Here is a 72,089-nt window from a genome sequence, read left to right on the forward strand (position 1 = left end):
TGATTAATTATCCATCCAGTGTTGCAAGCCTCGAATTGCATTAGGGGAACAGAAATGAATGCCATTCTCTGATCTGAAGGAGATACTGGTCTAAGGCGGAGGTAGGTGAGTTGAAGAAGAATTATAACAAATATGATGCGAGTTCAGGACAAAGTGCCAGCGAGAGACATAGACGTCGGGGAGGTTTCCTAAATGAGGCTACCACTGAGCTGAATTTTTTAGAATAAATATGACTTTCACAGGCAAAGTACAGAGGATGGGATGGTATAGACAAAGGGCACCAACACATTCAAATTCACAAAGATGTATTTATGACTATGTGACCACAACAATATATATATAAATCATCTACAGAGAATTTATGTGAAATAAGGGTTAGGGGAGAAATAAAGCAGCAAAGGCACTTAAGGAATGTAGCGGGGGGAGGGTCCCCATTTCAGCTGGGGTGAATTGAGAAGGTCCCACAGCGAAGGTGATGTTCAGGAGAGGGCCAGAGGACGTGGGGAGCAGGGGGCTCTCGGAGAAGTGCAGGGTAGGGAGAGGGCTCAATAAATGTAAAACGAGCAGGGAGAGGGCACAACACATGTAAAACTGGAGCAGGAGTGAGCCTGGGGTGCCCGGGAGGGAGGAGTCCAGTGTGGCCGGATGAGGATTTAAATAAAGCATTGAAGGTGAGATCAAAGAAGCGATGACTTGATGTAAAAGGACAGATCACACTGGGCTTATCTAAGATTTGAGAAAACACAACAAAATAGGTCACTTGACCAATGTAGTATAGTCAGAACGTACAGAAAAAGGGGCGGGAATGACAAGATTGGAAGCTCACGGGGCAAGAAAGCTTGATTATTCCTGAAAAGTCCCTGTAGAGAATGACCCTATGTCCACGTGTGATCAACAGCCCCAGGGGACTCTTGCCCTCTTGGTGCAATTTTTAATAGGACCCTATTTTACTCTCAAAAGTGTTCCTGGTTTGGGGACAAAATGCTATGGTCCGCCAACACAGGAAGGAGCCACTTTTTGTCTTCTGGGAGCTAAAGAGGGAGGAAGGGGGAGCTTGAGGAAAGAGCACGGGAGGACAATACGGAGACCATTTGTTCAAGGCCACCCTGGAGGCTGGGACACCATCTCTGTGATGTCAGAGAGGGCTGCTGAAGGCTTGGGTGAGTGTGGAGACCGAGGCCAATGGGATGACGGGAGAATCTGAAGCAGAGAGGTGGTGCACTTGCGTTTGATAATTCTGATATCTTCTGTAGCTTTTGTTCCTCCAGAGAAGAGACCCTGGGTGGGCATCGTTGAGGGAGCGGGGTGACTACAATGTCACATGTTGGTGAGTCTAAATGGGCACAGTGACTTTTTCACCTTAAAAAGGGAACTCTTTGGCTTCTAAATGGTGCTATAAAGGACTGCTTTGTCATATCCCCCTTCATAATTTGTGAGCAGGGGACAGTCCTCAAAATTCACAGCGCTCAGAAATTATCAGATGATATGGCTGAATAGTTTGGAATGCTACACAAACCCAAAGCAAAAGTGCTTAAATCTGCTGAAAACCTCCAAAATGGGGCATAATTCACTGTTAACATTATGGGTTTTTTTTTTTTTTGTCCACAGCATCTGTTATGTAAGTAACTTCAATCTCATAAAAAATTCACAAGCGATAATATGACTTTAATTCTAAGGACCTCCACCAGACAGCTGAATCAACTATATAGCCAACGTGTCTGGCTGCTCTAGCAATTTCAAAATCAAATAAATCTGAATTTTGGTTTCTTAATAAACTTTACATTTGAGAAAACTATTAATCGTACGCAGGGTGAGGGGAGAAATTAGGATTCATTAAGCACCCATAACGTCAGGATTTGAACGCTATCTAAATTTATCACCCTAATAACTTCAGGATGTAAGTTTTAACTAATTTAAAAATGAAGAAACTGAGGCTCATAGTGGGTAAGCAACTTGCTCAAAACCACTCAAATAGTGACTGGGGCAACTTTAATGCAAAACAAATCTCCTGGGCTCCAAAGTCCGCATTCATTTCTAAAACTTATTCTCTGTTGCTGCGTGCAGTACATATGTCCCTTCACATTGAAGAGATAAATAATTAAAAGTTAAAAAATAGGGGAAAAAAGTAAATATTTCTAAGTGCTTGGTGTTTGCTATATGTTGAGGGTTACATTCATTTGATACGCAATTGTCTGGGCCCCTGGCCCTGACAAGATGGACATGTTTCATGGAATCAATTCATAATTACACTATGTGATGTCTTCATGACTGTATTCCAGGCACCTGCTTATAAATGAACTCATTTAATCTTAATGATTCTGCACGGTAGGTAATATGACTGGCATCATTGGCCGATGAGATGAATGAGGCATCGTGGTTCAAGGAGCAGAATCCAGGAGCTTGGTATGGTTCAGGGGTGGAGTGCGTGCTCAGGATACACAAGGTGCTGGGTTCAATCCCCAGCACCTCTATTTAAAAAAAAAAAAAGCAGAATTGTCTGGAAATGGTTTCGGGGGACATCTGGATTGCCCTGGAAACCTGTGAGCTGGAATCCTTTTCTCCAGGGGAGCTGGACTGGAGCTCACGTGTTTCCCACACAGTATGTGCATTCTTCAGGGCCAAAAAGGTAATGTTGCGAGAAAAACCTGCTACGTAGCTCCCCAAAGCTTCATTACTTGGCAATAAAGAGTCTGTTAATCCCTCTTCTGCAAGGAGAGGAACTCTCATGCTTGCCCTGCGAGAAGGTGAGGTGAAAAGGATGCAGTTTACCCCCTGGGAGGTCAACCGCCATGCGTCTCCATGGGAGGCGGGAGGGTGGGAGACTTCGTCCTCTCATCTCTGCTGACCCCATTTTAGAACTCTGCTCTTTGCTGCATAAAGCTTGTTTTGATTTATCTGCTCATCCATTATTAAATTCAACATCTACCTCATTGCACGGTTTATTCTGGACCCTGATGTGTGACCATCAGTGGCACCTGTAGGGGAGCTCCTGTATCATGTGGTCATTTGATGGAGCAGGGACTCTGAATCAGAACCATATTCATGAATTAAGGACTAATTAAAATAAATTGATGTAAAAATGCCAAACACGTCCTGATTAGACTCCTAACTTTCATTTCTTGTCGTTCGAGAAGATCCTGGTAGGCATTAGGTCATTGAGATTTCAGAGCAAAAGGGAACTTAAAATGTGACGAGTGGGAATACAGACCAGAGGCAGAATTTTTTATGATCAGGACAGATCTGTACAATTGCAGATCCTCTGGGGTGAAGACACCGCCATCTGAAAGCTGATAATTCAGACAGTGGAGATGGTGGCTCGAGAGTTAGGTAGACCTGGCTTAGAATCATTGCTTCAACTCTAAGCAATTGTGTGAACTTGGTCAAGTTTAGCGAAATCTCATTTGTTTCTAAAGTCTGATAAATAATACTATTTATTCATTAGGTAGTTAGCTGGGTTATGGAAAACAACGTATGCAAAATGCCTAAAATGATGCGTGGCACATTACAAACACGAAAGTAATGGTAGCTAGTGAGTGTCTTCCCTCTAAACATAACCGCATTAGCCCAATCAAATCTAGAAATTCTAGGGTTCAGTATAAGAATTTCTACTCATTAGTGACTCAGGTCAACTGTGACGAAACTAATTTTACACTTGGACTTGCATATAAGTGGTTTTGAATGTTTTATCATAAATATTCTACAAGACATTAAAAAAAAAGTAGACGGCAGTTTTTGAGGGTTGTTACAAATAACAACACAACCTGGGAGACAGAATGTTTAAAAGCAAAGTTATAAGTGACTTTTAGACTGTATTCCACCGAATCACATTCAGAGGGAAATATAGTTCAAAATACAAGCCACACATCTTGCAAAATATGTCTGCGTCAAATTGTAGATTGAAATTGTTATTTTTAGCCAATGCCTAAGGAGTTTCTTATAAGAAGAGGCTATGTGATATTGGATCCAAAGTTGTGCTTTGACTAATAATGGCTTCAGTTGGAGGTAACTTTCTACAAAGTGGAGAAACAAGATGAATCACGTCTGAAAATCAGAAACCTTGCCCTGGCTTATATGGGGATCTGAAAATTGGTTCAAAAGGAATAACGTATCGAAACGTGGATGACTTTGGAAGTGAAAACTGGAAATTCCACTGTCTGCCTTTCATGAGACAGTACTACAGACACACCGGAGGTGGAGAAAATAGATGTGATGTTCATGTTTTGGTTTAAATTATTTTTCCTCTATTACACATTTTTGTGCAACACAAAGAGAATACTGCATTTTCATTTGGAACACAGTATATTTATGTATAATTTCTGTAGCACTGTGAGACCAGCCTTCTATTTGTTTTGATAACTGTGTTCAAAGAGCTTTACAAATTCCATGGAAATGAAAGTAAGAAGGAAACATGAAGCAAATTGTTTTATTTTTGTTATTACTATATTGGGAAATTGTCTTATTAATCACATAGATTTTTTTAGATAGAGATGTGTGATTTACTGAATATAAAAATTTATATGAGTATAGATTCTCTTTATTGTTGGTCCTCAAATGCAACTAACACCTCATTTTGAATGAAATATTTTGTGTGTAGAAAAGATTAAACATTTAACACACATAAGCATCCTACACATTTAATTTTTATTGATCTGAAAATGATAAGAAACAATGTTCAGCACCATTAGCAATTGGATGAGCAGAACAATGTTGGAAGAACACGTTAACAATTATCTACATAGCTAGTGGAAAGAGCAAAGATAGACATTTAACCCTTACAACAGAATATGCGTTGATACGCACACTATAAATTTAGGATACACTTTTCATTATATTAAAAGTTCTACTCTCAAATGCCTTTATACAAATAGAAACTTATTCAAAACTTTGTACCTTTTAAACTACAATTTTCTAATGCCAAAATATGTAAATAAAATATGGCCTCTGGTTTTAACAATTCGTTCTGAGGACCAATTGGAATAACGTGTAGAAAAATATTTAATAAACTGTAAAGCTCAAAACTATGAATACTGATAAAGCATTAGCCAGAGAATTGCTTATATGTTTATTTTTTCTTAAAATGAATCATGAGTCATGCCTGCTAATAAAATTATATGAGTAGCCTGCCTTTATAAAAGAGGGCTGAACATTTTGGGGTTTCTGCGTGCATACCCAGGCAATGATATCAACATTAAAATCTACACGGGCACTCGTCCTGCACACACACACACACACAGACACACACACACACACACTAATCCGATGCTACTGAAAAATGTTGCCAGTTATTTAAGCTCTTCAAATAACAAACATTTTTGCTACAACAACTTTCTTATGGCTGTAGTTCATCTGGGTCATTGGACACTTCTCCACTCCACACACATTTGAACTTGAGCCACCCTCCCAGTCCAGTTAACTGTGTGCAGTGTGTCCACACCAGCGATTTTGGCTCCTCCAGTTTTTCAAGATCTATGTCACCCATTAAACTGTAAGCTTCATGAGGGCATGAGTTCATTTTGTTTGCCCACTGTGTCGTCATTGGCTACCACCTTTTCTGTCACAGGGTATAATCTCAAAAATTAATTTTTTGTTGTTTAACTGATTATTTAGAACATTTATGTCATATTTCTGCCTTAATAAAATATTTCATTTGTGCTAGATGAAGTGTTGATGTAATTTGCATTTTGAAATTGCATCTACTAAAAGAAAAAAAATAATATTTGGATATAAACATAACAAAAGTGTGTAGATCTTTTAACATAAAACTGTGAAACTTTATAGAGAGAGACATAAAATATCACCCAAATTAATAAAAGTACATGCAATTTATACAATTTCTTATTTAGTGAGACTCAATAGTAAAAGAGGTCTGCTCTGTAGGAATTGGCTAGAGTTGCTATGTCTTTGATCCTTTTTTCTGTTTACTTTTTTAAAAATTTTTTGCAGGGGGAAGGAGGTAATTAGGTTTATTTATTTATTTTTAGAGGAGGTAGTGGGGATTGAACCCAGGACCTCGTGAATGCTAAACATGTGCTCTACCACTTGAGCTGTACCCTCCCCCTTTATTTGATGATTTTTTAATTGAACACTAAGTAAATATATACAGCTTAGAAAAGACTATAATCAAAGGTTATAATTAAAAATTGTCCCTATCAAATAGACACCACATTTAAGAGGATAATTTGATGACTTCTTACAAAACCAATCCTGCTCTTACTAGACAACCCAGCAATCATGCTCCTGGGTATTTATCCAAAAGAGTTGAAATCTCATACCCACATAAAAACCTGCACATAGATATTTACAGCAGCTTCATTCATAATTGCCCCAAATCAGAAGCACCAAGATGTCTTCAGTAGATGAGTGGATATGTAAACTGCGGTACAGGCAGATGATGGCATATTATTCAGCATTAAAAGGAAATGAGCTCAAGCCTTGAGATGATGTGGAGGAACTGTGAGAGCAGGCAGACAGCTAGACATGAGCAGAGAAAGGGGGACACAGGCCACATGGCAGGAACAGGGCAGAAAGGAGGGGCACAGGCCAAAAGCAGGAAACCACACATCATATGAGCACCAGGGGTCCCTGGGCAGAGAAAGAAAAGCTGGAACCTCTGGGCTGATAAGTGGTCAGGCATTTTGGGGTGATGAGTGGCCTGGAGAGGAACAAAGAAAAGTGAGAAAAGGCAAGAATTTCAGTGTCTGAATATAACCTTTTGCTCATTACGTACTCATTTCAATAAAATTAGCCTTGCAGATCAGAAGTACCCATCATGCACTGATGACGTGACACATCCGATCCAGACTAAATAAGAACAAAAACCCCTCCTCCCCTCGGAAAGGTGCAGTTGGGATGATAATCTGGGAACAGGACCCCAAACCCTTCCCTTCCCCAGTGAATATTCTGCCCATTCATTTTTACACCCTGTGTAACTAACTTGTGAAAGAAACTTGGGGCAGCTGCTCACCTGAGTCTGCCCGCTCTCCACTTGAGAGTGTGCCATCCATCCTTTAATAAATCCTCGCTTTACTTTTTTAACCACTGTGTCTTGTCTCTGAATTCTTTCTAGGATGGGACAAGAACCTGGAACACCAGTTGCATCCACCAGCAACAGAACCTTAGATGTATATATCTAAGTGAGTGAAGGCTGTCTGAAAGTCCGTGTACAGTGTGATTCCAAATACACGACATTCAGGAAAAGACACGATTACAGACGGAGTGAAAAAATCAGCACCTTCCAGGGGGTGATGGAGAGATGAGTGGGCAGAGCACAGAGAACCTTAGGGCAGAGAAAACATTAGAATTTGGGCTGATTACGATTTGTCAATATAAATTCATTAGTTATTCCAAAATGCACCACTCTGGTGAGAAATGCTGATAATGCAAGGGGCTGCTCATGTGCAGGGGCTGCACGTATATGGGAAATCTCTGTACTTTCCTTTCAATTTAATCTGAATCTAAAACTGCTCTAAAAAATCAGATCTTTAACAAAAACAATAAAAATAATTGCCACATGTGACAATGTGGATAAACCTGGAGAATGCGATGCTAAGTGAATTAGACCCACCACAGAAGGACAAATACTATGTGATTCCACTTTATGACATATTAAAAATAGTCAAACTTAAAGAAACAAAGAGTAGAGTGGTGGTTGCCAGGGGCTGGAGGTAATATATATTTATATAATATATCTTATCTAAATAATAAACATATAAATAAATAAGATATAATATATATGCCCATTAGAATACCTGCATGTTTAGTATTTCCACCATTGTCCCCTCATGTTATCTGTATTTCTTTATGACATATTAGATGGTAATATATATCATAAAAATATATTATATATGATATGTATATTGTATAATATATTATACAATATATAATATAATAGAGTGGTGGTTGTCAGGGGCTGGAGGTAATATATATTTGTATAATATATATTATATATAAGATAAATATATAAATAAATAATATGTACATACACATCCATTAGAATACCTACATATTTAGTATTTCTATCATAGTCCCCTCATGTTATGTGTATTTCTTTATGACATATTAAAAGGTAATCTATATTATATATAATATATGGTATAATATATGATATAATATGTTGATATACACATAGGTATATTATATATAATATATATTATATAATGTAATATATTATATTAATATTATATACATAATACATAACATACATATACATAATTATTATATACATATTTATATAATATGTATAATATGTATATAATATGTGTATTATATAATCTATATTATATAATAATAAACATATAAATAAATAATATATGTATTATATATATATATACCCATGAGAATATCTACATATTTAGTATTTCCATCATAGTCCCCTCATGTTATGTGTATTTCTTTATGACATATTAAATGGTAATCTATATTATATATAATATATGATATAATATGTTTATATACACATGGGTATATTATATATAATATATATTATATATAATGTAATATATCATATTAATATTACATACATAATACATAATATATGCTATACATATACATCATAATTATTATGTACATATTTATATAATGTGTGTTATATAATATATTATATATAGTATGTATAGTATATAATATATTAAATAATATAATGGTGGTTTCCAGGGGCTGGAGGTAATACATATTGTATATATATTATATTATCTGTATGTATTATATATTATATAATATGTATACCCATTAGAATATCTGTATATTTAGTATTTCCATCATAGTCCCCTCATGTTACCTGTATTTCTTTCCTGCTTTATTTTTCTTCACAAAGCTCATCCAATATATTACATAATTTAAATATTTACTTGTTTTTTGTTTACCTCCTTTCATTAGATGATAAATTCCATAAGAACAGAGATTTTTCCCATATTTGTTTAATAAATGAATGGGTATTTAAAACTAAATCAGTATGTTTGATAAATATATTCTGTACCATAACAATGTTCCTCTGATGTCCAATGTCTATAAATGTTCTCCTGATTGGGTAATAAATGGTCTCTAATTGTTTAATTTATCTACTGAGATTTTAGGTGCCATTTATCTAAATGTCTTCCTGAAAATAATGAACTGACATTTTCAATTTCCTCATAGAGGAATTATGAGGATTAAGAAAACGATAGCCCTTATGCTTTAAGTCTTTGAAAGACAGAAACAAATCAATTCCTTCACTGTGTACGGGGATGATATTCAATGTGATTAGTGTAACGCAGTGGAGTTGGATACAATAATGACTCTCTAACAGAGTTTTCCAAGCAAACAGGTTTATTTGTAGACTGATTCTAAGAGAGAACAAGATTAGCTCCAGGCAGACACAAAAACAGTAGAAAATGATTTGGAATGACAGTAACTGTTATAGATCATCTGTCAGACGAAATAATCCACCATTTGGATTGCCTGTTTTGGGTAAGTGTTTTGTAACCCGATTGGCTTCATTCTCATGAGTTACATCTCCAGCAGCTGGCTCCATCCTTACTAAGCTGTATCAATTTGTCAAGCTATTTAACCTCTCTGTTATCAGTGTTCGCACTTATTAATAAGGGGGTACAGTGTCTACCTTATGGAGATGGGGAAGATTATCTATATTAATTACATATGCAGTTAACACTATAAAATTATGATGATGATGATGATGATGTGTTGGCTGTAAAAATTAAGGATGTGAAGTATCTTTACTATGAATCAAGATTGCAATGCTATAGGCACTCAATAAATGTCGTTACATGTTTACAATTTCCTAATTATTAACTCTTAAGAGAGTCTTGAAATTCAGGGGAAGTGTTTTCCTTCAAGAGACACGGGACGTGATGGGGCTCGTGTACCTGAGAAGGTCCTAAAGTTTCACTGTAAAGGCACACATACACACAAAGGTTTTGGTTAAAATGTTTTATACACACTGAAAATTGCCAACAGTCTGATTGATTGATATCTACTATCAAAGACTGCATGATTGGGGCTGAATTTGTCCAGTTTCTTCTCCACATCCCGTGTTTGTTCTGTACTGTTTGACTTTGCTGTGAGTTATAATATTTACCGTCCTGTCTGGAAACTTAATCCCTCTCATTGTGTAGACTTGATTCTGTGGTTAAATGGCCTCAATGACTTATGTTGCCTTTCTGCAACAACGTCTCTGTGTCTGAGATTTTTCTTACGATTCATCTTGCATCTGCTGAAGTTTTCCGTTTAGTCATTTTTTTGTTTTGCTTTTGTGTTGGTACCATTTTTCCCAGAATTACTTGGTGATTGTGGCTTGTTTTTTTTTTCCTTTGAGAATCTCTGACTGTTGAGTGTATACATATATATAATACATATAACATATTATATTCACATATTATATACTATATTATATAACATATATAATGTATTACATTTATCATAACCTGATGGTATAAATATTATTATATATATTTTATAAAATATTTAAAATATTTATTAAAATGTGTTATGTAAAATATTTAACAAAATATTTTAAGATATTTATTAAAATATTGTATTATGGAAAGTATTTTATAAAATATTTTAAAATATTTATTAAAACGTGTCATGTAAAGAAAGCTCTGTGAAGTCTTTCATTTTAAAAAAAAGATTCTGGGATCTCTGGCTATTTAAACAAAGGAATAAAATACTAAATTAACTTTTCATTTGAAAAATGTGTTATGTAAAATATTTAATAAAATAGTTTAAGATATTTATTAAAATATTGTATTACGGAAAGTATTTTATAAAATATTTTAAAATATTGTATTATGGAAAGTAATTCATGAAATATTTTAAAATGTATTATGGAAAGTATTTTATAAAATATTTTAAAATATTGTATTATGGAAAGTATTTTATAAAATATTTTAAAATATTGTATCTCTTTTCTCAGTATTAAATCTGAAATGCAGACTGTGAGGTCAGGAGTCAAGCCATATTGCAACTGAGTATTCTGGGCCTTGCCTGGTCTGACATGTTGTGAGTTTTAAGGCACAAGATCTTACTACTTTTGATTTCACTGTATTCTGCTATTATTTTCAGGCAGTAAATATTAATTAGATTTTCTCCCAATATCTATAATTTCTGTTTTCAAGTTAAGCAAGAGGTTGAAATTTGCGGATGTTGAACTATTTCGTATTTTGCGAAAAATAAGACAGTTGTGGAATGGAGGTATTTATAGGTAAAAGAAGAATCAGTGTTTTGCAAACTTTCTATAAAGGACCAAATAGTAAAAAAAATTGGGGTTTACAGGTCACATAATCTCATAGCTCCTCAGCCCTGCCATCTCAGAGTGCGAGCAGCCACTGACAATTCATAAATGAATGAGTATGACTGTGTTTCTGTAAGATTTTATTCACAAGCACTTGGAATCCAAAAAAAAAAAAATGAAGACAAACAAGCTTATTTACAAAACAGAGACAGACTCACAGACACAGAAAACAAACGTATGGTTACCAGGGGGGCAGGGGGTGGGAAGGGGTAAATTGGGAGTTTGAGATTTGCAGATACTGACTACTATGTATAACATAGGTAAACATGTTTCTTCTGTACAACACAGGGAACTATATTCAATATCTTGTAGTAACCTATAATGAAAAAGAATATGAAAACAAATATATGTATGTTCATGTATGACTGAAACACTGTGCTGTGCACCGGAAATTGACACACCATTGTAAACTGACTAGACTTCAATAAAAAAAATATATATATAATAAAAAATAAAATATTTGCAGGCACTTAAGCTTGAATTCCATAGAATTTTCACGTGTTAAAAATATTATTTAAGGGTTTGTTAAGTTTCCAATTATCCAATCATTTAAAACGCAATAACTATTTTCAGTTCGCAGTACAAAATGCGGTGTGAATTAACGCTGCAGTTTACAAAACTCTGACGGAAGTGACTGCATTTTGGAAGTGTGACCAAAACTGTGTCAGGAATGACTGCACCGTGACCTGGGGCCCAAACACTCCAAGTTAAAACTGCTGATTTGTTAAGTGGGTTGCTGAAAGGAAAGAATAACGCTAAAAACTGTACTTTATCTGCTCTAAGGAAACATGCCTTTCCTTAGTAATGCATGAGATGTGTTCCATGAGCCATTAGTATGTATAGAATAATTTCATCTTTCAATCCAAACAACTTCCGTAAGCCATATTAACGTCTCTCTTTTTCTTATTTAAAAAAAAAAAAACCACTCTGCCCATTTTCCTCTGGTTGGACCCTATTCTGCTTTCTTCCAGACTCTGTGATCCCTGAATTGCAACTGTAAGTCCCCAAATAACGCTGCCTTTCTGCTTCCTTTCATTGTGTGGTCCTTTCAGCTGGCAGAGGTTCCACTGGGATGTTTCTTCAACAGATGTCTTGCTTTGTCTCTTCATCAAACTCAAGACGAACACATTTTCCATAAACAAGAGGATCTGAAGATTTAAACGAATGAAGATCGGTATTTTGGGGCAGAACTTCCCCACAGGTGAGAAACAACGCGAATCCCCTGCATGGATTATGGAAGTAGGAGACCTATTTCAGAGTCTTCAGATAAACGCTATCTTGAAGTTGCTTTGCACTTGGAAGAGACTTTTAAATGTGATCTCCAAAGGCTAGAATATTCTCTTGAGACTTCCCCACGCTGTCAGTTGTGGCTGCTTCACTCTTGTTTATTGTCCCTGCTGAACCCTGAGAGATCTGAGAGGTTCGAATCACAGAGGCAACACTGTATCCATCTCGATCTTTTTTTTTTTATAAGATTTGTAATGATATCTCTTGGGCCAGAATTTAATCTGTTTTTACAGCATCCACAGCTCCGAGGAAAGTCCCCTGACATTTGCAGTGTGTGACGTTCACTCAAGACATAACGTCTCTCTTCTGGTCCTATTTTTTCTGGCAAAGATGACAATTTATTGCACTGTCCCTCATCACAGGAGGACACACTTTAGTTACAAAAGAAAGGCTGCCAGGTCACCACCTGCAGGGGGCTTCCCACACCTCAGGGTGTAGTAAGAATTGTTGCTTTCCAGGTTGAGTTTCCCAAAACTAAGGGGGGCGCTAGGGACCCCACCCACACACCCCCAGTCCCGGCAGGGTCCCCAGATCTGGACCAGAACCAGAGATAATTTCTTTATTGTCTCTGTGACCTACCTTGACATGTAGATATTTATAAGTTGTTTCATCTCCCACTCTTTGCATTGTTTGAATCCCATTTCACCTTCAAACAAAACATTTTGTATTTTTCTCTTCAGTTGATTAACGATAGTGTAATGCCTCCAGCACTTTGAAAATATATTTAAATTGATAGCTGTATTCTTTTGGAGTTCTTCAAATGGTTTTCTGCTATGAAAGCTTTTACCATATTGATATTAATTTAATGTTATTTTAAATCCATGCAGAATTTTTTTTTATGATTTCAGCATTTGAGTGGTAATGGTTTGCTGGTGATAAAATCATTGCATGCTTATTGGAAATATCAGGGAAGCATCCAAACGTCTCATGGAGAAAACAATGAGCCATACTCTGCTTCTGCTGAATTTTGCGGTAGTTTCTTCAAGTCTTTAGCCTCATCATTTGGAATATTAATCAATTTAGATGACAAAGCAGTGCATATGATGTAAGAGCTTAAATCTTCATCTCTGGAACTGCTAGTGAAGAAAGAACATCTATTCATACAATTTCAAGTCATTTCTGTTGCATATTTATCATATTCTGTGATTTTTGTCTACAACGGGGGTTAATTTTATTTTTTATATATTTTTTAATTGAGGTATAGTCAGTTTCCAATGTCATGCCGATGTCTGGGGCCCAGCACGGTGCTTCAGTCATACGTGAACATACATATATTCATTTTCATATTTTTTTTCACTGTGAGCGACTACAAGATCTTGAACATATTTCCCTGTGCTCTACAGTCTAAACTTCCTTATCTGTTTTATATACATCGGTCAGTATCTGCAAATCTCAAACTCCCAGTTCATCCTTTCCCACCCCCTCCCCACTGGCAACCACAAGTCTGTATTCTACGTCTGTGAGTCTGTTTCTGTTTTATATATAAGTTTATTTATTTTTTTTTTTTAGATTCCACATATAAGCGATCTCAATGGTATTTTTCTTTCTTTTTCTGGCTGACTTCACTTAGAATGACATTCTCCAGGGCGCACCCTTTTAAATGCACCAGCCTGGAAAGCGCCCGCTCTGTTCTCTCAACCTATTGGGTAAATCCAGCCAAGGACTCCCCTCCAGGCACGTGGTGACAAATACCCCAGCAGCAGCTTCTGCCACAAAGCTGTGTTGTGACTGTATTTAGAAGCATCTAAATTTAATCTTGCAATTGCTTATTAGCTCATCATCATGCATTATGAAATACTCTTTCTTTCTGCCCATCTTCTCATTGCTTGGCTTTGACTGACCTTTCATTCTGTTCCGTCTGAAGGCACCAGCGCATGCTCAGGTCATAACAACAGTCACTTCCTCTCCCATGCCTTGGTGATGCTCAGAGCATCATTGCCTTTCCATGCTGCCTCATGGCAATCGCACTGTGCCTTTTAAACAGTCATAATTTTTTTTTATTATGTGTATCTCTTCTGTGGGTGCCCTGCGGGAAGAAATCATATCTACTGTCCTGTTCAGTATATGCACTGGAAGCAGCACATTATGCGACGAGAATGCTTGGAATTCAAATGTATTTCACATGATTTGTAATTGTAACTTTCATTTAAGTTACTTTGCACTTTAGTTTCTCATCTGAAAATTAGACATACAGAAATAGACAATGGATTTTCAAAGGCATGGAAGGAAACAGTGTATGCAAAATTCCAACTACACCACCCAACATGGAATCGAAAATCTGTATTTTTTTTTAAAAAAAGGTCTTTTTTTTTCTTCTTTCTCGCATAGTTTTTTATATAGCAGGGACACTAGAATAGTTATGAGACATGATTATTTGGAGAGATACTTCCCGAGCTTCATTTATTTATTTACCAATTATATGATCTTGCAATTAACTGCTGACAACATACATTATAACCTACCTAGTATTATTTTGCTGTATACAGATTCCATTTTTAGTTACAAAATATACCGAAAATGAAAGTTTTATATTACAAGTACTAATTGAAAGCCAGGAACACTTGCCATAAATAAAGCTTAAACCATTATTAAATTAACATTTAAAATGTGAAATAAAAATAATAAATTAGAAGCGGGCATTCAAATGTTGCAAAAGATGCTCATTAAAAACTGAGTTCTTTAATGAGAAGCCTTGTAATATTTATGATCATTCAGTAATGATGGGGTATTTGGCTCCGTGTAGCTTGGATAAACATGGAGCAGTGGTTCCATAGCTTAAAAAAATGTTTTTCCATTTTTGATGTTAATCTTCTGAGAAAAATCCAAACTCAGATGGGTAGATCAGCCAATAAAGGTTTAATGAATTCCCTGAAAAGTCTGAACACTGAGACAAAACACTCCCAGACGAACGATATAGAGTAAATGACCATTAATACACAAATTTTCATTTCGAAATCCTGTCCCCTTAAAACACTCTTTCACATTATGCCTGGCATAAATCTTTCATATTGAAGGGTTGCGTTGAAAAGTGATTGGAGTTCTCCCAATGTTAATAAAATCAGAAACCTTCCCTTTGTAATAATTAATGAACTTCAGAATTTAACAACACCCAATTTCATCCCACCCACATATTCATAAAGCTGAGAAACAAATAAAAATACACAATAAGTTGCTTTTAACATGGTTAACAATCATCTGACTTTAACACCTTTTCATTGTTCGCATATCACTGGCCAGAGCATCACACTATGAAATGTGGATGAAAACGTTTTATTGGGTCAATCTTTGCGTTTCCCTCTCATCATTTATACAAGTGTAGTGCCCCTCCTGTATGTTATTATTTTAAAAACCTATTTCTGTTTCAATCGATTGCCAAATATTTGCAGTATACTGTGACGTTAAGAATTATTTTTATACCTCCAAGCTGGTAATCATCAAAAACTTTCTGGCTTCACAATGGTAGCTTCATCAATGGATAATGGATAATACTGAGTATTTTTTTTAATATTTACAACTGAAATTGTGAATTTAGATTTTTAGCTTTATCTCTCATTCTATTGTGTACAGTTTTCTTTTTAAGCACACGTTTTACTTGTATTGTTTATTTTATGAGGGAAGGTAAATAGGCTTATTCCTTGATTTCCACTTGGAGGAGGCACTGGGAAATGAACCCAGGGCATCCTGGGTGCTAAGCATTCACTCTACCCTTCCCCTTGGTACAATGTTTTTTTTGACAAGGCTACCTTATCCATCAGTTTCTTACTTTATCCGTGATTACCCATTTTGCCATTTCTTTGACACAATTTTTGCTGTGTGTCTTTCCAAGGATCTCAGCATATGTGGCCCTTGGAATTAAATATGATGGTGCTAACAAGGCTTCAAGAATTGTCATTTAATTTCCTGTCACATGAAGCATAAGTTTCTAGGACACTTGAATATCTTCTTAATTTGCTTTAAATTTTTTTAATCAGTTTATGTGAAATTCTGTGTGTTTTTTAAAATGAGACTTGAACTCTGATGTTGTTGCTGCAGAACATGACTGTCTGCAAATATAAGATGTTTGGAATAATTTGACCACAATCTTAGAAAACGAAAACACAAATTAAGAATATTAATCATATCACGTTGTTTCGATTTTTCTTGCAGCTGAAAATGTTTTAGGACATATATATATATATAATTGATTTAATTGTATTCAATACTAATTGTATCACAATTGTTACCATAATCTTCCATGTTGGTCATTAAAATGTCTTATTGTTTACATTGTGTGCATGTATATAATTAAATTAAATTTAATTCCATTAAATTTAGCCCTTTAAGTCTCTTGTTCACAATGTTTATCTTCTCACCAATATTTTTTCCTGCTTGATTAATCAATTTTTAAGAGAAATGTATTAAAAATTTTCCTTTTCACTACAGTTTTATTGATTTTCCTTATATTTCTATATTTTTTCTGTATGTACTTCATGTTCATTCATATGTTCATGACTTTCATTCTTTTTTCTGTAATTTCATGGATCTTTGTATGTCATGCACATATCTTGATTAAAAGTTTGCCTTAATCTGTATTTTTCCTGATATTAAACACCATCTCCAGGTTTTGTGTTAATTTTTATGTGGAATTGCATATATATTTATATCAGTTAGTGACTTAGTAAATGATGAATGGTCAGTCATCCACGTAGGCAAAACACAGCTATTTGAAGCATTTTTTTTTTATTTCCGTGGGGTGAATCCTCCTGCCACAGAGACCAGCCGCCACCCTCCCTGGGTGGTGCTGCCAGGATCCTGCTCTGATCAGGTCGGAGTGAGGGTGGAGCTGTGCCCCACGCCCCCCGCTTCAGTGCAACCACCCCACCCAACCTTCCGTCGGGGTCCTATTGCGGTCACCCCAGTGGGCACAGTTCCCATCCTCAGCCTTGTGTGGACCATCTTAGACACTTGCTCATTTCAGGATCAGCCTCCTCATCCATCACTTCCTGCTTCTGGACCTGAAACTCACCCGAAATTCACCAAGACTGAGGCTGCCATCCCTACTGGTGGTTCTGCGTCTAGAACATTTACAACAGTAGGTTTAAAATAAAATCATAACTCGTTCAGTGCCAGTTTCACCTGAGTTTTAGCTGATACAGTCCAAACTGAAGTATTCCCCCAGCAAACGTCCTTTCGGGAAAATAAAGTGCCTGAAAACCAGTACTTTAATTTGCAACGAACGTCCAGGTTCTGAAATATTTTGGAGAAGCTGGGCAAGTCACTGGAGGTTTAGAAGTGGGTGTTAGGAGAGCAGGACCAGCGAGCAGTGAGCCCTGCCCCCCCCCATTGTTGGGGAGCTAGTGTGTGTGAAGGCGATGAGCATTTCACTTCAATCTTACAATGATCTGGAAACCAATGAAGACCACCCAAAGAATATACATGCATCTCAGGATCCTGGCACTGCCCGGAGCCCACGGTCCAACAGATCTCTCAGGAAAATAAAGGTGTGAGGTTATGACTGCCTTGCACACCCTCTCTGTCCTCCCATGATGGATGTAGCTGGATAGGAATGAGCTCGTGCTGGCAGATTACTTTAGGCTGAACGTGTGCAACAGTGTCTCCCAGAAGTGAGTCATATACACAGGGAGCTCATAAGAGGGTGTCTTTAGATCCTGTTCCAGAGGACCTCTGTAGGTGATGTGGGCTGCACCCTGAGAGGTGACATTAGTGCTCAGCAGGTAGAGGAGTGAATCTGTTTGATATGAATGTAGTGTTGGAGGCAGAAGATTCTCTGCCTCTAATAGCTCTATATAAGAACACATACACGCACAACACAACAAAGCATCAGCTCTAACTCCAGCCAAGCACAGAAAGTACTAGAATGCACCATGGCACTAGTCAAAAAGTGACTTGCCTGCTTCTCATCTCTGTTCCATCCCTTCCCTGCTCTCACTGCCCCTTGACAGAGATCCAAGGCACTGCTGGTTCGAAAAAAGTCAGGAGGGGCAGAAGCAATAGGAGTCAGAAAAGCGAAGCTGCCTTTCTGGTTTTCCCCGCAGCCGATGGCCACACTGCAAAAGGCGAGACTTGTTCAACGTTCAGTTGCACACGGGCGTGGACGTGCTAATGGCAGAACTCAGACTGGCTTGTGACTCAACGACACTGGAGGATTTCTCATCCTGTGGGTGTAACCAGAGGGAAAACAGAACCTTCCCCAAATCTAGTCCGGAGATGCGGACAGCAATATCCCTGAAGAGTGGGCGTATGTGGAAGGGGGTGTGGGGTGGAGGGGAAATCGAATTGCTTTCTGGTGTCAGTACAGGCGTCCTTACTGTTCCATGCAGCTTTTAATGCAACCTGTGTGTGGTTTTCTTACTTTTTTTCTTTTGTGCATTTTTGGTGATAGTTTTGCATCAGAAGCAGAGGGGTGTTTGGGCAGGGTCCCATCGCAAGGCACTGACCGTGAAGCCGGCTGAGTTTTCTGCAGAAAGAGAACACGGCCACAGCACATCAGCCTTTCTTCTGTCTTGGACGGAGGTGGATATGTAACAGACAGTTAAAACTTGATAAAGCAATAAATGTTGAGAAGAAACTTTTAGCTGGCCATCTTGAAAGCTAAGCGTTAATGACGGCAAGGACACTCTATTCTTCATATTTGGAAATATTAACTGTATCTGTATATTCTTCATTTCTTTGAATCACTGCAACCCTAAATAGCGATTTTATCATTGTTTACAGGGAACTGATTTTCCTAGAATTATGAAAATATGTGACTGTAACGCAATATATAATAAGTAACAGATGGAAATCTGTTGCAGAACGATTTCATCTTTCTTTAAATGTAGTTACGGCAAAAGAAAAAATGAAGTTTTAAAAATACATGAGCAAAATATCTCTAAGAAGAGTGTTTTTAAAGTATTTATCCATTAAACATCAAATGGTGTGTTTTGTTTTATTTCTGCAGAGCATTAAACTTATGATTTTTTTATATCTCCAGATCAAATTCCCTAGTTGAATATTTTTCTTGCTGTAAGTAACGCTACCAATCATTTTATTCAACGGTTTTATTTTACAGATTAATAAACATATGCCAAGAAAAAATAACACCCTGCCCGCAGTTTCCAACTAGTAATTGAGAGACGTTAAGTTTTGGCTGTTTCACGTTTTGCCACACTAGCTATGTTGAGCGTATTCTTTATTTAAGTGATGCAGTAATTTTATGAGTTGCAGGTGACTGGCACCATAAATAATGCCATTTTTTAGATTCCACACCCCCTTCTTTATAAAACTTGGCATCTCTTTCCCCACCCAAGTCTTTCAATATTACTGAGCTGTAACAAGGAGTCATGGCATCTGCACTCGTAAATAAAGCATCTTGTGAATGGCATGGATCCTCTTTTCTCCCAGGTTTGAAGTGGTTGTGAATGTGGTTCAAGGAGCATGGAGAGTGTTTGAACTTGACAATGAAGCACTCGAGAGAGACCTCACAGGAAAAGCCAGAGAGTTTCTGAGGAATATTAAAAGCCCAGCGCAATATGGTAACAGTTGATTTTGTCACGAGATTAATTTCCACCATGAAAGGATTCTGCCCAGCTGTGCTGCAGCCTTGTAAAGGGGGGCAGATGTGGCATTGAAGGAAGAGGGTCCCAAGCAGCTGAGACTGCATAAGGGTGAGTTTGTAGTAAGTTACACAACTGAGCAGGCTCCCCCTGACTCCACACCCCATGCGGTGTAACCTGTGCCCCCTCCCATTAAGAGGTGGAGTCCATTTCTCTTCCCTTTGGCCCTGGACTGTCCTTGTGATATGCTCTGCTCAACAAATCAGCAGAATTGGAGACTTGAAGGTTTCATGTCCAGATGCCAAGGAGACCAGGCATCTCATTCTCTCTCAGGATCCCTGGCAATACCATGAGACCAGCCTCAGGCTAGCCCTATGGGGAATGAGGGACCATGAAACCAGTCCCAAGTCAAGCCGGCTGTTTCGGTGCTGTACAGAAAACCACCTATCTTCACTTGTGACTGAGTAGAGATGCATGAAAAGTCCCATTTGGGATGAGAGTAAATCACTAACTTGGATAATTGTGAGTAAATAAATGGTCATTGTTTCAACAATGCAAGTTTTCCAGTGTTTTGTTACACAGCAGTAGCTATCTGATACAAAGTCCTTGTGGTACTTATCAGGGAAACCATTTTCAGGGAGAGAAAGGGAAGTGAGGTAAGAATAGTGATGAAGAACTTAATAAATGAAGATGGGGAAATGTTGCTGGAAGAAAAGTGAGGTAAGACATTGACTACAAGGAAAGTTTAAAAATGGGATTTCAGGGAGAGGGGGACTAGACTAGATCTGTGAGGATAGACCATTCCTCTTGTAATCCATCGTGAGTTACTTCACTCTTTGAATCTGCACAACCCTTAATTCAAATTTTCCGAAAAACAAGTCTTCCACTGGTGAATCAATCAGCCGGTTCCTCTTGAGTCAGGAGTCTACTCTGGTCCAATTCCACAGGGAAGGCTTTTGGTACAAGGGTGAGAAAACGATGTTCTGCAGAAAGCAGTGAAGAATTAAGCCAATCCTGTTTGAGGATCATCTGAAGACTTGCTGTCAACACAACTGAAGATGTTAGTTAAGGGAAAAAGAGAGGGAGCTGTCCAAGCTGATTAAAGTTAAAGGTGGGTTTATAATTCAGCACAGGATTAAAGAGGTTTGGTCTTCCAAGGAAGGGGAAAAATGTCTAGTGGACTTATACAGAATTTTGTCTGAACAGTGGTGATTTACATCCAGGTCTAAAACAATGACTTCAAACTCATTTAGAAGACATTTTGAATGACTTAAATTAGGTTGGATGATTGCACTATACATTATCTATATTCAACTGCTGTTTTCTCAACACTTACGAGTCTGGTAATGAGTTGGTAATAGTGCAATTGGGAATTTTCTGCATCAGAACATGACGGACAGCTAAAGCCACAGAGCCAGTTTGACATTCATTTCCTTCTCATGTGCTCTGTGGAAAGAACGTCTGTAGAGAGAAGGGAAACCATGGCTCATGTTGCTCCTTCTCTTCCCTTGGTAACATTCTGTACTGGCCATTTTGAAATTTCTGCCGTTGCAATGTTATGGAACGTTGTAAATGTTTGACGTTTCGAAAATATCGTGATATTTTCCATCTGGTGCTTTGTTGTCTTAACATTACGTAGCAATGAATCGATCTTTTCTAAAAATGTCCATACGTTTCAGGACAAAGTTTAGTTTGAGAAGCTGCCTAAGCACCTGAGAAGGGCTTCAAATAAAACTTAGGAGCGAAGACAGAGATTTGAGGCATTATCTTTGTAATGGTCATTTACGGCCACTAATGAGAAGGAAAGTGGGGAGAGATGAACCCTCACCAGAAAGATTAGCACCTGTCCCAATTAGGGAAAGTCAAAGTCAATATCTTAGGCAGAACAAATACTCAGAAATAAATGGGAAGCATTTTCTTTGGGGCAAAGAGACTGGCATGTTAAATAATTTTGCAATTAAAAAGAAAAAATGCTGGTGGAACTTGTGGTCTCTAGGTATTTCATAAAGTTATCTGTTTGAGTCCTTATCTGGGAATAAGGAGTATTCTTTACAAAGTTTTTTATTCATATATTTCTGTTCTGGGTTTTCACTGCCTCCCTGCCTTCCATAGAGCCCCCTGGCTATGTACAAATAAGAAAGATACCAAGACAGAATTTAGTTGCTGGAAAAATTCACCTATTTTCTTTGGAAAAGGAAATCCACAGAATTATATTTCTGAGAATGGGTCCTCCTCTCAGTGCCTTAGAAAGAGGCAGTGTTTTTCTTAGAAGGAAACACCAGCATGTAAGACAATGATATTTGGGACCAGGTGAAAGGATGCTGGGATTAATCACAAGAGAAGTGCAAAATCCTCAAAGGTGTGGAGAGGCTACCTGTACAAGCCAGAGGGGCTGGGCATGGGTGAGGGTAACTGCAGGGTAACTGCAAGGAAGAATTCGAGTTGGAGCATCTCTCCTTCAGCATGTTCTGCCTGGGCAGTTTTTGATGCAGCTGCCCGTGAGTGGACAAGCCAACCTAGAGGGAAGCAGTGAAGCCACAGGATCAAAGGCTCTGGTTCTGGACACATGCAGATCTTCAACATGACAGGGGACCTGTCACTTACAATTCATTTTATCTTCCTTAAGTGATGTTCTCTTCATTATCAAAAAAAGAGAGAAATACGAGTTAATATAATTGGAAGACTACGCAACCAGAAGCAAGTATGGACATAATGACAATAATAAATAGTCCTGGCAATTATATAAGTATTTAATTTGAGCCAGACCAGGTATTATTCTAAGACACACTCCCCCACACACACACCCCTTATTCAATCCTCATAACACCTACTTAATTTTATTATTTTGAAAATGAATTTATTTGTACTTTTCAGTTGAGCTGTAATTGACATACAGCATTTTATTAGCTTCAGGTGTACAACATAATGATTCAACATTTGTATACATTGTTAAACAGTCATCATAATAAATCCATCCTGACCTAGCTAAATTTTTTTTCCTTTTGATGAGAATTTTTCAGATCTACTCTCTTAGCAATGTTCGTGTATGCAGTACGGTCTATTTAATTATGGTCACCATGCTGTACATTACATTCTTAGGGCATTTATTTTATAACATTTACTTTATAACAAGATGTTCTTACCTTTTAACCCCATTCACCCATTTCTCTCACCCACCACTCCTGCCTTTGGCAACCACCAGTCTACTCTGTATCTGTGAGGTGGGTGTTCCTGTTTTTGCTTTTCTATTTTCAGATTCTAGGTATGAATGATATCCTACAATATTTGTCTTTCTCTATCTGACTTATTTCACTTAGCATAATGACCATCAAGTTCAATCCATGTTGATGCAAATGGAAAGATTTTGTTATTTTTCATGGCTGTATAGTATTCCATTGTGTGTATGTATGTGTATATATACCATGTCTTGACCCATTCACCTGTCAATAGGCACTTAGGTTGATTCCATATCTTGGTAATTCTCATAATAACCTACAGAAAGGTTATACTACCTAATACTCACCCTATTTTGCAGATGAGGGGACTGAGGAGTCTAATTTTCCTAAAATTATGCTGCTAGTAACCAGACAGCCAAGATTTGCAGGGAAGGCTATGTTTCTAATACATACAATACTCCTGCATAGAGTTCAGCATGTTTCTATTAATGCCCTTTTATATTCTTGCATTAAAGGCCAAAAGAGAAAAGCAAAACTCAAAGGCAAATATGGACCCTGACAACAAGAGATGATAATTTTATGAAAGAGACAAATGTATAAATCCAACCAGAGGTGATATTAGGTACAGAGAAGCATATTAGGATGAATGGCAGTGTGGGTCAGCACGTGGGATCTCCAGGAAGAAAGCTTAAGCACTGGGACGTGTCCTGTCACCTACCAGGTGAATGATGCTCTGAGCCTCAGTTTCCTTTTTTTGTAAGATAAGATTAGTAACAAAACACCACACAGGGCACATTGTGAATGGACATACTTAGAACAGTGTCTGGCACAGAGTAAACACTCAATAAAGGGTCACTTTTCTTATTATGTGTGAAACCAGAGATTTAATTCAAAATTCAGGCTGCTCACTTTGGATCCCCGCAGGTTGAGAGCATTATTAAAGATGAGAAAGTGGGGAAAAGTGCAACAAAATCATAGAGAAGTGGGATTTTGTGGAAGCAAAACTGAAGAAATACATTAACATCAACCCATAGAGATCTCGAGACATACACTATGAAAGTTATTGCAGTTTTGTGGTATTTTTAAATGTATAAAATAGAAACTCATTAAAATCAAATTAGAACCTTTCAAATGAATGCCAGCACAGACTCATGGTCAAGGTCGGTCTGGAAAGTGAGAGACAGGAACTGGAAGACTGTTGATATAGACTCGATGTGAGGGCTGAGGCAGGGCAGCAGAAAAGATCTCAGAAAAATCCTATCCAGAGGGAACCTTAATTCAAAAAGACACCGGCACCCCAATATTCACAGCAGCACTATTTACAATAGCCAAGACATGGAAACAACCCAAATGTCCATCGACAGATCACTGGATAAAGAAGTTGTGGTCTATTTATACAATGGAATACTACTCAGCCATAAAAAATGATAAAATAATGCCATTTGCAGAAACATGAATGGACCTGGAGATTGTCATACTAAGTGAAGTAAGTCAAACAGAGAAAGAAAAATATCATATGATATTACTTATATGTGGAATGTTAAAAAAAAAAAGACAAATGAACTTATTTACAAAAGAGAAATAGACTCACAGACACAAAAAGAAAATTTATGGTTACCAGTAGGAGAAGGAGGTAGGAAGGAATAAATTGGGAGTTCAAGATTTCCAGATACTAACTAATATATATATAAAATAGACAAACAACAACTTTATATTGTAGAGCACAGGGGACTATATTCAATATCTTGTAGTAACTTACGGTGAAAAAGAATACGAAAATGAATACATGTATGTTCCTGTGTGTCTGAAGTGTTGTGTTGTACACCAAAAATTGACATAACATTGGAAACTGACTATAATGCAGTAAAAATGTATTTTTTTTAAAGCGGACCAAAAAAGAAAATAAAAAAAAAAGAGAGAGAATGGTGAAGTGCAGCTCCTGTAAGACATGGTACCCAGAGAGCGGACAAGAAGAAAGAGGAAGACTAGCTAAACATTATTCCAAGTCACTGCTCTGGGGACCGTGAGGGGTCAATGTCTACACTGGAGGTGAAGACAACACAGATTATCACACGGTGGGTGGGGAGAGGCAGAGTACAAAGTGGGCATTTGAGGAAGTGTGGTGGACCCCGCGGAGAAATTCAAAACGATAATTACCCACAAACAGATCATATTGTCTTGGAAATAGAGCTTCCCTGAAATAATGGCCGTTCTGCTTAAAAACCATCATGGGCTTCTGATTATTCTTAAGATAAAACCCAGACCCTTAAATGCAAACAGCTAAGGCATGCTCTGTCTCCTCCCCGACCTCTTCCCATCCTCGTCTTTTTCTTTTTTTTAAGCATAGTCAGTTACAATGTGTCAATTTCTTGTGCACAGCATCACGTCCAAGTCACACATATACATACACATATTCATTTTCATATTCTTCTTAATTATAGGTTGCTACAAAATACTGAATATAGCTCCTTACAGTGCTATATGGAAGAAATTTGTTTTTTTTAATCTACTTTTATATCTAGTGGCTGACATTTGTAAATCTCAAGCTCCCAAATTTATCCCAGTCTCCTTTTGATCATTTAGATCCAGGTCATAAAGTGTTTTCCTTAAAAATGGAAATTCTGTGCTTTTCTCATGGTCTCCCACCTCGTTCTCTTAAGATTTCCTTTCAGTTCTTGCTTCATTGATATGTTTTTAAAAAAAAAAAAAGTTGCCCCTTGAACTTCTTTATTCGGTCCATTCCCTTTTTTAACTGTTCTCTTAGCCGCTTATAGTAGTTTTAACTAGTTAATTACTATTGTGCCTTTTTTCTACCATTTTTCTCTCTTTCTCCTCAATAAATATGAATGCATATATATGCATATATACACAGACATGGATAGATACACAGATATGTATGTATGGCTGAGAAGACAGTAAAAGCTGGAAATAATATATCTTTTCTTCAAAAAGAACGGATGAATGAATAACTGAATGCTTTCGCTTTTTAAGTGCCTGTCTGCTTCTATTATTTATAATTTGATTTTCCTTCCTAACCATTTTGGAGGAGTAAGTGGAAATAAATAGCAAGTTGACGCGGATAGAAAATAAACTTACGTAGCTCGAAGTTGAAACGTTTTTATTACCTCACCAGCGGCAAGTTTCCTTGGTAACTACACATTTCCGACTTGCAAACGGACCTCTCTTTGAATTTTCTCCAAGATGTTAGGCTGTTTCCCCCATCAGGATAGGTGTTCATTACAATCACAGTGTGTTTGGAATCTCACGGAGGGGAGAGTGGTGTTTTGTTTTTTTTTTGTTTTTTTCTCTGGGATAACAGCTGTGGAGATGAACAGATGTCTGATTAGCTATGTGGTGTTGCTAATTCTAAGTAATTGTTATGAGTGTTGAAATGTGGCTGAAATGACACGCTTGGCAATACCAATTTCTGGAGCATCTTATTCCTGTTCATCACCTTCGCAGTCCTTGTGTTTATCCAGTTCATGGGAATTCTTCTTCCAGGACCACTTAGATTTCATTAGTCATCGCTTCTGTTAATATACCAAGCGGTGGGTATGTTTGTTAGCAAACAATGGTGAAGGAGAAATGTGAAAGGAAACAGCCCTTCTCAAACCGAAGAGCTGAAAAGATGAGATTTGAGGCATTTTTTTCATATGGGATCTGGTATTGAAATATTACAGAATTACAGAGCAATCGTGTTAAATTAATGAATACTCATTCCTTACTCACTCGCTGGGGATTGGGGTTCATTAAAATCATTGGAAATTGCAGCAAAAAAAAAAAAAACAAACTGAAAGCAGGTATTAAAATCAATCCTTATGTTATCCAGAGAGCTTGGGTTATTAACTTTATTGTGGTCTCCATTGACAACACCAAGAGGCCAACGTGCCCTTTCTTGTCCCATAAAAACAATGGAATCTTTTGTGTATATATATTTTATTGAATATAATCAGTTTACAATGTTGTATTAATTTTGATATACAACGTGATGCTTCAGTCATATATGAAATACATATATTCCTTTTCATATTCTTTTCACCATAAACTACTACAAGATATTGAATGTAGTTCCCTGCGGTATACAGTAGAAATGTGTTGTTTATCTGTTTTAGATATATTAGTTACTATCTGCAAATCTTGAACTCCCAATTTATCCCATAAGGAAACAAAAGACATTCTCTGGAATGGGAGAAAATATTTGCAGAAGATGAGACAGACAAGGGCTTAACTTCCAGAATATATAAAGAGTGAAAACAGCTTAATTAGAAAAAAAATAACCCAATACAAAAATGGGCAAAAGACCTAAACAAGCAATTCTCCAATGAAGACTTACAAATGGCCAATACGGGTAAACAATGCATCTTGGGGTGTGGGACTGAGTATCACCAGTGCCGTCTTTGTACGGAAAAAGAATTACAATTTTAACCTCAATGCAAGGGATATTGACAGCCTACCAGCTTTGGAATTTATTGACGTAAATATAGATGTGTCTGATGTCAGGAATCCATTTTCAGATCCACTGCAAGACTCAGGAGAGGAAGCCACAGGGATATCTGACTAGACTTTATGTCGTTTGTCAGCACCCCACCCCTGCAATATTTTAAAATCCATGGGTCTGGATAAAAGTAAAATGAAGACACTTGATGGGTTTTGGAGTTTAGAAATTTATAATTACTGAATTGACTCTCAGAAATTAGCACAGTCAATGGATAAAGTCAATGCTAATTAGCAATTAGCATAGGTTCGTAATTACATTTCTGCTTTGTGTGTGTGTGTGTGTGTGTCCCCCAGTCTTTTGCTTCCTCTGATATGCTGTTTTATAGAGTTTTAAAATATATAGCACTCAACATCCAAGCGAACTATCAATGAGATCTGTTATCAATAATATCAATTACTAATATTAATAATGATTATCTCCAGGTAAAGATGAGCATAGTAATTGTTTAAAAGTTCCATGAAGTTCTATGAAAATAATTTATCTAGTACCTTGTGTATGTACATGTTTAAAGTATTTTGGAAATACATAGAATTGAGCAAAGTAAAAAATTCACTTTTTGGAATGTCAGTATAATGCAGAAAAAGGGTCAGGTTGGTTGTTTAAAATGAGAGGTGAGTATATTAAAAATTCAGCAAGCATCAACCCAAATCTTAAGTCAGAGAAGCATTTTTCTGTTTTATTGTACTTGGGGATAAATACCTTACGCTACATCATCTTGGTGATATTGAAATAATATTTACTGTTTATAAGCTCTCAGTATGGATTTGATATCAGTTATTCTGAATCTCATCTTTTGTGACCAAAGCCATGATTATAACCAACATTAACATATTTGACTAGAGTGCACATTAGACTAAAAGGGACCTGAATGGAAATGTTCTCACCAAATTTTCCCATTTCCTTACGTACCAATGATTTAGAACAAAATGGAAAATTCAGGAAACTATAATTCAAGTTGGAGGAGAGGCTGTTTCAAAGAATAAGCCAAAAGACTGAAAAAAAAAACAGAAGAAAATGTACCATTTCGCAGCAGAAAATTTAGATTCACGGTGATTTAATTATTAAGACGTTGGGTTTCTGTTGAATTTCCCAATCAAGGTCCACAAAGATAGTGGTTAGTGAGACGCTCCATCAAACAGTTACTGTCTGTTTGTTCAGTTTCAACAGAATAGTGTTATCACAATGTCCTTTATAAACTCATATATATATATATATATATATATATATATATATATATATATAATAAATTATCATTTTAAACCGGTTTTGAGCAAATAATAGTTAATAATGAGGAAATGATAATTCATAAAACACCAGCAGAGTATCAAGAAGCATTATTTATTCTTTTGGTTTGTTGAGATGTACTACATAAGCAAAGAAATTATAGATCTGGTCAAACTGGGACAATGGAGCCTTGCCCTAAGCCAGGGGCGTGTCATCGCTGTACAGACAAGGGTCAGCTACGGCCGTGTGGCCACAAAACACACCATAAATGCCCTGATCCCAATCCTTTCTCCAAAGCCCTGCTTTTCACAGCAACTCCTTCTCTTGCCCACAGTTCTGAAATGTATAGAAAAGACACATAGTGTATTTAGTAGTTAAGCCTTGTTTCAAACGGGCCAAAGATTTTCATAACGTTTATCTTATTTAGCATGAAGACTCAAACCCCACTCTGCAGAAATATTCATGCCTGCTTAGAGCCTGCCTTCCACCAATCCCCCCAAGAGACGTTTATTGTTTCTAATGGTTGAAATACGATTTTTTAAATAGATCTGCCCCTAAAGTTACATCTAAACCATTGTACACAGGTATTTCTACTGCTTCAGTGACTAAGCGTGCACAAACACACACACACACACAAAACTGCCTTCAGACCCTAGATTGTCTTTGACTTTCCATTGAGAGCTGCCACGCGTCTGTTTAACTGTCTTGGGGAAGAGAGGATGGATGCACCGTGTGTGGCTTCTCTGGTTGGCCTGATCCTGCATCCTGAGCTGAAAGTGTAGAGAGGATGGAGCAGCCAGGTGCTAGTGGGGGCTGCTCATAATTCCAGCCCTTCGCCATCTGTGTAGCCTGGGGACCCCTTAGTGATATACTGTGTTGTTCAATCCCTCATTGGTCAAATACACTGAATAGTACTTACCCTATGAGTTAGTTTAAGTAAATATTAAGAGACACACACACATATATATATAAACGCCATGAGACACAGTACATACTTCATTCATAGCAATCATTAAAAGATGAGGATTTTTTTTTGACTTATTTAGTGAAGAAACAATTCTACAAATACAAAATTGAAATCTGATTTGTTGTTAAATGACAGAGTCACGAAAAGCTTTCTGGATTTCAGTAACGGATTTTTGCATATAACTGACATGTCCATACCATACAGCTGATCACTTAAATATATAACTGATCACTGAAAACGTGCACAAGAAATCAGTGTCCTCCTCCACAATAGAATGATTGCATAAGATGGAGTTAGTTCTCAGAACAATGGAATTTGGATGCAAATGTCACATGGTAGGAACACTCAGATATATACACATAAGGCAAGACTGGAAGCAATTTTCCACCAAAAACAAAACATGAATACTACAATCCTTAAGAAGTGGGAAAAACCACGATTTTCCCCTAATTTTGAATAAATTAAAGCACATTTGAATATAGACACAATTAATGATGATGGAAAATTTTAGTATAACTTTCTAAAACATATTTTTCAACTTGATGCCAATACATGAGAACCCTGTAAAAATATGGGTGCCATCATTTCAGTAACTTCATATTTACTTTGAAAATTAATGTATTCCTTTATAATATAGAGAATTTCTCTTTTGTAAAAAGCACAACAAAGCAGAAAATATGAGCATTAAATTATTACAACCATTGCTTATTTAAGTCTAAATCTAAATCTTCGGAATCAGTTTTTTTTCCCCCAAAATACTTCGTAATGTCATTTTAACAAGTGGATTTAGTTATTGAAACGAAAATGAGAAAGAAAGGTAATTATGGAGAGTGAAATTGTTTAAATTTCAAACGTACAGCAGATAATTAGCAGTTTAGTATAATTCCATCACATAAGCAGTCTGCTTTGTAATTCTGGAGTCAGTAAGGGATTCAATTCTCTGCATAATGGAATCTCTTCAAGGAAAATAAAACCTCCAGAAGTCAGATTTAATGTCCTACCCATGAAATTATCATGTCAGCAAGAAAATGTCTTGCTTCAATAGTTATAAACATTGCCAGCAGAGCAGGGGCCTTAATGAAAGTCAAGGTTAATTATTTCGCAGTGGTGACCACCGGGGAGAGAGCTACCAGTTTCCACTACAATTTGAACAGGGGAGAAAAGAAATTATCCTTTCACTTCACGTTGAAAAGTTATGCTTATAAATGGTTTCACCGTAAGACAGCAAGAAATTTCTAAATATCTACTCACTTAGATACAACCATGAGTTTTCTAAGCATGTTTGCCTAACACAGACATGACCTGATCAGATAGTCACCATGTGATGTACTGGTCAATTGTATAAGGTTTTCTAAACTTAGTTTTTTTTTTCCAAATAATTTTCAGATATTTAACTGGTCATTTCCAAAATATGTATAATATACAAGGCAGGACACTGTGTCAGGAGCATTCTCATTTCTCTGCAGCTGCAGATGGGGAGGACCGCCATGGAATGGTGACAATGGACCAGCATGCACACAGGTGACCACATCAGGAGAGCCCACCTGTGGGACCTGAGGAACCCCAGTCACATCCCGATTTGCTCTGCCTCCACCTGCTCCATCTACAAACTTTTTGTTTTCATTGAAGTGTAGTCAGTTTACAATGTGTCAGTTTCAACGTGTGTGTGCTGTTTCACTCATACGCATACACACACATACTTGGTTCCATATTCTTTTTTTGTTATAGATTACTACAAAGTATTGAATATAGTTTCCTGTCCTAGACAGGCCAAGATTTCTTTCCTCGTGCGGCGCGATTCTTTCAAAACATCACTAAGATTCTATTTCTGAGCAATGTGAATGAATCAGAACGAAAGTACAATCCTCAGATTTTTCTGTTTTGAAACTTCACTTGCCAAACTTCTTTCTTATGTCCTGGCTTCTCCACCAGCTTTTGGGCCACCAGACATGGTGTGGTGGCAGAACTCCCTTCAATCTTCAGTTTGTACACTGGCCATCCCCCTGCTGAGTTGCTCTGTCACCAAAGGCATGCCCAACATCCACCAGCATTCTGCTATTCTGCGCCCATTTCTCTGCAGCTCAAGGCTCTCGGTAACATCCCGTCTTCCAAATCATGAACGTGACCCTTTCAGTACGTGTTTGCTACAGCGCGACAAGGGACAGCAATTCTCCAGCCTGAAATATCTCTTTGCTGTCTAGCACCCAATCCCTGAAAAAAACAGATATGGTTCCATGCAACCCTTTTCCTCCACAGCACTCCACACCCAGAGCCTTGGTACAGGAGGGGACAAAACTTCAAGTGGCCAAAATAACAGGTTGTGGTGGAAACTGCCGTCCCCTCCTTCCGTTTAGAAATAGACCACTCCCCTTGTGTCTACTCTGGCCACGTGCACTTGTAGCTGAGTTCATGGCAGTCAAGCTAGATATTAAATTCCACAACATTTCTCATAAACATGGGAATAAGTTAGAGAAAATGGGATGTGAGTTGAAGCAGCCTGGCCAGGTCCTTTGAGGGGGCCGAGGATGTGCCGCTTTGGCAGAAGGGTGACTTTGAGCTGAAGGTAATGAAAAATGAATGACCAGATACCAGAAGATTTTTCCTTCCTCCTCTTATCTGCCTAAAATCGGGGCATGCATTTCACTTTGTGAAGGTCAGATGCATTTCCCACAGTCGGGAAAGCAACATTTATCACAGGAGATGAAGAGCTGGCACAGGGATGAGTCTGCAAAAACAAAGTTTACTAAAACGACTCTTATCTTCCATGAGTTCCCTGATATATTGACTAAGTACTTCCCTACTATTTATAGTTCTCAAAACCCAAACTCTTTCCCTTGTTGAAGACTATATAAGCTTTCAGGTCTAACCACTTCTTTGAGTTTCACTTTTTTATGTGAACTCCTGTGCATGTAAAAATATTAATAAATATGTGTTCTTTTCCTGTATCTTTTTATTTGTCTGTTTAATTCACACAGCTCCAGGATAGAACCTAAGAGGTTAGAGGACACATTTTCTTTCCTGACATCCCAAAGAGAATGTTGCTTCAAAATTTTTCTTCACTTTACGCCACTGGCTGGGAAATGATCACAACTGCTCTTTCCTCCCTGAACCCATAGCTTTAACCCACACACTAAGGATGGTGAAACACACCTACCATTCTGGCCTCTGAATGGCACCAGCAAGTCAAGCTCTTTACTCAGTGTAGAAAATTACAAGAGGGAAGAAATAAACTCTTTTCGAATCCACTATGTGTTGTGATCTCTTTTACAGCAGCTTGATTGATGCTCTGGTAACACACTGGTTGATCAGCCCAGCTAATTCAGGACTAAGTCTTGGTCCCACTTTCCTAGCCCCAAAACTTCCTGAGAATGAGTAGCCCCAAGCCATAGGTTAGCAGTATTTCCTTTTTGTTCCCCTTTTCCTAATTTATGGGAGACCCTTAAGCCAGGGACCCCCATTCAGGTACCCCTAGGCTACGTCTTGTACCCTGTGGTTACTGAACCCTGAGTCTCGGACCCCAGCCCAGACCCCAGTCGCCACTTCATCTCTCTTCCCACTGGCATTTCTCCTGTGTTTATGTCACCTTGGAGCACTTTCTTATATGTGAGCCCAGCTGTATATTTTGTTTCCTCTGTTTATGTTCAATCTATCAGTATTCTGTTTTTGGAAACACTGGGCTGCATCAAAGTATAAACTTATTATATTCTTTTATATTAAAATTATTTAGATATTGTCCTTGAGATCACCCAAAAAGCTCTGATGGTAACAAAATTTTATATATCCTGATTTACTTCTTGGTGGATAAAATGGTTGAAATGTCTTTATTTTAGACATTGTAAAAAAAGGTTTCATAGCTTAGCTTTGTTTAAAATGATAGCGAAGAGGTTAAGAACCTGGGTCAGGGGTGTAGATTAATGTTCTGTCTACACGGCAGCTTTGGGGCCTTTGGAAAAATCAAGATTTCTATACTGAATGCACATTACTGTCCAAAGAAAACTTCTATTGGTTTTTTAAAAAAATTTTTTGCGGATGGTAATTAGATTTTTTTTTTTGATGGAGGTATGGGGGTTGAATCTAGGACCTCGTGCATGCTAAGCACATGATCTACCACTGAGCTACAACTTCCCCCTCCAAGAAAACCTTTAAATCTTTTAAAAGAAATTTCTAGGAAGCTACTTTTTTTTAAGTTATAAGTATTTCAAAATTTTGCTCTAAGTTTATCATAAAAACATCAGGCTGGCAATGATAAAGATGACAGTTGTCAGCTGAAGTGTCAGAATTTTCCTGCTTGATATTGTTAGCACTTCCTCTTCTTGGAAGAAGAAATACAGATGTCATAACAAGTTTAGATTAGATATTAATTAGTTTTGAATCAACAAAGCAGGCTAGATGGAAGGCTTGATTTTTTAATCTGAGCAAAGACAATTTGTTTTTGCAAATCAGATGATCTGGAGATGGAGTAGTGAGTGGCTGGCCTCATTCCAGGGCCTCTGATTGGCTCCTTGGAGAAATGAAGACAGTAAGAGATAAGTTACTGCATTGGAAGCCATCTTTTTAGCCAAAAAATGACAATGATAAAAGAGTAGGAGGGTATGTGCCTGGACAAGTAAGAAGATGGTCCTCACACATGATTGGTGGTTACAGCTGGCATGGTTTTTGCCCAGTTTTTATATTTCCATGTAACCCAATCTTATTTTTCTGGTTTTTGGTTTTTGTTTTTGTTTGTTTTTTTGTGTTTTGGGGGGAAAGAAGAAAGAAGGAATCTTCAGCACTGCACCAAAGTCCACAAAGAACCATCAACACCTCCCTTTCCATCAGTCACATTCATGACGAGCTCAAACATTAATACACATATAGTAAATGTGGAAATGCACTTCAATCATTGGGTGGATCTTTTCGTTTTTTTTTTTTAAATCCTTCATTCGTATTTGCCAAAATGCATTTCTTCACAGATCTTTAATCTGCCAACTTTCAGATTTAATGGTTTCTGTGTAAACAGTCCACTGGGTTCAAAATGCCACATTTATGCTACAGAGGAATTACTGCTTTTGCTTTGGCTGGCAGAGAGCATGTGCCCCAGGGGATACCATAAGAAACAAATGACTATCTTTTTTCAGGTGATCAAGACTCAAATAGTATTATTATTATATTTTTATTGTTATTTTGGGGGTACTAATTAGGTTTATGTATTTATTTTTAATGGAGGTGCTGGGGATTGAACCCAGGACCTTGTGCATGCTAAGCATGCACTCTACCACTGAGCTATACTTTCCCCAACTTTTTTTTAAATTTATTAATTTACTTATTTATTTTTGGAGGGAGTAATTAATCAGCTAGCATTATTCTTTGATGATAATTCTTACCTTTATTCTCATGGACGTACAGTTAATGGGTTAGGTTCCTTTCAGATTCTCAGAGTAAGTTAAATTATAACTTTAGTTTCTGGTCTTGTTTCTTTTTGTTACGTGCTTTAACACATTTTCAATCCTTTTTTTTTTTTTAATTTTTGGAGAGGAGGTAGGGTTTATGCTTAAGAGAAAGATAGGGAGTGAGTTGGGACAGCCAGCTATACACCGTTTCAAATTCAAAGCCAACATTTAACCTGATAAGAGTAGAGGGGAATATTGAAGCTGAGCTGCGCAGTAATAATAATAATTCAAACTCAGCTGTGCATATAATTTAAGTTAATGAGATCAGAATCCTGGTAAATCGTGCCATATATTTTGTTGTATTAAGATGTTATTCTGTAGCAAATTAAAAGTTAAATAAAAATACATTTTAACAACTTCTAGAATTATTTAGTGAATTGCAGTACCAGAATGCTTAGGCTGTATCTTTTCCCTCAAACTGAAACAAGGAGCTGATGAAATCTGTACAACATTCCAGCCAAGTAACTTTTCAGACAAACTGGCATATATATGCTTGTATCATTTTCTGATACAGATAACATTGCAATAACTCAGCCTTGTTGTTTACATTTGATCTCTTTTAAGGCTGTTTCCATAGAGATTCTTTTTCAAATGCTGTCTAACACTCTATGCTAATATCTAATTACCTGATACAAATAAAATGCCTTAAAAATGCATAACAGGTATTTAATGGCTGAATTTTCTAAAAGATTTTCTTGAATTTTAATTTGCATGAGTTAAGGGCAATCCAAACTTTTCATATGCAAGTAAAACAAATGGGTAAAAATACTTTAGTATGAATTTAATGACTATATTTTAAATAATTGCAGTGCTCTCTCTATATGTTCTTTTTCATGTAAAGACAAGATTCTAAATAGGAAGAGTTGCAGCCCCACTGTAGAGCAGACTTCTTATGGTGAATTTTAGCTAATGTCTTTGCCCAAAACTTAAGCTACAAGTAACTCCTGCTGGGTTTTCCCTGTTAACACTCTGTTTCACTTTTGCTTTTATTTCCATAGTAACCAGCTAGCACAGAAATGTTATAACAGTGCTGCTGGCTTCAAATCTCTTGCCAAATTTTTCTGCTGCGTAAGGTGCTAGCATTATAATAGATTGTGACTCGGCTTTCTCTTGAGCTATGTTTCTGATTAAAAGTGAATATTCTCTAGCAAATATTCTTTTTTTTTATTTCAAAGATGCCATGTTAAAATTTTAACAAAATCATTTATTATATAAGTTAATTCTATTTTTCAAACTTAATAATGTTTCTGCATATATCTAATGTGTAAACATCTTTTAATCAGGATAAATAGATTCCATTCAATCTTTGAGCATCTAATATATTTTAGAATGTTGATAGTTACAAACATATTTAAGGTATGATTTTGCATTCTAGAAATCATACTGAGTGGAGAAGAAAATCATAAAAATAATCATTAAAAGTCTTAAACATAGGCTATACAAATTAATGTTGGTTTATAAGAGAGGGGATAATTTAATTTGTTCTGGAATGAAACCTCTGCATAAGTGAGAATTTGCCAGAAAGAAAAGTTAGGGAGAAGATATTTAAGAAGAAGAACAGAATCACAGAAGACAAAAAGAAAGAGAGTAAGAAAGAGAGAGAGAGAAAGAGAAGAAAAAGAAAGAAAGAAAGAAAGAAAGAAAGAAAGAAAGAAAGAAAGAAAGAAAGAAAGAAAGAAAGAAAGAAAGAAAGAAAGAAAGAAGAAAGAAAGAAAGAAAGAGGGAGGGAGGGAGGAAGGAAGAAAGAGAGGGAGGAAGGGAGGAAGGAAGAGAGAGAAAGAAAGGCAAGTATTCAGGGAAGCTAAGTAGTATGAAGTGCTTAAAGCAGAGAATAATCAGAATGTTTGATTTTTGCAAATAATTTTAAAACTTAATAAACAGAAGCCTCAATTAAAACAGAATCAGGAGGTCAGGATGGAGACATCTCAAGCCCCACAATGAAGGCCAAACGCAACAGGAAGAGGAGCGATCTCTTTCCTTACCTGGCAAGAATTCAACCAATGAGAGACTGTCACAACACAGCCAATGAAGAGCTGCTATACTTGGAACTCTTCATTTCTCTAAGGTAGATTATTTACTATAACCCTCTCACCTTTCTCTTCCCATCTTTAAAAGACTCCTCTCCCCTTGCTATAAGGGAATTTGCACGTGGCTCACCACGGTTTCTGATCTCATGTTGAAATTCTTTGATAATCTTGAAAACACTCATTTTTGCTGGAGAAATAACTAGCAGACTCTCTTTGTAGGTCAACATTTTGATGGACTATATGGGGACCAGAGAAGATCCCTCAGTAATGAACTTGCAAGGGAAAAGATACTGTGTGCACACTGGACCCATTTTCACTCTCTGTTTGTCTCACCAACCCTGGAGTTTGAGATTTTGAGTGTAAGCCTTTCTCTTAGATCCCAGCTTCTGCCCTCTTTTTGCTTTTTGGAGCTCTCCAGGTTTTTTATTGGGAATTTATCTTTAAGCGTCATAATTTCTAGATCAAGGCATTTTTCTGTATGGGAGAACTGGTTTGACCTGACTCCTCTGAAAACAGGCTGCTCCAACTGGAACTGGCAAGCCTTCAGCCCATTCCTTTGGGAATAGGGGCTGCCTCATTAGAGCTGTGCCATTAAGCCTTCAGCCTGGCTCCTACAGGACAAGACTGTTCTTGTAGAACTGACTGGTATTAGGCCTTCAGCCTGCTTGACCTGTAAGCCTTTTAAGCTGTTTAGGTCGTTTGAAAATAAGTGTTTACTCCAGAAAAACACCTCTGAGAAATGGGATCCCAACAGAGGCCCGGGGCAATGTTATATTATAAACTATGGTCCTTCCTTGCACATGTGTAAGTCTAACTAAACAGATTGATGTAAGCAAAGGCAATTTAGAACAAAAATGGCTATTATGAGGAACTTTAGAAATCCCTACATTTACCTTTCTTAAAACTGAATGGGACAATCAAAGCTCTAAAATTTCCAAAATTGAGTGGAATACCTTTTTCAGTTTGTATTTGAGGCTTCCAAATGTTATCAGTAGACCAAAACTGCCACTCTAAAAAATAATATTTTAAGATAAAGTTAGGCAAATAAAAGATTGAAGAAAGATGAGGTGGCATCTGAAGCCTCAACTCCTCTTGCCCATCTCCTTTGTCTCAGCCCCACCTCTAGGGCCATCTTCCACCCTCCTTTCTACACCTCCTCTGGATCCTCGATTCCCCCACACAAATTCTCTCACCAAACTTCCTTTTTCCCCTGAAACACTCTTTTCCTCTGAACTTGTCAGAACTTGCCCCTTTAAAATTAAGCCTTCTGAGGTCCCAGCGGCTAAAATTTAATTTCTTATATTGTCTGGACTAAAGCTGAATCGTGAGCCATTGTTAAAGAGTTTCCCAAAATAAGAAGATCCTCCCAGATTTGCTGAGGAGTTCAAGGTAGTCATTCAAACTTATCAACAGGTTTCTCTGACTTATATCAGCTGGTTCATATGCTTTTCCATGAAGACCAAGCCAAGCACTAGGCAAAAATCACTAATTGAGAAAATTCTGAAAGGTCTCTAGGCATATAGCCAGGAGACCAGAAGGCTTATACGATCAGGTTTGGGCAATGGCTAGGTGAATTCAACGAGCAATTTCTTTTCCAAAATCTGTTGTTTGGAATAAAATTCTGGTGCACATAAAAATCTGATGAACCTGTTCTTGAATATTATTATCAACTTCAGACTATGTTTAAAGAAAATTCTGTTCTTTCTTCAGATACTGATTCTAACTGAATAGCTTATAATTTTATGTTTATTAATGGGTTGAACCAGGACTTTTTCCTTCTAGTAAATGGGAAATGATCTCCACTACAGATTTAGTTAATCTGGGAAAACAGCTCTGTCACACACTGGATGGGTCACCTCAAAGGAAGACTGATTAAATTCATGATCTTCAACTCCAGCAAATGAAATTCCCTAAACAAAACTCTGCTCTTATTGCAGAGTCAGGATATCAAAAAAGAGATTTTTGCAAATCTAAGCACTTCAGACACCTTCAGCCCCTCTACTCAGCCTTTCCAACATCCTCTCAATGACAGGGCTGTAAGGACCAGGCTCTTCCCAATCCTCATTCTTATTTGGCCTGGAGAAACATTTCTTCAGGTCAGGGGTGAAACTCCTCCAGCCCCAGTTGATTTTGGAGCCACACTCTCAGTGCTCAGCTCCACTGCTGTAAAGCAGCCTCTATCTTGCTGTACTAAAAACAGTCCAAATAGTGGGTATCTCCAAAGAGGATCTTGTCTCTGAACCTGTTCCCTTTTGTTTAGGCCTTCTGGGCAACATCTACCCTTTTCTGCTTAGTTTCTCAGCTCCTACACATGTATTAGGTGGAGACTTCTCAGAGACGTATCATACTGGAATGCCTTTCTCCCAAAAGGGGAAAATGAGTCTAAAATCTGACAGTGGCCATCAAAGTAACCCACTAGTGGGTTAAATGAACCTACCACATCTTATATTTTCTCCATCTCTGATGAGACTGGAGCAGATTCTGGAAGCCCTGATTATTTGTCCCTATGGAATCAGCTACCATCTTCCTTATGAGCAAAATCTCCAACAAATGTTGGCCAAATTTACAGTACACCAAGAATCCATCAAGATTCAAATAGACCAATCAAGTCCTCTCCCCAAAATTAATCAGTACCTGATAAGTAAAGAAGGATAATAGATTATAAGTTTCAAGGTCTCATTTTTCCTGGTACTAATCTCTGTGCATCTCCTATTTTCCTGGTGAGAAAACCTAAGAGCCAAAGGTGGAGGTTTTGTGGTTGAACCTAAGTTCATGAGCCTGACGCACAGTGAGTCCAACAACCTGAAATGTCAGAGTTTGGAGCAGAGAACGGTTTCCTAGTTGAGGTGGTACCAACACAAAAGCTGGGAGACCAAGACCCCCTTCTCTCCTCTCAAATCCATCTTGCTGGCTTGCTGAGGTGCAACGTTTTTAAAGGCAAAAGAGATCAAGAGGAAGGGGGTCTTTGTGATTTCAGCTTCCTGGTAAGACCTCAGCTGTAGACTTCCTGGCACCATCTTGCAACTCAGTGTGTCATTGATGACTGTGATTGATCTGGATGTTCCTGCAAAGAAAACTAATAAAACTAATAAATTGCAATGTCTTAATTTCTTTCTAGGAGACAAGACAGCAAAAGCAATGGTTGAGGCATTTTGTACTTTACTTAGAGCCTTTATGATGGTTAAGAATTTCAATCCCCAATCATTTGCTACTATTTTCTTCCAGACTATTGGGATCTGCTGTCCGTTTGTTTCTGCTTTCCCTCACCTCCTTACTTAGTAAATGTTTTGCTCCAACCTTTTGAGGTCAGGGAAGGCTGACAACACAAAACTGGGGGCATAGAGAGCCTTTTGTATCTGAGATGCCCCCATGAGACCCTGCTTGGTTTCAGTGTCTCCAGGACTTCTAAGCAATAAATAACTTTTTAAAAATATCCTATTTTCCCTAACCCTCAGATGTTACTAACATCCATTTCCACCAGAAGTTAATTCTTTACTATAATTGATTTATACAGTGCATTTTTTAGCATTCCAGTTGATCAACCAGACAGTAGCTTTCTGCCTTCATTTGGAAGGAAAACAATTCACTTGGACAGTAATGCCTCGGGGTTATATTGAGAATCCTTATTTCTCACAAATCCTGAAGGTGACCTGGATGACATAAAATCCCCTAGAGGTCCTGCTGTGCTGCGACGTGTGGATCAATTTGTTCTTTGCTTTCCTCTCAGACCTCCTCTCAAGAAGACAGCGTTTACTTGCTAAAGCTTTTAGCCTTAAAGGGACATAAAGTCACCAAGGAAAAACACAGATTGCCCAAACCCACCTTCGATATTTAGGGCATCTGATAGCAGAACAAAGGCTACACTTAGATCCAGACAGACTTCATGCTGCCCTACGTGTCCCCAGACCCAAAACTAAGCACCAACTGAGACGTTTTATCAGGTTATTGTTGAAATTGGATTCCAGATTTTTCTTTTATGCTCAGACCTCTGTACATTTTACTCAACAATACAACCTGACTCAGTTTTGTGGGAAGAACTGGACAACATAGGGCTTCCAGGCCTTCAAGGAGATGTTGATGAAACTATCTGGTCCTTGACATCCCAATCATCAGATTCCCTTTTATTATTTGCATATAAAGAGGAAAGAAATGCCTTTGGGATGCTCACCTCAAAACATGGGGACCGCCATTGATTTATAAAGCATTACAGCCAACAATTGGACCTTGTGGCATGGAGATATCCCCTTGACTTGGATCCATTGCAATCACTATTCTTTTGGTTAAGACAACCAAGAAAATCACTGTGGGATCCCCTGTAATGATTTTTGCACCTCTAAAGAAGACTCATCACACTCAACATTTCTCATTCATTGGCCTCAACACGAAAGAGGTCGTTATGGTAACTGTCCTCATATAACTCTTTTATGTTGCAATCACCATAATCCACCTACTTTTATTGCCTTCGAGGGTCCAACAACAGCTAAACTTCCATCATGGTCCAGAGGAATATTTTCCCAAATGATAACCTAGAAAATCTGGCGAGAGAGGCTCATCTATTGGCCTCAGAAAAGGAAAGTGAGATTGGGAATTCAACAACTGTTGGCTGAGTAAGAAGGGAAACTTCCGCTTTGAACTAAGTAACAATCCAGTCCTCTAAGAGGCTTTAAATTTCTCACTCCTCTCCATGGTGCATGCATTAAACCATTGGTCTGTGGACAAAATGATAGCCTTCATGAATCAATGCTGGTAAAGGAGCGTTAGCAAGGCTACAAAATGTGCCTACCTCACTTATCCTCACTTGTCTGAAGTACAACCCAGGGAGGCTCTGTTCCTGCTACTCTGGGACATTTTAAACTGCCTCCTGGATCATTTGAGTTCTGGTAAATGGAGTTCATGCACTTTCTTCCATCTCATGGATATGAATATATTTTTGTCATGGCCTGTATGTTTTTACACTGGACTGAAACCTTCCCTTGTAGACAGGATTCTGCCTTTTTTGTGGTTAAAATCTTTTGGAAAGGATTATTCCTACTTGGAGAACTCCTCTCGAGTTTTATAGGAAATGACGAACATATTATACTAGCCAAATGCTTTAACAAGTCAGTTTTGCAACACTTTCTCTGCACGTACCATCCCAATCCTCTGGTTTAGCTGAATGCTCCAACAGCATTGTTAAAACTCAATTGGCAAAATGTATAGAGGCCCTCCAAAGAGCTTGGTCACAAGCATTGTTGTTGGTCCTTCTAAATCCTAGATCCACCTTTTTGGGAATTCATAAACCCTCACATCTTTGAGATGTGCAGTGCACTTGGCTCCTTCCTCTTCTGACCCACAACTGATAAAAGAAGAGATACTCTAATATAGTAAAGGCCTAATTGTTTCTATTAAAAATAACCATATTTTGGTAGTGCAATTTTTTCACAACATGCTCTTGGAAGATGAAGACCTTAAGTACTCCACCTTGCAACCTGGAGATTTTGTCAATTGGAAAAGTCACCTCCAGAAGGACCCTCTTCAACCTCACTGGAAAGATCCCTGTCAGGTACTGCTAACCAATCTGTATGCCACCAAGCTCCAGGGAATAGACTTTTGGATTCACATGTCACACCTATAAAAAGTCCCAAACAGTCACTGAAGTTGCACATCTGGTGACCAGAAAGTAAAGAATTCCTGAAACGGAAGTGGACAGCATTTGATGAGACAGATTTCTCAAGATATCCAGACCTGGTTTGTTGGAAGTTTGTTCCCAAATGTTTAGTGATGTCATAAAGCTTCAGATGATCTCATGTGGATGATCTTGTTAACATATGGGCTGTAGATAAAGAGTGCCTGAGAGTTTTCCCTTTTATGGCTCCATATTCCTTAACTATTATCTCAATAGGTTTCCAATCTATGTGCTGTCCCTCCAATGTGGGACACTATACCCTGAAAGGTCCTTCCTGGCACTGAAGGGGAAAAGCCACTAAAAATGGAAAACCCAATTCTTCACGAGCAGTCATTTCAGGGAAAGATTTTGACCAGAAGGGGGAAATGTTAAAAAAAAAAACAATAATAAACAAAAATCTGTTAAAAATACAATTGGGAAGCAAGGACAGGGAGATCTCACATCCTAAGACAATAGCAGAGCCCAGCAGGAAAAAGAAAAACTCCTCTTCTGTCCTGAGCTCAGCCAGTAAGATACTGTCACAACTCAGTCAGTGAAGAGGCACTGTGTGTCAAGCATTCAGTTACGTCAATAGACTCTTGGAATACATTAGCCCTCCCGCCTTTCTCTACCTCTCTCTAAATTAGTCTCCCTCTCTTTGTTGTGGGGGGACTTGCATATGGTTTGCCAGGGTTGCAGATCCTGAATTCCAATTCTGTATGGACCCCAAGTAAACCTATGTTTGCTCTAGAAATAACTGGCAGTCTATTTGCTTAATATCTATATAATTTAACATGTGTACTTAAATGGGAATAGCATTTGCGAGGAGAATGTGACACTAAAGATAAAAGGCTGCATGAGTGAAATATGCTTAAATTTTTTTTTGCCTTCATTTGCAGAGTTGGTACATGTTGCATGTTCAATACAGTTGTTCAAAAGTCAAGATGTCTCAGTGGTTTTTGTATTCATTTCTCCAGTAGCAGAAAAGGATGGGTAACTAAGAGAGAGCCATTCCATTTTCAAACCTATTGTTATTTGTTGGGTGTAAATTTTCCTTGAGTTACAGGCAACCAGATATCTTCAGTCTCCTTACCAGCCACTAGACATATAGTTATTGATACATTATTTTTTAAGCTACTGACTGAAATCCTACATTTCTTCATGCCACCAAGTGTCCTCTATACTGCTGGTCATAGAAATTTTCACAAATTCACACTTTTTCATATGTTAGAAACTTAAGTTATTGTAGCTGCAAAGGACGTTATTCCCTTGGTTTAAATGTCTGCCTTGGAAAAATTCCAGACATGGTGAATATACTTTGCAAAGATTTTACAGTTACTTTTGTGGAATTAAATTAAAAAGTAGGTTTTCTATTACATTTTGTGACATTCAAGCTTTAAAGATCCTATCAAGAATTAAATTAGGCTAACTTTCGTTCTTTTTTTTTTTTCTTAGGAAACATCCAGTGAAGTAGTTCCTTCATTTAGTGGTTGGGGTTAAAATATCATAATTCAGATGTTTTAAAAGGTGATAAAACTGACCCTGTATGCTCTAGAACAATCAACTTCATTAATGTTGCAGTTAAATTGCACATGAGAATTTTATGGCAGTAGTTGGAACCAATAGGAAAAAAAATTAAAGGACAGGTCTAATATGCTCATAGAACTTAGGCAATGTTCCCAAGATCTTAATGTTCAATATTTTTTTTCTTACTGAAAATCGATCTTGTCTTCATTCATATTTCAGTATATTCATCCAAGTCTAAATAACAGAAAAATGTAATTTGTCTGTCTGCCACAAATAGGTCTCTGTTTCTTTGGGGTCCCTGTATAAGCTATGTTATGGTGACCTCTGTTTTCTCAATAGCCTTCACCTCGGCTCAAGACAAGATATTAAGTACTCACAGATTTAGTGGGCAACAGAATATTTACTTGACATAGAGATTTAGAACATTCTTCTTTATTTAATGTATGTGTACCTGATTTGTTTAGACAAACATATTTACATATGTACACACATGCATGATACATATGCATGAATGTAGCTGGATGAATGTCTATGAACATATAGAGTTAACACTTATGAGTGATTGCAACGTGTCCAGCATTGTTTTAATTCCCTGGCATAGATTCACTCCTTTAATCTTCAAAAGAAAGCAAAATGAGTATAAACGCATCCATTTCTAATTAGTATGTGACTGGATGGGACCAGGAACACAGGCCATAGCGACCTCACCTTGGAATGCATGAAAATCACCTGGAGAGTTTATAAAAGTCCAGGACCCAGAGCTCATTTATGTGGTCATCATCTTCACACACAATGCTTCAGCAGTCACTTTTTTTTTTTTAAGTTTTCCAGGTGATACAGCTGCTCACAAAAATGTATGACCCACTATCGTATAAAGTTATTGTCTTTATTTTATATCATTTTCTCAATAAGAATTCTAAAACAATGGTGAAGACTTTTTATGTTGTATTCTGCTTTAAAAAAAAAAAAGTCATTCTGTGGCTCCATTTCAGTCCCTCTGAGAGTCTGCGGTAGTTCTCAGATTTCTTGTGCACACAATAACTCCGTCGTAAAGTTTTTCTACTCAACACTGTAGAAAGTTGTTTTTATTGATAATATACTTCCACTACTGAATAATGTTCTCTCTGACATTTACAGATTAGTAACTGCATTTCTTTATAAGGATGTCCAGTTCCCCTTATGATGTCATTCTGCGTTGCTTTATGTATTTTATTTTAGATCTGCATTTCTTTCTTTGAATGCAGAGGGCAGCTCCCACACCCACCAGTCCCAGATGGGACACTTGTCCTGGTCATGTGGTCAGGATCATCACTCTGAGAACTCTGCTCCTTGGTCACCTGGCCTCCAATCGCTCTGCCCTGCCTAACGTTATGATCCTCATGGAGACTGATCCATCATTTTTTTTTTCTGGAGAGATGTCCAGGTTAACTTGTCTAGAATTATTCTTTTTCCCTTTTGGGTCAGATCATAGAAAAAAAACAGGTTTTTGTTACATAGAGATCCCAGTTCCCTTCTCCCAGCTGACTCGTGCTCACAGCTGAGTTCTGACACTCCAGATGAAAACATCTGATCTGAGCGATGCTCTGTCTCACACATCCCAAGGAACCCCTACTTCTCAGCATGACAGAAGGGTGTTTTACTTGCGTTTTCAGACTTGAGAGTGAACAACTTCCAGGTAGATTCACCCCCTAGGAAATACAAACATGATTTTTTTTTTATAGTTTTACTTTCAAGTTTATTTTTTACAGACAGCATCATCGAGGCATCCTTGAAACTAACTTTTAACTGTGAGTGGCACACAAAAAAGGTGTTTATTACACCTTTATTGCTAGCTATAGATTTTTTAGAAACAGAGATGATAAAATATCAAAAATTGAATCACAGGTCTAATTCTTATTCCCCCTGATGCTATAATGTGTAATGGAGCTGAATGTACACACCTCTGTTAGCTGTAATGTGTGAATCTGAATAAGCTATCTCAAGGTCATTGAAGGGCACAGTCATCTATAAATGGAAATCACACATATCTTGTTACTGAAGACAGTAACACTGTCCTAAATGGACAGTGAAATTTTTTATTATTTTATATCATATCACAGAATGGCAGGACTGGGAGGAGGATTTAAGATAATCTGTTGCAACACCTTTATTTTAAAGATGAGGAAATGAAAGTCCAGAGAAATTATATTACTTGCCCAAGGTTACAGAACTAATTATCATTTTTCATAAATGTAATCAATCTAAATTCGGAACTAGCATTCATTTGACCACAGAGAGAAAGTATACAAAACTAGATCATAATCTACAGACAATATAGGGGGGGGTTCAGAAAAAAAAATTATTGCTAGAGAAGAACAGAGATATTGTCAAATTTATTTAATTGTGCAATCAATTTCTTTCAATTTTAGAAATGTGGTTTTATAGGAAATTGATTTATTCAACATTTATAAGGATGCTCAAGAAAACAAATTTTACGCTCAAGGGTTTTGGTTGATTGCTTAGGGTTATTCTATTGTATTTTCTGTTAAACAGGACATGGGAGAACCTGGCAGCTGGCGACAGGTAGCATTTCTAGTAGTGGTTATACTCCCAGTAGGATATGGGAAGCTGATCATAGAACCTAAGATTTCCAATACTAGTTTTAAGAAGATTGTGGGACACGGTAAGAAGTGTACATTCGTTAGAATTTAAGGCTGTTTCTACCAATCTTTTCTTCATAAAATGAAAACATGTGTGTAGTCTTTCCATGTGTTTCTTCCATTTCTTAAAAAAGAAAAATTCCCATGGGAAGTCATTTAATTCTCTTTTTTTTTTCGGGGGGGATCACATTTTGTTTTTTATTGAAATACAGTCAGTTGCAGTGTGTCAGTTTCTGGTGTACAGCACAATGTCCTAGACATGCAGACACATACATATTCCTTTTTGTATTATTTTGCATTATAAGTTATTACGAGATATTAAATGTTCCCTGTGCTGTACAGAAGAAATATGTTTTTAATCTATTGTTATATATAGTAGTTAATATTTGCAAATCTTGAAATCCCAAATTTATCCCTTCCCATCCACCTCTTGGTAGCCAAAAGATTGTTTACTATGTCTGCACATCTGTTTCTGTTAATATTTTTCTTTCTCTTTCTGGCTTACTTCACTTAGAATGATGATCTCCAGGGCCATCCATGTTGCTGCAAATGGCATTATGTTGTCTTTTTGATGGCTGAGTAGTATTCCATTGTATAAATATACCACAGCCTCTTTATCCAGTCATCTGTTGATGGGTATTTAGGTTGTTTCCATGTCTTGGCTGTTGTATATAGTGCTGCTATGAGCATTGGGGTGAAAGTATCTTTTCAAATTTGAGTTTGCTCTGGATATATGTCCAGGGATGGGATTGCTGGATCATACAGTAAGTCTACTTTTATTATTTTGAGGAACCTCCATGCTGTTTTTCATAATGGCTGCTCCAAACTGCATTCCCACCAGCAGTGCAGGAGGGTTCCCGTTTCTCCACAGCCTCTCCAGCATTGGTCATTTGTGGACTTTTGAATGATGGCCATTCTGACTGGTGTGAGGTGATACCCCATGGGAATTTTGATTTGCATTTCTCTGATAATTAGCAATATTGAGCATTTTTTCATGTAGCCTGAATCCAGAATTTGAGGTAAACAATGTAAATCTCAGCAAGTTGTATGTTCTCTCTGAGTCTCAGTTTCCTCATGTAAGAATGAATTGTGCAAGTTGATTTTCAGTCCCTGACGCACAATGTATGATCCTCAGTGGCTGCCACCATAACCATTAGTGGCAGCTTTACAGAGTAGGAATAGAACAATTAGAAGTAGAAAGGCATAGAATTCTCCAGGAAACAGTAAGATGCTTGGAGAATTGACACTTGAAACTGGCTCATTTTGTTGTCGAGGTTTTCAGCTCTGTCCTCATGGATTGTCTGCCAGCTGGCTCCATCTCTCTCCATAGAGGGATGTTGGAGTCCCCAGCTATGGTAGTGAATGTGTATTTCCTGCCATCCTGTCACCTATACCTCATGTAGCTTGATGTCCATGTTGTTAGCCTCATATACATTAAGGATTGTTATGTCTTCTTGGAGAATTGACTTCTTTTTCAATATGTTTATGTATCTCTCTCTCCCTGATAATTCCCCTTCTTCTGAAGTCTGCTCTATCTGCAATTCATATAGTTATAACTCCTTTCTTTTTATTAGTGTTACCATGGTATTTTTTCATCATTTTTAATCTATATGTGTTCCATATAATCCCATTCATGATAGCATCGAAAAGAATAAATTACTTATAAGTATACTTATTCAAGGACAAAAAAGATCTATATACTAAAAATTATAAAACACTAATGAAAGAAATTGAAGAAGACAGAAATAAATGGAAGGATACTCAGTGTTCATGGATTGGAAGAATTCACATTGTTAAAATGTCCATACTTTCCACAGTGTTCTACAGATTTAATGTAATCCTCATCGAAATTCTGATGCAGCATTTTTATGGAAGCAAAAAAACTTTTTTTCTAAAATTTGTATGGAATCACAAAAGATCCTGAATAGCCAAATCAATCTTAAGAAAGAAGCACAAAGCTGGAGGCATGACACTAAATGATTTCAAACTGTATTACAAAGCTTTACAAATCTAAGTTGTATGGTATAGTCATAAAACCAGATAGAGCAGTGGAACAGAATGCAGAGCCCAGATCTAATCTCAGGCATATTTGATCAATTGCTTTTTGAGAAAGTCGCCAAAAGTTTACCATGGAGAAAGATTGGTTTTTCAATACATGTTTTTAGGAAAACTGGATATCCACATGCAAAAGAATAAAACTGGACCCATATTTTACACCATATATAAAAGTAAACTCAAAAAGGATTAAACACTTTAAAATAAGATGTGAAACCATAAACATCCTAGAAGAAAATATAAGAGGTAAGCTCTCTGCTGTTAGTATCGACAATGAGGTGTTGTTTTTTTTTTTTCTTCACACCAAGAGGTTAGGAAACAAAATCGAAAATAAACACATGGGGCAAAATGAAACTAAAAAGCTTATGCATAGCAAAGGAAATCAACAAAATGGAAAGGCAACATATGAAGTGTGAGAAACTATTTGCAAACTGTATATCTAAAAAGGGGTTGACAACTATGAAATATTAAAAGAGCTGATACCAAACAATAGAGGAAAACTAAATAACCCCATCTGTCTCTCCAATCTTGGGGCCAGAGGTTTGCCTGTGTCCTCACCTCCCTTACAGATCCAAGAGAGTTATTAATTTTTCATTCTTTTTAACTTTTTTGCTTGTTGTTAGAACAGACTTGTGACTACCAAGCTCCTTACATGTGGGGCTGGAAGCGTGCTGGTGAGTTTTCTATTCCATTTGACTCCACCTGTGTTCTATTATTTTTACCAGCTTCTCTTAGAAATCTTTTCAAATTTGAATTTTCACGTCTTCCTTCAATTCACATTAATAATGTCTCGGACTTCCCAGGGCTATTTACAATAGACTATTTTGTGATAGTGATAAATAGGGTAGTGTAGAAAGAAAACAGGCATAAAGGTAGATAGTGGCATTTAAAAGATAAAGAGGACCATTTTGAGCATGTTGAGGCTGAAAATTGAAAATATCTGTGGCATTTGCTGCCCTGCAGGTAATTTTGGATTTGTGTCTATGGTTCAGGCTGGAAATCAAGGTTAGAGAGCTTTGTGTCAAATCAGTATTATAAAGCCAACATTTTAATATGTGCAAATGAAACAATCATAACAGAAGAAATCCAGATAGCATGTTACAAAAAGCACTGAAAACAAAATAGTAGGATTAAATTCATCCAAGAAGTAATAGGAGAAAGAAGTAATGAGTATCATTTGAAGATGTAGCGCATAACACTTGCTAAAACTGAAAACTCTTTTCAAGATTATGCCTTCAGGAAGTTAAGGATGAAACGTCACGAAAATGTTCAGCACAAGGTGGGGCAAAATAAGACTGTGTTATGCATGGATAAGAACATGGTGACAGAGGTGTTAATGACTTAAAGTTGCGAAGGAAAAGAGACATGAGAAAAGTTGTAGTGTGAATTTTAATAAGGAACAGAAGAATAGGTACTTACCCTGTATTTATTGCCTTGAATTAATTTTTGTTTCTTTCTGTACTATGTTCTCATTCTCAATAATATAGTCTGAGTGTCACATGTCTTCATATTATTTTCTGTGCATAGCAGAAACCTTGCAGTAAGCAATGCTGCAATGAACATGAGAGCACAGATACTGTAACAGAAAAGAACAAATGTGACTCCATGTGAGACCTGTTCCTTTGGCTTGAACCCTGTGCCCTGTTTTCTGGGCTCAGTCTTGCGGACTCTGCACCTTTTGTGAAACAGCGTTGCCTTCAGCCTGAAATAGACAGGAGAGCCCGTTCTCAGCGCTCTGACCTTTAAGGATGTTAACACTTTTGCCCTCATATAAAGATAACAAGTTGCAGAATAGAAAATAACCTTTGTTTTGCTGGAGGTTTGCAGGGGCACCATGACCTGACCCCGGGGGACAGCTGCAAGAACAAAGGATTCCCGCAGCAAGAAGTTTGCAACAACCAACCACACCCCCGCCCCCTTTTAGTATCAAAGGAGCCTGAATTCTGACTTGGGGAAGATGGTCCTCCAAGATCTGCCATCCTCTCGCTCTGCTGGCTTTCTGAATAAAGTTGTCGTTCCTTGCCCCAACACCTTGTCTCCCAATTTACTGGCCTGTAGTGCACTGAGTAGAGTGCAGAACAATATCTTATTGAGATACTGCTTTCACATATTGTGATGTATAACCAGAAGAGGGCTTGCTGATTCATAAGGTAGTCTTAATTATAGAGTAATTTCCATACTGTTTTCCACAGTGACTGCACCAATTTACATCCCCACCAGCAGTGAACAAATTTCCCTTTTCTCCACCATTTTGCTAACACTTGTTACCTCTTTTTTTTTTTTTTATGACAGCCGTCCTAGCTGGTGTGAGGGAATATCTCATGGTGGTTTTGACTTACATTGAAATCTTTGAACCTTAGAACAAATCCAGGACATTTAAGACGTCCCATCTCCACGTGTGCAATTGCAGTTGACTCTGTGCTGGCTGCACAGGGTCCCATAATCATGCCACTGACATATCCGACAAGGATACTGAAGACTTTGTTCAAAACAGAGAATGACAATTTCTTCTTAACGTTAACTATTTATCTGGTATTTTACAGTATGCACAATAGAGGATAGTGAAAAATATTTTTTGGAGATTATAAATAATTGTATTCGGAATATTTTGGTTTTCACATAACATTTCCATGTGAGATATAATCACTTATATCTTGCAATGTCTAAGAGAGACACATGATAAGAGTTTTCCCCACTGGTTTTGTAGAGTCTTTAGCTTAAAAAATTTCACCTTTAATTAATCTCTCCAACTCTGTAAAGAGAGCGGTGCTCTATTAGCCTTACTCACCAAGGTATTGAGATATAATTTGACTTAATTATAGAAACCATCCTTAATCGTGGTTTTAAATAGAATTATCCCATGATCTCCCCTTTGCCTCTTGACTCACGCGGTTTTATTCTTGACTTCTTTGTTTTTAATTATATTACATATTTACTGTATCTCAAAGCACCTCGACTCATTTGGGAAGTCTGTATTGCAGCTTGAAAATTCTATCGTCTGAGCATTAGTAAGATGGGTAACATTACACATACTAGGCTTAAAATGGTACCTTGTTTCCTTATTTTGGAAAACAGAATATGTCCTAAGACTGAACATCCCTTTAAATATTACACAGATTTCGTACAAAATAGAAACATCAAGACTTTAATAGTAAAAAAAAATGCCTGGAGTTCTGGATATGAACAATAGTTAGAATTTGAACTGATAGCCCTCTGCTGTTAAAAAAAAATTAGGGAAATACAGATTTTCTGCCTTCTGTCACTTCTCATGTTGAATTATCTATGGTGGGCATAAAAGTATTTGCGCACACACAACACACACAAACACAGACACACTGCCTCACTTACAGGTATAAAGCGATGTTTCACTTATTCAAACAAATCTTGCAACCTAAAGAGAGGAATTTAAAGGAAAAGGGGATGATAAGGGATATAAATGCCAAAGTGTGTGTTACTTTGTGCAGTTGGGTCCCCCGGGGCAGTGTGACTGTAGGAAACAGACACACACATGTGTATGGAACTTCTTGCAGTGACGCTCATCATCCTCAAGCTGACTCTGCTGCTCACTGTAGGTTTGTTAACTTCCAAAACCCTCTTTTTCTCATTTGTAACACAGAAGGGTAATTCCGGAATGGGGTGTGGATTCAATTTTGCAGCATCCATGGGAAACTCCACAGGAGGCCTGCCATACGACGGGAAGTGAATACATATTATTTCTCTGTTGTATTTTTTAATTTCCTTCTGGTGTGGCTTTAATGGGGTGTATGTGTCTATGTCGCTAACTCTGTATTTGTTTGCATTGCGTTGTAGCATGGGAAGTTTTTTTTCTTGAAAATCCTTCTTTCTCCACACTTTACTAATGGGAAGACACATTATAGGTAACTGAGTGGTTGAGTCTCTGTCTAAATAAAGCAGAAAGCTATTTAAAGGGATGTCAAGCCTTTTTTGTTAAGAAGAAGCACACACGGGCTTTGTCTAGAGGGGGGAGCATAGGGGATGGTGGCTGGCATCACCTGGACCAGATCTAAGAGGGACTGTGTCACAAAGAGGTGCCAGGGCCGAGCTGCTGTAAGGATGCCTGTGAGCCTCCAGGACTGGTGTGCCTGCCAACGCCACACCACCTACAACTCACGCACTTACTTAGCCATCATGGCGGGGCATCTGTCTTTTGCACGAACCTTCACCTGCCATTTGACGGCCATTCTCAAAAGTCCCCCGGGGACACTGGACCATATGCACCCTCCACCTTCAGGGAACAGGAGGAGGAAGCACCCAATCATAGCATGGGGTTGAATTAGGCATTGGAAAGTCATCCTAATTGGAATGATGAGAAGACACTACAAGACCACTCAAATACCCATTTGCAAGGGTAACATTAACAACCATTTATTGATACTTGTCCGTTATAAGAAGGGACCAGGAGGTCATTCATTTTCCCACTCATATTAATATATCTTTGACTTAAGCTTTGAAGATCATTAAATCATTATTATGCAAATTAAAAATATAAACAATAATGTATAGTATCATATATATGATAGAAAGATCTTCTGTTTTCCGTTTGTCCCTATAAACTTATCTTTAAATCCACAGGAGTCTTTTCATTTGCCTCTGCCAAAGATGGTAAAATATATACATATATACACATAGTTTTATATATATAAATATATATATATATATATATGTAAACACTCATTCTGCAATCTTTCTTGCTGTGGTTTCACGTCTCTGCTTACATGATAATTTACAGTAAAATTCTGCCATCTCAGCAGGGATATTTTGCTTGGCTGGCTTTCGGGGACTTAACACATTTCAAATTATTTATCCTATAACTTCTTCAGAAAATACCATATTCTTTAATTTTGTTTATAAACTCACAAGCACCTACACCGATTTGAAGCCATCAGTCACTGAGAAGTTTTATAATATGATTCCATTTAAATAGCTCTTTTCTAAAGTTTAAGCTTGCCTACAACTCATAGTGTTGAGCTGTTTCATACCTGTCCACTGCTTGTGGCCTAAGATGGGATGGTTCCAGGGGAGGGTCATCAGCCATTAGCTTCTCATCTGTTTCAATTTTCTGTTCTTCTCAGTGACTTTTCCTTGGCTGGCCGTGGAAATTCACACACATCCAAGGTGGTTCATTTGCATTCCTGTTTCCAAACATCAAATGAAGCCATCCATAAATTAATTTTATGAGCAATTAAGTTCTTCCAAGTCAGAACTTTCTAAATTGATTTCTCTTTTACAATCAAGACACAGTTTAGTTCCATTTACAATATTAGGCACAGCACTCAGAGAGCTAGCGGTTTTGTTTTTGGTTTTCCCTTTCTTTAAATTTTATTTTTATATATAAAATAAAATTGGTGAGTGAGAGAGAGGCTGGTGAAGGAGAGATAGAGCTAATGTCAGGGCTGGAGGAAGTGAGTCCTGTAGGGAAAGGAACCACAGCCATGGCAGTGGGAACACTGCTGTGACCCCATCAGGTACCAGTTCACTTAGGGACTCACAGCGGGGACACTGAAAGCAGCCAGCAGCCCCGCCAGCCAGACACAGGACAGGCGGTCAGCATGCTTTTAAGAATGTGAATAAATATTCCTTGAGGGTAAAGATTTGGCCTCTCCATAAATCTCTTTATTGGTCATTTGGAGGAAATTTTCACAGAAGATAAACAGCTTTAATTCTAAGAGCTTTCAGAGCAATGCGAAAGGTAAGGAAAGGTGGGTGGGTGGGTCCCATCAAACTGCCTGCTTGTTTTGATCAAATGTACACAGAACTGACCACTAGAAGCAAAAGGCAGTCATTACTTCCAGTGGTTACTGTGGTGATGAGAAAGGGGCTGGCAGGTGAGCCGCCAATGTTGGATGTCATGGTTACGACTAGGATACATGACTTCTTGTATCAGAGTTTTTAACTTCAGCAGCCTTGTCTTGAGTTTACGTCCACTCTTCTTTCATTTTATCCCTGCTTCTCACTTCTTTCCTTTTCAGGAAATTCCTGTGGTCCCAAGATCACTAAAACCTTCACCCGATCCCCAGTTGGGAAGGGATGTGAACATCCAAGGATGAGCGCAGCTGTTGTTGTGACGTAGTCTCCCGTGGTTATTGACTAAAACCAGGCAAATATATGGAGCCAACACTAGAAGACCTCAGGATGTTTAAATCCATCTGCTGAAGAAAGGAAGGCTGAATTCATCATCAAAACAGAGTTCCGATGGCATAGAATAATAATGAAAAAGAAAAACAGTGCTTAAGGGTGAGTCCATAGATGTCACTGAGAAGAGAGCATGAATAGTGTGATAAAGCTGTGACAGCTGGCAGATAGGAATGACAGTAAGGGGACAGGAGACCCATGCACTTCCTCTGACTTCCCGTCATGGACACATTACGCTATGGTATTTGCCATGGAGAGGAAATCATCTCATTTTTCTCCTGCCCCTTTTCCTAGATGGGGCAAGGTGGGTGACTCCCCAGCTTCACCCTCCAGAGCTACACTTTCCAACTGTAGTTGGCACTAGACACATGTGACCCCTCAACATTTGAAATGTCAAGGGCATAAATAAGGATGTGCAATAATGCAAGTCTAAGCTCACTCTGTTTGCCACACAAAAGACCAATAAATCAGGAGATAAGGTGTTGGGGTAAGCAATAGGGATTTTATTTGGAAAGCCAGCAGACCGGGAAGATGGGGGACTAATGTCCTAAAGAATCATCTTCCCCCAAGTCAGAATTCAGGCTCCTTGTACTAAAAGGGAGCAGGTGTTGTCGGTTGTCAGAAATTTCTTGGTGCCCGAATCCTTTGTTTTTGCAGATGTCCATATCCATCAGGTTATGATGTTCCTGTAAACCTCCAACAACACAAACATTCTCTGATCTGCAACATTTTATCCCTATAAGAATGGAGAATGTTACACCCTTAAAGGTCAGAGCCCTGAGAATGGGCTCTCCAGTCTGTTTCAGGCTCGAGGCAGCATTCTGTTACAAAAGGTGCAGAGCCAGCACGACTCAGCACAGGAAACAGAGCCCAAGGTCAGAGCCAAAGGAACCGATCCAACATGGAGTCAAATTTGTTCTTCTCTATGTCACACAGGACAGTCTGAAGAGTTAGCATCCAGAAAAAGGATGTACAATATCTCATTAACCATTTCTCATATTATTTATGCATTGAAATAATAATATTTGGGTGTTTTGTGCAGAATAAAATATATCATTAAAGTTAATTCTGCCTGTTTCTCTTCATTTTTAAAAATGTGCCTACAAGGAAATAACATTTAATCCATGGCTACTAACAGTGTGTGTCTGTTGTGCAGAATTGTTCTGGGGATTTTGCTAAACTCTGGGGATGTTCTAAGGCAACCGCTGTCCCCATCCAGACTCTTTAATGTTCAGAGAGTATTGGAATTTTCTATGGAGAACTATTTATCTTAACACACTCATTCTCAGTTGCTCTGGCTCTGCCGTTCAGCTAGTCTATTTAGGTTAGTCCTTGGGCTGTGATGGGGAAACCCTCACACAGAAAAAAGACATTCCACTGAAGTCAGATGGACCATAAATTGTCCATTCTGAAGTTTTTTGTATTTTTTTTAACCCGGGCACATATATTTTACCAATTTATATTTAATCCTCAAAGCACTGCTAGGAATTTGACACTATTACTTTCATTTCACATATGGTGAGATTTGTCCTGCCAGGAGTTCTGTACCATGTCTTCCTCAAATTCCCAATTTAGGGATCAGAGCTGGGATTTAAACAGAGTTCTATTCTGACCCCAGTGCTGTAAGTTCTTTGCAAGTACTTAATTTGCTGGCTCAAAAATACAAAAGACTCATATCTGGGAAGTGAATAACCTGACATTTCTCCTAAAAAATAATTACAAAAGGACTCAATAGGTTTCCAAATCCATAGGTGTCTTTATTTGGATTTCAAACTATCTCCCGATGCTAACTTTGTTCAGGATGTATTATTACAGGAATGGATGGAGAACCTCTGGGGAGCTTCTGGTCTTAAAAGGAAAAAAAAAGTTATCTAAGTAAAATTCACTAGCTAACTTTGTTTTGAACAAGCATTCAGAACTGTCATAAGCAAGTAGTGATTGCTATAGTCTTTCAGCAAACAGTAAGTGATTTCTGTTTAAGTAGTAAAGAAACAAGAGGATTAAGAAACAGTTTATGTTGTCTGAGAATGAACAGATGGTGAAAGAAAGATGAGTGTAGTGGATTTTGGCAAGTATCATATTGCTACCGAGTCCAAACTTGTTCTGCTCACAGCACAACAGGTCAATAAATCGGGCAATGAGGTGTTGGGGCAAGGAATAATCACTGTATTTGGAAAGCGAGCAGATGAGAAGATGGGGGACTCATGTCCTGGAGAACCACCCTCCCCAAGTCAGAATTCAGGCTCCTTTTATACTAAAAAGGGGAGGAGGGTATCGTTAGTTGTTGCAAACTTCTTGGTGCAGGAATCATTGGTTCTTGAAGCTGTGCACGTGGGTCAGGGCATGGTGCCCCTGCAAACCTCCAACAAAACAAACGTTATTTTTTAATTCTGCAACTTGTTGTCTTTACTTTTGTACAAGTACAAAAGTTAACATCCTTAAAGCTCAGGTCCTCGAGAATGGGCTCTGCTGTCTATTTCAGGCTAAAGGCAACATTCTTTGACAAAAGGCGCAGAGCCAGCAAGACTGAGCCCAGAAAACAGGGCACAGGGTTCAAGCCAAAGGAACAGACCCAATATGGAGTCAGATTGGTTCTTCTCTATTACAATATATGTATGCAGTTGAAAAGTCACAAAAAGTTGAAGTATTAACATCTATTGAGGAGAACAGAAAATGCATCATGGGAGTGTGGAAGTGTGTTCACTCTGGGACTTGGAAAAAACAAAGAGGACAGATGACAAGACACACAGGTGTGAAACTGCCATGTACAATCAGGGGCATTATGTCCTCAGAATATCTTTTTTCCTTTCCAAGAATTTGGAGGGAAAGTATGGGTTGGAATTAGAGGCGTTTCCATAGAGAATGGATGAGGGGGATGATGACCCAATGGGTCAGTGGATTGTGAGCATCTTAGGCTCTCTGATCTACTTGCTTGTGTGTTTTTCTTTGCTCACCCTCAGCAGCTAAATTCCAACAGTAAGAAAGGCAGGTGGGTGGTCAATGCTGTAACACAATTTTATTCTCTGGAATCAAGATACAGATGAGGATGCCTGGTATTTGAGATTTTTAGCCAAAAGATGATAACCTTGACCTCCCAATGGGTTAAAACTTGATAAGAAAGCGTAGCCAAGCTAAGGGATGAGGTCAAGGTTCTGTACATCTTCACTACACAAGGAGAAGAGACGAAATGCAGACCAAGTTGGAGGAACGAGTGGATGGGTTTACACACTGCTTGTTGGAATTAACACTGTATTAGTTTGATGGGTTTTAATATTCACCCTAAAATGTCCATAAAGCCACCCTATTTAAGTAGGATAAACTTAAAGTTAGAAAGGCTACCCAGATCATATTTTTCTATAAATTTATCTGGGGAAAATAACTTAAAAATACAAACAATGGTGATCTGGCACTGTGATATAGCTGTGCAAGCATATTCAATGACAGCATAACTAATAGTTGACAAGAGAATGTGAAAAATCGTATATATTCTGAAGGATGCTCTCTGAATATCCTATATATGGTAAGAAAAAAAATCCTAAAAAGTTCAGTTCCTTTCAGTTTATTTTTCAATCTGCTCATATATAATCAAATCATCTATGGCTAACCAAAAAAAAAAAAAAAAAGGAAAAAAATCTGCTTTTTTAGATTAGCGTAAAGTCATGGCGGTGTTTGTGCTAATGAATGGAAAATTTGCATTTGGGGAGGTTCGAAAAGCAGGGGTCCCTCTTTCCCACCTCCCCGGGGCGAAGGATCTGGAGTTTTCTAAGCCATAGTCCTGAAGATTATTTCTGTCATACCAGAAGTAGGAGCCATGCCCGAATCCACATCCAACTTCAAGAACAAAGCATTTCAAATCATTTCTCAGCCCGGGAATCCCAGTGATATCCCGGTTCTCCTCCCAGGGCAAGGCTGTCATCGCACCCCCCTTTATAAAGGCATGGGATGGAGCACACTGTGTGGTGCTATACCTTTGACCTGCCACCCACTTGTCCCCTTCCCGGCAGCGCCCCACACCTGGCCAGCTCAGCATCACCCATCACAGTGAGGAGCTAATACAAATGGGCACGTTGGTGCACATGGTCCAGTGCCCCACCATCTAGCCTTAGACGATCTCCATGGAAATATGTACAATTGTATAAATTGTACCGCGGGCCATAGGAAAAGCGCAGGTTAGAAGTTATGATCGTGAAGTTCAGCTCACTGGGGAGGAAACTACAGGCTTAAGTGTTGAAAGCAAGGGATGCTGTGAATGCAGACCCCTCGCGACATTTGATCTCATTCATGAATCCCACCACGTGTATTTCTCTCCATCCTTGGTATTTTCCCAATCCATGTATCCGTCTATTAACAATGGAGGGCAAATAATCATTGTGATGCAAATCAGGGCATCGACTGGGGCAGGGCTGCACATGCATCCAAACGGACCCCAGGAAAACACTGGGGCCGGGAAAGAACCTTCCAAGCACAGTTTCCAGGGAAAAGTTGAGCACTGCCTGTAGGATTACAGTCAGTTCCTGTAACGGAACACATTTTAATCTATTTTTTACATACAGAACATTTAAAGTTTCTGCTCCTGCAAATCATTTTCATTATTTTCCTGATTGATAAAATGTGACAATCCAAAATCAAAATAGGCACACATCTATCCATCTGTCTGAATATATCTATAAATATCAAGATAAATGTGTGAGCCCCTGACATGCATTAGGGAATAAAAATTGAAGAATGTTCGTAAGTCAAGTATTGACACATTTTGTTTGTTGAGCTAGTGATAAAGCATGCTTTCAATGGTGAGTAAAATTAACTTTTGAGATCCATGTTTACGGAGTAGGGAAGAAAATCTTTTTCAAGAACCATTTATATATAATGAACTTCGCTGAGCAAAACCACATGATGATCACTGTCCCAAAAGTAAAATCTCATTTTATAAAAGTGTTGAATTTACAGAACAGAATAAAGTAGAAGTTGTTACAGTCAGCATTTTGACAAATCAATCGATGTTTCAACCAAAATCAGTTCAAAGTTTTATTAATAGCCATCCTTTGGGAAGCACTCACTGAAATGCAAGCTGCCTGTTATATAAACAGGCAGCATTAGCCCCATTACAGAGATGAAGAAAGAAGCTCTGAGATTTTAAATGACGTGTTCCGTGGGACTCTCAAGGTGGCAGAGCTGGAAAGCAGCCGAAGTGTCCTGAGTTCAGAGCCCTGGCTGTGAACCTCTAAGTGATTCCCCACCACCCCACTTGTCAAAGCAAGAGAAGGGAGATTTACAATATCATTCTCAAATTAAGAACTTTCAGTTCAACCTTTGCAACCAATATGAGTCATAAAACATTATAAACATTTACAAGGACACCCACACTCACTCTTGAGTGCGTGCGTGCGTGCAGAAGTCGGCATTCAGGGCTCAACTTTCTGCACCAGCTCACATGGTGATGCACTGACAGCTCACTGGAGGGACAAGTTCACCCTGATGAGAAATGAGAGGACATTTTTTATAATCAATATAGAGGAATTTCCCAGCGCAACCCCTTCCAGTGATTTGCACAAGAGCCCCTGTTCTGGTTGTACTGTAACAGAAAAGAACCAATCTGACTCTACCTTAGACCTGTTCCTTTGGCTTGAACCCTGTGCCCTGTTTTCTGGGCTCAGTCTTGCTGGCTCTGCACCTTTTGTGAAACAGCGTTGCCTTTAGCCTGAAATACACAGGAGAGCCCGTTCTCAGGGCTCTGACCTTTAAGGATGTTAACACTTTTGCACTCATATGAAGATAACAAGTTGCAGAGTAGAAAATAACATTTGTTTTGTTGAAGGTTTGCAGGGGCACCATGACCTGACCCCGGGGGACAGCTGCAAGAACAAAGGATTCCTGCACGGAGAAGTTTGCACCAGCCAACCACCCCCCCCCCTTTTTAGTATCAAAGGAGCCTGAATTCTGACTTGGGGAAGATGGTTCTCCAGGACAGCAGTCTGCCATCTTCTCGGTTTGCTGGCTTTCCAAATAAAGTCGCCATTCCTCACCCCCAACACCTTGCTTCCCTATTTATTGGCTTGTCGTGCGGTGACTAGAACGAGTTTGGACTCAGAAAAAGTACGTTCATAATAGATCTAAGTTTGCTGGCCAGTTCTGAAGCGTTGAACTCTGGTCCATGTTGCTGCCCAATTACCCATGCAAATCTTCCCAGGAGATCAGAATTTGGAGCAACTCTTTTCTTTTTCATTTCCTCTCTCAGTCTTTTTCTTTGTTTGTTTTTTGACTTCTGCAGAGGATATCATACCTGAACAGTGGGTTCCACTGAACTCTTAGCTTTTCATCTTATAAGGGTGCAAATTTATACTCTCTTTACATACTTTTCTTTTTAAAATTTTTCCTCTTTGATTGGAAAATGATAGTGCTCATAATTAAATATAAAAAAACCACATTTTGCCATTTTGATGGTCATTTTAAGTATAATATCAATCATCACATGTTAGAATCAATATTGTCTTTCCTTCCCTCTGTGCCCAAGTCACGTGTTTCTTCCTTTCTCACGTCCTGAGACTGAAGGCCAGCTGGGGAGCTCTCACTGCTGAGCTTCCTCTGCCACTAAACCTGCGCCAAAGGCTCCTGGCTCAGCACCTAATTTCTCTCGGTTCTTGGAGAGCTTGTGGCTGGTGTTGTTCAACGGGATCGGAGACAGTTACCAAGCTCAGTGTGTGTGGCTTCTTCCCCAATACACTTGTATGTTTCTCACGCCAACAAATGCTTGGTGTGACAACACAAGACTCTGCAAAGCCCTTCGCCTCCTGTGCAGTAACGTCCCTCTACTCATATACTGCTTTTCCCTGGATGTCTCTTTGAAGAACGAGCTTTCTGTTTGATGCTACATCACACAATTACTGGGAATCTCATCTTTAATGTCACTAGCATCAATGAGCTCGGCAGTAGTGTCACCTTAAAGTGTCTAAGATATTGTCTCTGCTGGTTAAAAATTAGGCATTTCCATCACCATTCTTAAGGGATAGATTAAGCAATATTTTAAATTAAATTGGCAGTTACTAAAAAGATGGCCAAGTCCAATGTATAATTCTAAAGAAAATGTAATCTTCCTAAAGTGATAATACTGCTCAGATTTCAGTGTTTATTTAGCTACTTTAGGAATTTTCTTTTTTTCTGAACTTGCGATAATGTCGAAGATTCTAAGATGCCATATTTGGTCCCGCTATGGCGTTTAAAAAGTGTTCTACTCATTTTATGAACGATCGTAACTTCTTAAATATTGTGTTAGTCTGCTAGGGCTTGGCAAAGTACCACGGGCAGGGGACTGAAACAAGAGACATTGATTTTCTCCTAATTGTGGACACTGGGGGCCTGCAGAATTGAGTCTTTATGAGATCTCACTCCTTGCTGATAGACAATCGTCTTCCTGTGTCTTCATAGGGCAGAACGTGTGTATGTCTGTGCCCTAATCTTTTCTTACAAGGGCAGCAATCATATTGGATTCAGATCATGCCTTGAAACCTCATTTTAACTTAATTTCCTCCCTAAGGACCCTACTTCCAAATACAACCCCTTTCTGAGGTCCTGGGCATTACGATTTCAACAGATGATTTTTGAGAGAACACACATCAGCTCATACCAGTCTGTTTCTGCATCCCCCTCAAAAAAATTCATACCCTCCCATGCAAAGTACACGCACTCCATCCCAACATCCAGGACTCTTCTCTCATTCCAGTATCAAGTCTAAGTCCAAAGTCTCATCCAACCATCATCCAAATCAGATGTAGGGGAGAGAAAAGGTATAATTCATCCTGAGATAAAACTCCCCCCTAGCTGTGGAGCTGGGGAACAAGACAAGTCACCTAATTCTAAAATACAGTGTTGGAACAGGCATAGCATAGGCATCCATAATGCTCCAAAAGAGAACAGTATGAGAGAAAAAGAGGTCATGGGTCCCAAGCAACTCGACAACTTAGCAGGGCAAATTCTATTATTTTTTAAGGGCAATCCTCTTGGTCTCCATGCTCTGTTCTCCCAGCACCCACTGGCCTGGTCCTGTCTCCCAAGCCCAGCTGGGCTGCATCCCTGCCCCCTTTGGAACTGAGCAGGAGATAGTTTTGCCCCCCAGGCCTCTGGGGGCTGACCTCCAGGCCACCATTGAGATTATTCCCTTTTATGGAGGGTAACACCGTGCTTCCATCTGCATAGCTCTATGAACCAATCCTGTGCAAGCCCAGAAGCCCGGCAGGCTTCCTTGATTTCATTCATAAACTCAATCAATCAGTAAGGAACAATGAGCCCAAACTTTTTAAACCTTGGGGTTTCGTAGGGGAAATGCATCAAAGAGGTTAAGTCAAGGAGGTTGGTCTAAATATTTGTGGTGCCAAATGGCCCTACTGGGAATTAGGTGTGCCCTCCCACAGACACAGGGATGGGGCCTTAGCTTGACTTATAATTACCTTTCAAAGGAATGACCATCAAACAAAGATTCACCTTTTCTCACGACAAACATTTTCTCTTGACTCTATTTACTGCAAACTTATGGGACGGTAGACAGTAAAATTGACTTTTCCTGGGAAGTTATTAAATCATTGTCATGGAGGGTTGTAAAGAAAGAGTATTGGCAGCTGGAATACTTGGAAGATAATTCTATTTGAAAGTCTCATTTCTTTTTAGTTGAGTTGTTCTTTCTTTGGTGGTGGGGAAATGCAATTATCTAAATCTTCAGAGACTTGAGAGATTGTATCTTTCTTATTTAAGAATGAAATACAAAGATATCAACCCAGAATATATTTCTTTTTTTAGGAAATACTGTAATCCTTCTAGTTTTAAATGAAGTCGGTCAGAATACTTAATGTCGCCTGAAAAAAAAACATCCAATCAGTTAATTCCTTTTTATAGTCATCTTAACCCATTTAAAGAGGCGATAGGAAATTTTATGTAAGAACAAGGCACAAATTTTTCACTAAATAAAGACAGAGATTTATTTCTTCCTTGATTTCTCGGCAGAAAGTACCCAAAAATCCCAAGCAGATGTGAAAATAGGGCCAAAAATATAAATTCTCGAGGTTTCTTCTGTAGGAAATCAGATTATGCCTCCCCAGAATATGCCTCCTTGGCATAAAGATTATTTTGAGCCGCAGGAAAATGAGGATCAACAGATACAGAAAGAAGACTTCTTGGATCTTTCTGTATCTGACTAAAAGTAGAAACTTTTGAAAAATGAAGACTTGCACAAATCCCCTCTCGCAGGGAAATTCTGTGCCTCTGAAGACAGTCTGCACAAACAAATCTTACTAGAACAAGCTTAATCATCTATTCTCCCCCCCCCCATAAATTTATCTTCTCACAGTCTGCTGCCTCTAAAGGTCTAAACCCCTTTTCCTTTGTCCTGTCTTTTCTGCACACTTTACCACCTGTATTAAGATGCTATAGAAGCCAGAGTTCTAACCACCGCTGTGAGTTACTGATCACAGGTTTGCCCACGTATGTTCTGCCTTACGTGCTAATAAACTATGTTGTGTGTGTGTGTGTGTGTGTGTGTGTGTGTGTGTGTGTGTGTGTGTGAAATTCTCTTTTCTTAGTCTAATTTGCAAGGCCCCACAGAGGAACCTAAGAGGTTAGAAGAAAAAGGATTTTTTTTTTCCTCCTCGACACTTCTTTCTCTGGCCTTTGAACCTCATTATCATGATCTGTTACTGCTGCACCTCAGAGTCCCAGATAACATGTGTGAAACATTAACAATTCTACCTTTAATTTCATAATACATTTTGTATTTCATTGTGCAAGAAAACATGTGGAAATGTTGCAATATACAAACAATATATCAACTGGGCAAATGTCTACCGAAAGGGTTCATCTAATGTTCATGCTATAAAATAATCCAAGATATACAATTTTATTTGATGATTTCCAATGAATGGTTCTCTTTTCTATCCAAATTATATGTTATTGCAGAACACTTTAAAGATAGAGTAATTAAAAGTCAATTAAGGTAAAATGCGTCTAAAACTCACCTGTTTGAGATAAACAGAATTAATATTAGTGTATGTTTAGTCTTTTTTCCTACAAATAATTATACACCTGAGAACATATGTATATTAATTCTTAAGTGTGTTTCATATGTAGATTTTCAGAAAAAAAGGAAATAGAACAGGAGAAGTCAGTTTAAAAATAGCTTATATCGATCACCAGTTGGGGTGAAAACTCTGTTGATTTTTTTCAGTTGTGTCTAATAATGGCTACAGGTGTTTGTTCCTGTTAAGTTGTATCGTCCTCTCAGGCATCACCAAATCTGAGGAGGATGCTCTGTTTCCACCTGCCTGGAGGGAAGAATCAAGGAAGATGGGGTCACTGTTGAACTGGTAGTGTTGATCTAAAGAATAATTAATTATGTCGGGGTGGAAACCTTGGTGTTAATTAGTAGAAATGAAGTATGTTCAGTCAGTCAGTTTCAATGGGTGGGCAGTGAAATTCCAGGTGCAGATTGGCAGTCCTGACCCGGAGTGGCGTGAACCAAGGAAAGCCAGCCTTAGGAAAATGTAGCAAAGATCCCAAGTGAAACTAACCTTTGAGTCTCACACCAGTTCCTTAAGAAACAGACCCACTTTGTGGAAATTACAGCATAAAATGTCTTCCTTTACAAACCTCAGGACCCTATTCTGAGACCAGGTCTGGATGAGGACCACCTCAGAAGCATCCAAACATTTTATCCTCAGGAGTAAGGGGCTGGATTCTTGGTGGAAAACTCATGTAACTGGGTCCAATTAGGCCATGGAACTTCTTTTTTCAAACCAAGAGTCATTTCAAAAAGGGAGGGAAGTGTATACACAAAATGTTACGATAACTCACAGAGAAAAAAAATGTGACAATGAGTGTGTATATGTCCATGAATGACTGAAACATTGTGCTGAACACTGGAATTTGACACAACATTGTAAAATGATTATAAATCAATAAAAAATGTTTAAAAAAAGGGAAGGAAGTAAGTTTATCTATTTGGATAAATAAAATAGCCCAAGTGACTCCTTCCACAACTTGGTTAGTCTGTTTTGAGAGGGCCAGACATCTTCAAGAAGGCAAAGAAATGGAGGTAAAATTTGAGGTGCCAGCCATTGGCAGATACAGTGATATCATGATTTCTGTCTCCATGCTCCTTCTTCTGCCCCATTTTGGTCATAACTGATAAGAAATAGGTACTGGAATGATTTCAATTTCAGTGCATTCTCTGCTTTGCATTTGGCAGGCCTATGTATTCATTTCATTTTTCCAATTAACACATTGTTGAGTAGACCTTCTAAAGCAATGACACTCATCTTAGGACAATGATTTTTCCTGAGGTTCAAGATGGTATGAATAAGCTCAAGTTCCTCCCAGACTTGGGTCCAAATTAGTCAGTAATTATTTTTTTAACAATTTTGATATGGAGCTTTGTTTCCTAATTTCACTTGTCAATTCTTTATTTTTACTACTTTTGATATTTGGGGTTTGATTCAAAAGGAGAGGGAAGAAAAACTTCTTTATTTTGTCAGCTTTAAATAGAAGACATGACAGGATTCTTTGTACCATTTAAACTTTTGGAGGAGCACACTTTTTACCTTAGTAACAGCAGACATTCACTGATCGGAGGCATGTCCATAGCTTTCTGACAGGTTGAAAATGCCCTAACTGAGCTGTACTTGTGGCCACAGGAAAACTATTGAGAAACATATTCAGTTAAATATTTTAAAGCACCTTACTTCCTCAAGAAATCTTGAGTAAAACACATCCCAGTGGGGGTCTCTTGGCTTACCTATTAAGTCTATTAATAAATATATAGATTTCAGGACAGAATTGCATTATGGCTACAAGAAGACGGATTGTGGAAGCACAGAATTTCCACTGACATCTGGTTGACCTAATTCTTCTAGTTTATACAAGAAGGAACTGAAGGGAGTTTTCAGGGGCTGAATACCTCTCCAGAATCCATCTCATACTCATTTCTGCGAATTTCATTTTGTTAATGATTTGCAATTGATTAAAATGTTTTCTTAGAGACAACGTTATTACACAGACATTTATTTAGTGTTTTTTTTTCTTTCTGCTAAGTGATCCTTCTTAATTTATTAGATTCATTTTCCCTCAGAAATATAGAAAACTTGTTTTCTCAGAAAATAAGTTAACAGATTTTTTTCCTTCAAAATTGTGTACAGAGCTTATGAATTCCACATTTGTATTTCTAGGCTAAACAGAAATTTAATCCATCACTAAAACACTCTAATAGAAGGCATGTTAACCTTTTACAAGAGTAAGATGTACATCTATAAAACACTGAAAGATTCTCTTGACAGGGTCAAGAATAATAGCATGATTTTTCCAGGGAGTACTAAACATTGAGGTCATAAGAATGTTACCTGATCAAGGATTTGAGACATACCATGGGTTTGTAAAGAGACCTGCAGGTCAGGGTCCAAGGAAACACTCCAGAGCAGACCTCCGATGAGCTGGTTCCACATTTTAGTGTCTCTACCCACAGCATCCCATACCTGGCTCAACATTCGGTATCACTCAGAATGCTTTCTGGTGCAAGTGTTAGAAATCCATATTGAACTACCTGAAGTTTCCAAATGGAACGGTCCAGAAAATAGAATGAAGGTTGTCGTCGTAAGAGTTAGTGTAACTCCCAGGAACCTCAAAAGCAGGAGTCAGAGACTCAAAGGAACAATCACCAACATGACAATGACAAGGATGAATTATGAGTCTTTCCATCAGACATGGAGCTAATGGCCAGATACAAATGAGGACTCCACAGCCCCACTGGTGTTATTGATTCTCACCAAAAGTACATCAATGTCAATTATGTTCAGTTTTAAATAATAAAACATTTCTAAGTCTGTTGCTTGCTTAGGAAATTAAAATAAACTTGATAATTAGCATGTATTATAGTGTAGGCTGACATTGATGTTAACTGAACTGAGTACTTGGTTCCTTGTCTGAAAATTTATTTCAGAAGAGATTAGATACATTGCTTTAGATACAACTAAAAATGGATAAGATTTCAGAATAAAATGACTTTTTTACTATGCTTATGAATTAACAATGGAACACGTATGTTTAGCATTTCTATAGTAACATTAGTTTGACATGTTGCTGGCGAATCCACAACTGAACTACATAGCATATCATCAATAGTTATTCTGGTTACTAAGTTGTCAATCTACCAGAATGGACTCTATTTCAATATTCTAGCATAAACAAATATGAATAAAAGGCAATGAGATATACCATATTCATGGAGAAGGAGATACTATAGGAAATCATAGTTTACAAGACTCAGTGTCATAGGTGTCATTTCTTCCCAAATAATCATAGTGTTTATGCAATCAAAATTACTGTAGGAATGTGTGTGGAACTGTGTGGTGTGTGGTGTGTGGTGTATGGTGTGTATGTGTAGCAGTATAGTGATTCTAAAATATATGAAAATGCAACGAGTGCAAAGAGTCAGTGTCATCTTGGAATGCTATGTTCCCATGAAAACCTGCATGCAAATGGTTATCTCAGCTTTATTCATAATTGTCTCCATCTGAAACAGCCAAAACGTTGTTCAATGCTTGAATAGATTAACTCTGATGCATCCTATTGTGGAGTATTATCCAGGCTAGTGCAATCAAGTCATGAGAACCTTAAATGCATGAATGTTGCTAAATGAAAGAGGCAGGTGGGAAAGGATGATTTTGTATGATTCCATTTATAGGATACTCAGGTAAATGAAAATACTAGAGACTGTAAAAAAATTAGTGATTGTTAAGGGTCTGCAGGGGGATGAATATATGAAGCCCAGGGGATTTTGAGAGCAGTGAAATTATTCTGTACGATACCATACTGATGGATACAAAACATTCTGCCTTTGTCAAAACCCATAGGGTTCTACAGCATGAAGTGTTAACCTTAATGTAGGAAAATTTTAAAAGTTGGGGGATCCTTGGAGAGAATGCAGACCATGACCAGAGGATCCAACTGTAGGCAAAATGTATGAAACTACCACACTGAAAGAGAGGGGGTGAAAGGTACTGACCTAAAGATCTTTGGAAATGAGTGTGAGACGAAAGGGAAAAAGAATTGCACACACACTCCATACTGTGGTTAGTGAAGTTGTCTTCCACAGAGGTGTGTGCAGCCGTCCTGACTCTGCTAGGGACGTATACAGGGTTGCAACAATTAGGTAAGTGGAAGGCAAGTTTCTCACTGTTGGAGTGAGAATTTATAGGAGGAGGAGTCTACAATGACCCATGTGATAATGAATTAGAGTTTAGGTTAATATAGAGATAAATGGTTGCACATAGAAATATTTTACATATATGTTATATACATGAGTTAGTATACACTTACTTATTTTTGCTCTATTAGTTGAGAGGACCTAAAATAAAGGACATTCTAGAAACATCTAGAAGCATCTTGTTTAGGTTAATATAGATACAAATGGTTCTATATAGAAATATTATATATATATATATATATGTATTTTTATACATGGGTTAGTATACACATACATAAATTTTGCTCTATTAGTTGAGAGGACCTAAAATCAAAGACATTCTAGAAACGTCTAGAAGCATGGCTCACACCCAGACCTCGGTTTCTAATACCATTCCCCAATGAGAGAAAGGATGGGTTCAGTAAATACACAAGATGGGCCAGGGGCATATTACTATAATAAACGTCTGTGACTCAACACTGATATAAATTAGCATGTGGGGAACAAGAGATGATTCCATGAAGAATAATTTCAAACAACACAGGCCCTCAAGAAGGGGGTAGATTCCTTCCAAAGTGTACAGGTGGGAAGAGGGAGAAAAGAGTCACTTTACGGTGGGGGAACCTGACATGCAGCACGTCAGCCAGGTGATCAAGGCAAGTCGACCCTCGTAAATCATGTCAATATATCTACCCTTGCAACAGTGCAATGAAAAAGGCACCTTTCCCCTGTGATCTTCCACCCACCAAACCACATCTCCAGGATAAGTGTGAGAGAAACAGACAAATTCTAATAGCGGGCACCTTAAAAAACAAAACGAAACAGAACAAAACAAAAAACCATCTTACCAGTCTTCTTCAAAGCTGTCGAGGTCTCAAAGAACAAGGTCAGTCTGAGAAACGACCACAACCAAGAGTTGCCCAAAGAGATCGGACAGCTAAGGGTGGTGCCATGCATGGATCTTGAAACACTCAAAGGACACTCTGTGAAAGTTAAGATCATCTCAATGAACCTTGGACTTTAGTTAATAATGAGGTATCCATATCGATCCACTCATGGTAACGAACCTGTCTTACATAAGGCATTTGCAAGAGAGGAAGCTGGGTGCCATGTAAACTCATCCAAAATTTAAAGTCTATTAAAAAAAAAAGAAGCATATCCATTGAAGCCTTAATTCTTTTCATTTATTTCACATTATCTTAACAGAACCTTGCTGTGCTTCTAGGAAACCGTGAGGAGATGCCATTAGGAAGTTGATCACCGTGATAGAAGTCCTAGGTCCACTGTTTCTCCCCTTGGTGACTATCTGATATGCATCGTGGGACGCCCCCTGGGGCACTGGTGGTTCCCTAGCAAGGTTATTGACAGGCATTTTCAGACACAGAGCAGAAGGAGGACCCTTGGCACTGCAGAGAGGTCATTTTAAGAGGACGTTTAAATTGTGTTTTATTTTATTCGTAATACTGAACAAATAACTTTTGTAATTTACTTTTTTGAAAAATGTATGAATGTTAATCGGATATAATAATTCTGACTATCTGTGTGAAGGATATTAGTTTTATGGTTTGTGTCTTTTGTGTAGACATATCGTAAGTGCCATAGAGGGCTAATTTAGTCAAGAGAGTCTGTCTACTGATTATGTATAAATGCGTGTATCTACCAGTCTGCGCACCTACCCACCCAACGTCGCCTACATATTTATTTATCTTTCTGTCTATCTATGACAATAACTGAATACCATCTAGTGTAATACTTAAGACAGCAACAAAATAATTAATTGAAAATAAATAAACCCACATTATTGGGTTGTAAGATGAAACGCATATGAATCTATTAAACAAAGTAAATAAAACAGAGGCTTTGGATTTTTATGGCTCTGTGTGGATGAAATTTAGTTTTGATCACATCTCATTTGCCTGATTGAGAAATCATTCTGCCCTGGTGCTGTGTGAAGGCTATCAAATTGCATTCTGCAGAGTGCAGGATAATACATTAGACTTCGTTACTGATTTAATATTGTAAGTTACTTATGTCATGCTGAAACTTCTGAATCATGATTGTGAAAAAATATTTTGTGATAAAAATACAGTTTCAGTTATTTCCACACATTTGCCTGAAACTTAACACATATTTCTAAATCTTTTGCTAAATTGCTCTCCAAGTAAAATATCAAATTTACATTGTTTTCTAGAATATTTGAGTGTCCATGTTTCTCCAGACAAATACATATACTGGAATTGATAATTTTTTTTCACCAGTGCCAATGTGATAAAAGGAATAAAAATTATGTGTGTCTTATGTATGTTTCACATTATTTTATATGTTTATTGGCCATGTACATTTCTTCTTTTGTGAATTGCTTTTTTTTGTGTTAAGGGCTATTTATATGTACAGAATACTTTAGTCCTTAGTCTTTATTTTGCAAG

The sequence above is a fragment of the Vicugna pacos genome, chromosome 36, assembly GCF_048564905.1.
Source record: "Vicugna pacos chromosome 36, VicPac4, whole genome shotgun sequence".
Classification (NCBI taxonomy): Eukaryota; Metazoa; Chordata; class Mammalia; order Artiodactyla; family Camelidae; genus Vicugna; species Vicugna pacos.